At 39.9% G+C, this 72,089-nt stretch overlaps 1 pseudogene; it reads right to left on the bottom strand.

The window, feature by feature from the left end:
• Positions 1–23,149: 23,149 nt before the first annotated feature.
• LOC137939130 (FRIGIDA-like protein 3) lies at positions 23,150–26,314 on the bottom strand (annotated as a pseudogene).
• Between the last annotated feature and the right edge of the window lie 45,775 nt (positions 26,315–72,089).

The raw sequence follows: 72,089 nt of genomic DNA on the forward strand, positions 1-72,089 counted from the left end.
ATGTAAGCCTGCAATCGTTTCCCTTGATGTAATGCACCCAGATTGGGACAAGTAGTGAGGAAACCCAGTAACTTGGGCAAGAATGGATTGTATGTTCATCAATGATTAGTAGGCAGCAGTAAAAACGTCAAGATCAAACAACTCTGAATTTTGCAGGTGCTCATCAAACCCAGAAATTGCAGTACTACGGAAAACAGAAATAATTCTAGTACCCCAACCACTCTCTCTATGGCCTTTATCTGCTTATGAATAACTCAAAATAGGAACTTACTGGTACATGCACCAAGATCCACTATTCCATGGTTATTGAGGCCAATAAGTATCTCCTAACATGGAGGCAGTTGGCTCTACTGGCATTGTTCCAATAAACTCAAGTGCCTCATGTATCTGACCTGCTTGACTGAGAGCAATAACCATGCAGGCATAGTGCTTCAAATTAGGCTCAACCAAGGACACTCTCCTCATATCATGAAAATATGTTTGGCCCTCATCAACCAAACCTGCATGACTATAGGCAGACAACAAACAAACAAAAGTAACATGGTCTAGCTTAACTCCCTCCTCCTGCATTTCCCTAAACATGTCTAGCATTTACTCACCATTTCTATGAATTCCATTACAGGATATGATAGCACTCGAAGGAACAAGACTCCTTGGGACCTCACTAAATAACTGATTTGCCTCAGTTAATCTTCCACAATTTGCATGCATGTCGACTAGACATGTTCCAACAAAGACATCATATATCAAACCAATTCGTATCATTCTTCCATGAATTACCATTCCTTGTTCCAGGGCTCCTACATGGGAGAAAGCAGGTAGAAAGCTTACAATAGTACCCTAATCTACCACTATATCCTCACACTTAGCCATTAAATGGAAAAGATCAATTTCCGCATCAGCAAGCCCATTTTGTGCAGATCCACCATTGTGGACAACATACCGTTGCATCTTCCTCCCGTGTTCCCGAGCACTAAAACACTCACCATTGTCACATCATTTACTTTGGGACCATCAATTTTCATCCTTTCAATTATAGCCAGGGCTTCCCTGTAGTTACCATCCTTCACATAACCATCGATCAAAGCACTCCACGAGACAATATTTTATTCAAACATTAAGTCGAACAGCTCCCTTGTAGACACCAAATCACCACGCTTTGCATAACCATCCACTACCTCAACATCGAATACCTCCATCATTGTCTCTTCCAACACGACTGCTTTCACCAATGCTAGCAAATCAACCATTTCGCCTGTTCGTGGATCTTTCCCTGGTTTTTTCCCTAGTAAAACCTTCAGTAATAGTATCCCAAAAGCATAAACATCTATCATGGAATTTTATTTCTTCATCTTGTGCATCTCCGGCTCCTTGTATCCATCAATGTTTGTTGCTGCCACCATCTCGTCAGCCACAGCGGGGATCAATAGCTTGTTGAGACTGAATTCCGTTAGTCTAGCAACAAAAAATTCATTGACGAGGACGTTATTGGATCAAACATTTCCGTGCATGATTGGCATTTCGTGAATCGTGTGCAAATGGGCAAGGCCCCTTGCAATGCCCAAGGCAATTTTGTGTCGCCAAACTTAGTTCAGCATTGGCCTTCCTACCTGGGTTTCGTGGAGAAGATCATGAAGAGTTTTATTAAAGAGATAGTCATAAATGTGTAGTTTTTTGCCTCTCTGCCCCTGATAGAAAGCTCGAAGTGAAACGGGATTTTCATGGCAAACACGACCCACCTGCTTTATCACAGGCATACATAAAGCCTGTTTTTACCACTTCCTTCTCTCAATAGACTTAAAGCGATGGTTCCACCATCAATAATCTTTGCCCAGAAATTGATTTTGTTCCCATCAACAATAATAAAAATCATCCCCCATGGCCATTTCTCCCAAAAATTGTTTAATTTGGGTTCTGGCTTTTCCCAATGGCGAACAACAACAAGTATTGGCCTCGACCTTTTCTAACGGAGAACAACAGCAAGATGGAGCTGAAATTTTGAATAGGGTTGGCACTCGTCGACGGCATGTGAAACAGAATGGGGTTGTGCCGAGGAACCTTGAGGTTGGCTGAACTGCTTCACCGAGACAGAACCATATAGGAATTTTTTCATCTTCTGTTCTGGGAGACGTTCTGCTAGCAGTGAGGAGAGGTTTTTTTTAGGTCAAACCCAAATCAGCCATTACCGTCAAGTTTTTGGCAGAGTACCCATCTGATTTCAGATTTCTAGGGGCTTGGGACTTTTGCTCTAGATCTCCCTGCTCAGAATTTTGAGGCCGGTCGACGAACAACATCAATTGTTCATCTTCGGGAATGGCGACCCTCCTCTCTGATATTTTTGGACGACGCTTCTCGAATTCAAGCAATCTCTCTTCTATGTTAATGAAAGACTGATGTATCATTCATGAGAACTCTTCACGCAGTACTGTACATATTTCATCCACGATCCATGAATCACTCATTGTGTTTCTGCTCTGATACCACCTTGTTACGGTCCTGGATCTAACACGGTGATTTGTAAGGAAGTAGAAGAAAAGAAAAAAAATCAAGCTAAAGGGAAGCGTAAAAACCCTAGGTTCGTAAAGGAGAATGCACACCCTTGAGCTTGTTTAGGAGAACTGAAACCCTTGGTTTAACCTAAATTCAGATTTCCATTTCCCATCCCAATTCCCCTCTAAATAGGGTTCATGTCCACAATGTTCAAGAGAAAAATAACAGATTTGCCCCTCCATGGCATTTAACTTGAAAATTAAACTAAATGACTAAGTAATTGACTCAGCCATGGCGTCTCTGCCCGATTCGGCTTGTTATTGGGTTCATAACATGTTGATCCTTCTCCGCCAGTCATTGCTCTCAATCACGAACCAAAGCTCTGATACCACTTGTTAGAATTAGACGCCCTAATTCCAAACTAAATTAGAGCAATAATAATAATCATGGAAGAGAGGAAAAGCAAAAAAAATACAACAAGATTTATACATGTTCGCCTCAAGGTGCGACTACATCCTGATTTACGCCGTTATAGTAATCCACTATAAAGATGAAATAGTTGACAATAGAAATCGCACACTTACAAGTTTTTTTTTCTAACCTCTTGGGCTGCAACTCAAAATGCTCCTCGGACGATGATAAAACCCTAATAGCAACACCCTTAATGAAACAACAATTAATATATCGCCGACCAGGCGGGGGCTCCACTTTCCACCCCCCTTCCAACCCCCATGGTGATCTTACTACAAAGATCAATCCGCTTACCCACTAAAAATAGGATATTGATTAGGCTCCACAACTTAACAACCACAACCTTTTCAGTTGATTTGGATACCCAAGTTTGTTTGATGCCATTTTCATTCTTAACCTTGCATAGTATCTCAATTCATTTCAATAGTGGCATCTAATGTGAGGAATGGGAGATAACTTATTTTTCTTTGTTTTGTTCTTCCCAACTTTCATCTTAGGTGTGGATTTGAGAGATAAAAGTTTTGAATTGTTGTTCTCAATCCACTTTCTCTTGGGTCATTAGTTATGTTGATTTCATTTGCCTCCTTCAAGACAATTAGCTCTCCCTTGAGTTTTGCAATCTCGTGTAATTGAGCATTGTATTTTTCTTTATGCTTATTTAGACTATGAATGGATTTTTCCAAAACTAATTCCAGTTCATGCTCATAGTCGTAGACGCTTACCTCTTCAAAAGTTGTAGACTTGTTATCATGTTCTTAAAAAGCCATGAGTCCTACGTCACTTTCTTCTTCTTTCAAGTGGCTAGACTCTTCCTCCATTGCATTTCAAGCTGATATCAAAACCTTCTTCTTGTTCTATAGATCTTTGCTTGAAGATTGGGTTCTTTCTTCCAACTTAGGACATTTATTCCTACTATGTCCCGATTTACCTCACTCGAAACAAACATTAGTTTTCTTTTGAAATTTACCATTTTGAGTTCTAAATTACCTTTTTCTGAATTTTTTCCTCTTCCTATAGACTCTTTGAAGATGTCTAGTGATAAAACTTATTTCAACTAAGAACTCTTCACTAGAACTATTTTCAACACATGTTTTGGCCTTAAGAGCAATGTTCTTCTTCTTAGGTTGCTCTTCCTCGATATCTTTAGCTTCCATCTTATATGTGAGAAGAATTCCAAGTAATTCTTATGAGCTTATGGTTCTAAAGTTAGTATTCTCACAGATGGTTGTCTTCCTCATGTCCCATGACTTTGGAAATGCCTTGAGAAACTTGTCATTTTTTCTATACAAGGAAATTTCTTCTCCTAAGATATTCAACTCATTTATTATATGAGTGAACATTGAGTTCATCTTAACAATTGACTCACCCAGCTTCATTTTGAATTCATCATATTGGGCTATCAAAAGATTGATTCTAAGAATCTTTTAGTCTAGTGGTTCCTTCATGTGTGACCTCAAGTTTTCCCAAATTTCCTTAGTGGTCTTACATGCGGAAACACTATTGAACTTGTTTGGTCCTAAGGCACATAACAAGAGGTATATGGCCATGGAGTTTGTAAGACTGCCATATGGATAACAACATTAGCAGTATGCTTAATAAAACTCAAGTGATCCATTTCACATCTCTTTAAGCCAAAAACATATACCACCTAGAAAAATTTATCAACCATACTCGAGGAGATTGTTAAAGTTCATAGATTCTTTTTGAGTCTGTTGATTTTTAGAATTCCATAGATGATAATGTTATGGACTCCATAGCATCACAAGTTATCAACATGCATAGGAATTAAAGTATGTCAATTTCCTTTTAATGTAATTCCATTTGGTTTGGTTTGGTTTAGATGTAATATGGCATGAACCAAGTGACCCATGGGTCTAATTTGTATTTTCGTCCTCAACCCTATTTATGGGGACATCAAGGTGAAGGAAAATAAGTATTGAGAAAATTAAAATTAAACAGGTCAGATTCTCCCTTAGAGGTCTAGGTCAGATTCTCCCTTTGAGGTCCAGGTCGAGCTTCCTTCAAAGCTCAATCATTCCATTCCAAATTCCACCATTCCATGTTCCAGAAACAAGAATCATCTTCCATTTTCAAGATTCAATATGGAGGGAAGAGAGGAAAGAAGGGTGACTCGATCCATGGCTCGGGAAGAACCTAACATCTTGGTATTAGACAGGTCCACCCTTCGGGATTCCTCCTCCCCTGAGGATTTGCGGCAATTAGTAGAGGACAATCATCAGAGGACAGACGTTCAGGCTCAATCCCTGGAAGAAGTGCGTCAGACCACATCTGACCTACGTGAGGCAATCAAATCCATGGACGCAGCAATCCAAGCCATCCTCTGGCGACAAGACGACATTGGTCTTCGAGGGTCGCCGCCGGCAGCCTACTCTCCACCGGCCGACCAGCATCACTACCAGCCACCACCACCTCCTCCACCACCAATGCGCCATAACAATCCCCATTAGGGGCCTGCTATACAGGGACCAAATACGGTTCCTAGGTATTTCAAACTCGATTTTCCTACATATGATGGGTCTAAGGACCCCTTGATTTGGTTAACCAAGTGTGACCAATTCTTTTATCATCAAAAAACACCAACAGATGAAAAGGTTTATTTGGCCGCATACCACATGCTCGATGAAGCACTCCTATGGTACCACCAATTCCAAAATGACCAATTGGTTCAGGATTGGGCAACCTTTAGATAATCATGCATGATGAGGTTTGGTCCTCTAGCTAGTAGCAATCCATTGGGAGAATTAATCAATTATAAAAAGAATGGATCACCATAGGTGTACCAAAAGACCTTCTGGGAACGTTTGGCCCGCACTAGTGAAATTGTCAGTCACTCCCAATATGTTCACATCTTTACTGTTGGTTTGACAGAAGCTCTACGGTTGGAAGTTGAATTACATGGTCCTAAAGATTTGGACCACGCTATGAATTTAGCTAGGTCAATTGAGCATAAACAACAAGTTCTGAAGGATTCACTAGTCAGAAAATCAGTTTGGCCAAGAAAGCACACTGCCACTGCACCAGCACCATATTCTGGGCCTCCACTTTCTGGAGCTAGTGCAGCACCGCGACCAGAAACCTCTAACTCTATGCCAGCAACTCCTTACTTAAAAAAACTGAATAGACAGGAGATGGAACAGAGAAAGGCCAAGGGCCTTTGTTTTAACTGTGATGACCAATATGTCTAGGGTCACATCTGTAAAAGATTATTCAGTGTGTGTCTGTGGGAGGATTGTGATGACATACTACCAGAGGAAGAGATTGTGGAGTCCAGAGAAATCACTTCATGCCATGACTGGCCTACGCAGTTATAACACCATGCAAGTAAAAGCCCAGTTACATCATCTACAATTACTTGCTTTAGTTGACTCTGGCAGCACGCATAATTTCATCAGTCAGCCAGTGGCCGAACAACTTGGGTTAGCTGCTTCTGTCTCCGTAGCCAATGGGGCTAAAATTACCAGTGTGGGCACATCTCCATCCACCCATTTTGATATTAAGAGACATTCCTTTATTGCAGATTTCCTAGTGATTCCACTGCCAAGATTTGATTTGGTACTTGGAGTTAAATAGCTCCAACTGTTGGGGCCTATTTTATGGGATTTTCAGGCTATGACCATGACCTTCACAGAGGACCACCGTTAAATCACATTGCATGACACCCAGGCACCAGCGCCTTGCGCACTTTAGACTGTTCAGGTCCATAGCACCAACAACTGTAAGTTATCTCAATTACTTACAGACTTTGAGGATATATTTCATGAACCACTGCTCTTCCACCTATTCGGCACTGTGATCACCGCATCCGATTGAAAACGGGCACTGAACCTATAGTGGTGTGGCCTTATCATTACCCCCACTACAGAAGGATGAAATTAAAAGGCAGTGCCAAAATATGCTCGCCCAGGGAATTATTCAGCCAAGCAGGTCTCCTTTCTCCTCCCCAGTATTACTGGTCCGTAAGCATGATAAGTCGTGGAGGTTTTGTGTGGATTACAGGCAACTCAACTCTCACACCATTAATGACAAATTTCCCATCCCAGTGGTGGACGAGTTGTTAGATGAGTTACACAGTGCTACTATATTTACCAAGCTGGATTTGAAGTTTGGCTATCATCAAATTCGCAATCATCTATTAGATGTGGAGAAAACAGCGTTCTGCAAGCACCACTGTCATTTTGAGTTCCTCGTGATGCCATTTGGTCTCTCAAATGCGCCTTCCACATTCCAGGCCCTCATGAATGAGGTCTTTCCCTCTCTATTGAGGAAATATGTTTTGGTATTTTTTATGATATTTTGGTGTATAGCAACAATTGGGAAGACCATCTTCAGCACCTTCACCAGGTATTTACTCTTCTCCGCTCTCATCAAATGGTTTTAAATCAGTCCAAATGTTCTATGGGTACCTCAGAAGTGTCATACTTGGGCCACGTTATTTCAGTAGTAGAGGTGAAGGTTGACCAGAGTAAGATTCAGGTCGTAACAGATTCGCCTCCTCCCACCTCCATTACAGCGTTAAGGGGATTTTTGGGCCTTGTTGGGTGTTACAGGAAATCTATCCGCAGCTATGGCTAGATTGTAGCACCGCTCAACAACCTACTCAAGAAAAATGCCTTTACCTGGACCAAGAGAGCTGCTCATTCCTTTTAGCAGTTGAAAGAGGCATTATCATCCGCACCAGTTTTGCAGCTACCGGACTTTGATGAGTCCTTTGTGGTGGAATGTGATGCTTCAGAGAGTGGTATTGGTGCAGTGTTACACCAACAAGGACACCTGATTTCTAATTTAACCACCTGCTTGGCCAACACCCCCACAAGTTAGCATCTTATGAGAGGGAACTGATCGGTTCAGCTAAAGCAATACAGCATTGGCAGCCTTATCTCTGGGGGTGCCCATTTCTAATTCACACTGATTATTGCAGCCTTAAGTATCTTCTTGAACAACGCCTCACTACCTCATCTCAACAGCACTGGTTAAGTAAACTTATGGGGTTTGACTTTACCGTGGAGTATAAACCTGGGAGTTTGAATGTGGGGGCTGATGCTTTATCTCACCGGGACATTCCAGAGCCGCAATTACATGCCATCAGTTAGCCCAGAGCTCTCTTGTTGGATTCTATTTAGGAGGAAACACAACAGTATCCAGAAATTATTGCCTTATATCATGACATTCAGTAGGAGAGATCGGAGAAATATTGGACAGTTTAGGATCGTCTTGTCCTCTTCAAAAATAGGATTTTTCTACACCACACGTCACCATTTATTCACAACATTCTAGCCTCGTTCCATGACAGTACACATGAGGGCCGACTAAAAACATATTTCCAGATCAATCGGGATTTTTATTGGAGGGGTATGAAGCGCAGTATAGCTGATTATGTGGTGGCTTGTCAGATTTATCAAAGAAATAATGCTAAATCATTAAGTCTAGCCGGTTTGCTCCAACCACTTCAGCTGCCGTCACAAGTCTGGTAAGATATTTCCATGGACTTCATAGATGGCCTTCCCTTGTCGTTCGGCAAATCCGTTATATTTGTAGTGTTTGATTGTTTCTGAAAGTATGGTCATTTCCTCCCTTTGGCGCATCCTTACACTGCAACTCACGTAGCTCAACTCTTTATGAATAATATTATCCGGTTACATGGGATGTTGTTGTGGACTCAATAGAACACTGAGTCACACAACGAAGGAGGCAACAACAACTCACTCAATAGGATTTATTTCTTATATTATTTTGAGTAGGATTTATTTCTTATATTGTTTAAGTAGGAGTTATTTCTAATTACTTTATATGTAAGGGCATTATGGGGAATTATTGTAACCCTAACCCTAAAACTCCATGACGTGACCTATTTAGGGGAAATGAATGAATGAAATAGGTAAGCTTTAAGATTTTAGAATAACCTACTCTAAACAGGTTGAGATCACCTCTTGATCACGAGTTTAGGGTTTACTCCAAAAATCCAACCTATCCTTCACCCTCCATTACCATCCATCTTCACCCAAATTCATCCCTCATCATCCATACTAAGAAGAGGAGCTTCCTACCCCTTTTCCGAGCCCAAAAAGAGGGTCTTCCCTCATAATCAGCGTCAACAACAAGTAGGGTTCAATTCCCTCTTGACGAACAGCAAAACAGGAAGATTTCTGGTTCTTTCACGAGAAGGATTAGAACAACTCTTCTTGCTTGGAATTCATCACGGAAATAGAGCAAGGACAGCCACGTGAGCCAAGGCTGCCCCCCTAAGCTAGGCCTTCAAGTCCTAGAACGAGCTTCATCAAATCAGCGTTGAAACCCTAATTTATGTGAGGAAGAACAGGTATTCCTCCATTATCTCTCCACCTGAATTAATTCCATTCTAGCTATAACTTTAGCACAAGAATGAGTTCATAAAAAGGGAGACTGATCACTGGTGGAAGATTACCCAAAGAAGGGATCTTTAACCCTCCTTACCGAGTCTAGCAACTCAGTACCAGTGCTGGATTCAAAAATCCCATGCCGTGTTACTCGATCCATTACCCGGGACCGTAACAACTTGGTATCAGAGCAGGGTAACATGGGGGATAATATCAGCAATGAAGAAATCCAAATCAAGATACAAAAGATAGAAGATAGCCTTGAAACAGCACAACCAGTGTTGGGGAAGGTTTGTGGTTTGGAAGATGAGATGAGTCGAGTCATCAGCATGCTACAGGAGTTGAGGACAGATAGACATCAGAGTCCAAAGGTGAGAGAGGTTGCTCAACCATATCACAGAAGAGGGGAACAGTGGCCTGGGCACACTACTGTCCAAGGACCTCAGCATAGAGGCACAGTTCCAAGGTACACCAAGTTAGAGTTTCCATCTTTCAATGGTTTTGTTGATCCCTTAATTTGGTTGCATAGATGTAAAGAAAAATTTGAACCAAGTGACTACTGAATGGGATAAGGTGCAACTAGCATCTTTCCATATGACAGATGAAGCCATGTTATGGGTTACTCAAGTAGAGAAAGAGAGACCGGGAATGACTTGGAGAGAATTTAACAATCTATGCACAGTTAGATTTGGGCCTCCTGCCAACAACAACCCCCTGGGAAAGTTAGTCCTATTGAGACAAACTGGTTCGGTGGAACAATATCAAAAAATGTTCCAGAAAAAGTTGGCTCGTGCTGGTGAGAGGGTATTGGTTGACCAGCAGGTTTCCTTATTCACAGTAGGTCTCAATGAGTATTTACGGCTAGAGGTAGAACTCCTTATGCCCACGGATTTAGCTCATGCCATGAATATGGCCCGAGCAATGGAACAACGACAACAGTTGCAGCAATGTAAGCTTGGTTGGTCGGGTGAGAGGAACACTTCCTCCACCATCTCAGGCAGCATCTCTAGTAGCACCATCCAGACACACTCCGACTACGACTCGGGTAGCCAAACCCAGCGCTGGTAATTCTCTACTGAGCTTTTTAAAAAAATTGACGAGTGCAGAGATGGCAGAAAGGCAATTCAAAAATTTATGTTATAACTGCGATGAGCAATATCGGGTAGGACACCAATGTAAACGATTGTTTTGGCTCAAGGTGGAGGATCCAGAGGAGCCAGAGGATATTATCAAGGAGGAACCACCAGAGATATCCTTGCATGCTATTATTGGGCAGAAATCGCCTACTACAATGCAAGTCCGAGCTCATGTCATCCACCGAGAACTGGTGGGACTAGGTGACTCGGGGAGTACACACAATTTTCTGAGTTTGATAGTTGCACAGCATCTCCAGCTCTAGAGTAAGGCGAGAAGGTCAATGGCGAGAAGGTCCCTAGCTATGGGATTAGTAAGGCGATAACTTTTCCATCGGCTCTACTTCGTTTAATGCTGAATTTTTTGATATGGTATTAGGCATTAAATGGTTACAAACATTGGGGCCCATTCTGTGGGACTTTTTGGCTTTAACCATGAGCTTTGAGTTGGCCGGAAGTCGGGTGCTCTTACAGGGCTATCAGGTGGACAAGGCCCACCGCATGCACACTTTGCAGACACAAGATCAGCTTAATAGTACAAGTGATGGTCTGGTTGAGGAGTTCTCTAGCCTCTTCCAGGAGCCTTCGGGTTTGCCTCCCCTGAGGCACTATGACCACAGGATCTATCTGAAATAATGATCTGAGGTAGTGGTCGTGCGACCATACCGTTACCCACACCTTCAAAAGGACGAGATAGAGTGTCAGTGCCATGTTATGGTCCTGGGGTCAAGTACTTATGCCTTCCGCTCCTAACAGGCTGGTCTTTTGGGTAGTATTGGCTAGGTGATTAACATTTGGGTATCAAAGCGGGAACACATCAGAGCAGGGTTCCATGACGAAGACCAGCGAAAGTGACTTACAGACACTGGAGTTGCTGGAGTTGCTTTTGAGAGATCATGCGAGCTTCAATAGAAGGATGGACAGAATGATAACTTTTTTTACGACCGGGAGAAACACCATTCCAGAACAAAGAGGAGAGGAACTCGATGTTGCCGCAAAAACGAAGGGACTCTGACTTCAAATCTCTGATTACGGCATATGTGTAGAAGAGGCAATAGAAGCTGTCTCGGACGAGCAGAAAGGCCAAGAGCCAAGAACTCCAGCGGCGACGACATCAAAATTTGGGGATTCCAAAATTCCAAAAACTGCGGCACTGGAAATTTTGAATCCGACGGCACTTGAAATCTCCAAGCAAGCGCAAAACTCCCAAAATGCCTCCAAGGGCTATGATTCGCCTCCAAGGGCTGCGATTCGCCACCAAAGTAACAGGCGACTCAGTCGCGTCCCTCGGGTCCGTCGGCGAATTTTTTGAGAGCCCTCTGTCTTAGAAAAATTCCAAGCAGCGATGCCTCAGCGGACTTCTCTTCGTCACTGGAGAAGCAGAAGATCCCATTGGCACCGTAGGCGGAATTTCCGCAAGGGGTCTCTGTTCCGGGGGCCCAACGGGCTGCGATTCACCACCAGAGTAGTAGGAGACTCCGTCAGATAAATGGTTGCCCTGTCCGGGGCTGTGAGGATGGAAGACGACCGTTGCCCACCTTCATCAGTGTCATGAGGGACGGAGCAGCTGTCGACAAGGTTTCCGCACTTACCGACGGCCGCTATGTTCGGGATCGGCAAGAGGGTACGGCAAGTTTCCAATTTCAGCAGAAGACTCATCGGCGAAAATTTCGCCGAAGGAAGAAGATGGGTTTTGATTCAAATTTTCCTAAGTTAGGAAAATTTGATGAGCGCAAGAAACTGAGTCGCACACCGGACCGGGTTTCTTGAAATGAGTCAACCCAGGCCAACTCAGACCGGGCCACCAAAAAAAAAAAACTCCAATTTTTGGCATCCAGAGGGTGTTCATAGCTATCGCGGATGTTACTTTGGCACAGGTGGAGACGTCGGCATACAGACCCTACTTCCGAGCTTGCGGACAAGCTCGTCTTCCACGGGGGGTGTAATGTTATGCACGCAATAACATTATTATTTTAGTTGTTTTCTTTAATTTACTTACTTTATTTCAGTTTTAGGTCACAGGGGTATTTTAGGAATATTTTATTTAAAGGGGTATTTTTGTAATATTTTATTTATAGGGGTATTTTTAGAATATTTATTGTAAACCCTAACAGGATGAACCTTATTTAAGGGGTAAGAGTAATGAGAAACACAAGTATTGAAGTATTAAGAATTAGGTTAAATCTAATGTAGACAGGCTTAGAGTTCTCCATTTTTGTATTCGTTCTTCTTCCTCATTGTGTCAGATCTGTGACCATAATAACTGTGACCTAAAATATTTGTTATCAGAGCGAGTTCCCACGTCGCGAGTTCGAATCCCCTAGGGGAGTTCCTCGGCGCGGGTGTGGCGAGCCCCGAACGTGGTGGGCGTAAGGGATTATGGGATCTTGACCCATCCCCCGTCGTTGAGGGTTAAGCCGTTGTGGACGTCGGCTCGCGAAGGTGGGGTGTGATGTTATGGTCCTGGGGTTAAGTACTTGTGTCTTCCGCTCCTAACAGGCCGATATTTTGGGTAGTATTGGCTAGGTGCTTAACATGCCATGAGATGTTGAAACAGGGTCTTATTCATCCCAGCCGCTCCCCGTTCTCTTCATCTGTCTTACTTGTGAAGAAACATGATGGGACATGGAGGTTCTGCGTGGATTATTGGGAGTTGAATGTGCAGACAGTAAAAGACAAGTTTCTGATTCCGGTAGTGGATGAGCTCCTGGATGAGTTACATGGATCATGGTTATTCACTAAACTCGACCTCCGTTTGGGATACCATCAAGTCCAGATGCACCCCTCTGATATCGAGAAGACGGCATTCCGCACGCACCATGGCCACTTTGAGTTCGTCGTCATGTCGTTCAGATTATCTAATGCACCCTCCACTTTTCAAGCTTTGATGAACGAAGTATTTTGCCCCTATCTTCAAAAATTTGTTCTCGTATTTTTCGATGATATTTTGATATATAGCAAGTCGGTTGAGGAGCACTTGGCACACTTGAGGATTGTTTTCAACTTCTTATGAGCACATCAGCTCTATTTGAAACATTCTAAGTATTCTTTTGTGGCTTCACATGTGGGGTATCTAGGACACATTATCTCACATGAGGGGGTTACGGTGGATCCCGAGAAGATCCGAGCTATTCACGATGGCCGTAGCCACAGTCGTGTTCTGGATTACGGGGTTTTTTGGGTCTTGAGGGCTACTACCGCAAATTTATTCAGAACTATGGGCCAATGGCAGCACCATTGACTAGTCTACTCAAGAAAAATTCCTTTATTTGGAATGAGGAGGCCACCACGTCATTTGTGGCACTCAAAGCTGCCCTCGCATCTGTGCCAGTATTACAACTTCCCAACTTTGATGAATTGTTCATGGTAGAGTGAGACGTTTCGGACGTGGGCATTGGGGCCGTTTTACAGCAGCTGGGCCATCCTATTGCGTATTTTAGCAAATAGTTGGTAGTTCGTCATCACAAGTTAGCAGCCTATGATCACGAATTGATTGGGTTAGCCAAAGCGGTCCAACATTGGAGGCATTATCTATGGGGCCGGGCTTTTCTCATATGCACGGATCACTACAACCTTAAATTCCTACTAGAACAGCGTTTGACGACGTCCCCACAATAGCACTAGACCAGTAAGCTGCTGGGGTTTGACTTCTCGGTAGAGTATCGTGCGGGGAGATTAAATAAGGCGGTAGATGCCTTGTCACGGTGTTTTAAGGATCAGCAGTCGGTCTATTCGATCAGCCAGCCTAGATTTCTCATTTTGGACTTGGTGAGAGACGCACATGCCACTGACCTTGCACTGTAGGAACTACATCAGAAGATTTCGGAAGAGACAATGAATACGAAGTGGTCCATCCAGGATTCACTTATTATTACAAGCATCGGATTTTGAGTTGATTCCAGCTATTCTCTCTGCTTACCATGCCAGTACACACGAGGGGATACAGAAGACCTTGCATAGAATTCGAGCTAATTTTTACTAGCAAGCCATGAAACCCTCTATTGCGACTTATGTGGGCGACTATCAGGTATGCCAGCGCAACAAAGCCGAGCACTTGACTCCTGCCGGTCTTCTCCAACCTCTGGTACGCAGGTTTGGGCCGATATTTCGATGGATTTTGTGGAAGGCCTACCTCTGTCCTCCGACAAATTTGTACTTTCCATGGTGGCTGATAGATTCTCCAAGTACGGACATTTTATACCACTGGCTCATCTGTATACAGCAACATGGGTTGCTCAGACTTTCCTGGAGCAGATAGTCCGCTTACATGGCATTCCAGAATCCATTGTGAGTGATAGAGATGCAGTTTTCACGAGCACCTTTTGCGCGGGAACTATTTTTCTTGAGTGGGACGAAATTGAAGTTCTCCTCCACCTATCATCCACAAACAGACAGGCAGACTGAGGTGGTGAACCGCACCATCGACATGTATCTATGGTGCTTGGTGGGGGTTTGTCCGCGGCAATGGGCTCAATGTCTTCCGTGGGCCGAATACTGTTACAACACTTCGTTCCACTCTGCCTTGCAATCCACTCCTTTCTGGGTTATATATAGCCAGGATCCACCTCGCCTTCTCTCGTACAACCCAAGGTCCACCCGCATGGACGCGATTGATCAGGCACTCATAGACCAAGATCTACTGCTATAGAATATCATAGAACAGCTACGATGCGCCCAAGCTCGGTTGAAGGATGTCTACGACAAAGGCCACCGTGAGGTCTCTTTTGAGGTTGGGGAGTATGTGTGGCTATGGCTCCAGCCCTATCGTCAACAATCTCTTGCAGACCTCCACGTCATAAGCTCTCTCCCAGATTTTTTGGGCCTTTTCCCATTCTTCGACGCGTGGGACCAGTCGCCTATCAGCTCAAATTATCGGACATAGCCAAAATTCATGATGTGTTTCATGTCTCTCTCTTGAAGCCGCATTCCGGGGCATAGCCTACATCCACTCCATTCCTACCACCGGTTGATAATGGCAAGGTTATTCTTAACCCAACTACGGTGTTATGCACGCGGCTAACCAATGACCATTGGGAGATTTTCATTCAGTGGATGGACACTGACCCCAACGCTGCAACATGGGAACATGTGGACATCTTCAAACAAGTCTACCCATCTTTTGAGCTTGAGGACAAGCTCTTTCTCCATGGGGAGGCAGATGTTGTGGACTCAATAGCACACCGAGTCACACAACAATGGACGCAACAACAACTCACTCAATAGGAAGTATTATGGTCCCTTTTAGGTGATGGACCGCATTGGCATATTTGTCTACCGCTTGCAGCTTCCGCAAGAGGCAAGGATTCATAATGTGTTTCACGCCTTCCAACTGAAGGCCTTCCAGGGTGACTCTCCCTTGCTACACACACCTCTGCCCCCACTACATGAGGGACGTGTCCTTTCTACTCCAGCACAGGTGTTACAGGCTCGTCGCATTCAGGGTGATTGGGAGATACTAGTGCAATGGGCTGATGCTGACCCCAGTGACACTACATGGGAGCCCTTAGCAGCTTTCAGAGTCCTCTACCCCTATTTCAAGCTTGAGGACATGCTTTTTCTCCAGGAAGGGGTGATGTTATTGACTCCAGAGCATCACGAGTTATCAACAGGCATAAGAATTAAATTATGTCAATTTCCTTTTAATGTAATTCCATTTTGTTTTGGTTTGGTTTAGATGTAATATGGCATTAACCAAGTGACCCATGGGTCTAATTTGTATTTTCGTCCTCAACCCTATTTATGGGGATGTCAAGGTGAAGGAAAGTAAGTATTGAGAAAATTAGAATTAAATAGGTCAGATTCTCCCTCAGAGGTCTAGGTCGAGCTTCCTTCAAAACTCAATCATTCCATTCCAAATTCCACCATTCCACGTTCCAAATGCAAGAATCCTCTTCCAGCGTCAAGATTCAATGTGGATGGAAGAGAGGAAAGAAGGGTGACTCCATCCATGGCTCGGGAAGAACCTAACAGATAATTTTAGGAAAAAGAGAGAAGGAAGAAGGAAGAAGGAAGAAGAGAGAAGAGAAAGAAAGGATAGAAATATGGTACACGTCCAAAGAGAGGAAAGAAAATTAGGGTTTTGGACTTAGGCCAAACCCTCCCCCATAAGTCATATTTATAGGTATCAAAAGTATCAATATTACATGTATACCCTTCACTTTAATAAGAGTGAATAAGAGATAGAAAATGTAAACTAATTACATCAATGTCATCCTAATTACATCATATATTCCAGCACTCCCATTCAACCTTGGAGGTAATGGCAATGATCCCAGCTTGAGCCAAATAACATAGATGTAGTAATAAGCTCCTCTATCCCGGTGTCCCAAGGATAAGTACAACACCAAGTACAAAGTCTCAAAGGGTAGAAATGGGTGATAAAACATAGGTCGAAACCTACCTCTAAGGATTTCAAAAAAATATAGTAAAAATAATCACTAAAGTGGGTCATGTTTGTCATTCATAAGACAGCAATAAAAGACCCATGGGTACCAATAAAAAGTATCAATGGACTTAAAAACTCACATGAATAAAAGGGACCAACCACAGCAATGCTTTAAAAGGGTTGGCCAATAAGGGTAAGTGAGAGTAAAATAAAGGATGGTAAGAGAAAGATTGCCAAAGGGTAATGGGTAAAGAGGAAGATACATTGTTGAGGCCACCATGTGCTTTATTTTTCTAAGAAATTCAAATTCTGCATCAGACAAACCAATGCCGACAACAGTCAGCAAATAATGAACACAAGGCAAGCAACCGAGGAGTTCTTCTTCTTCAAAAAAATCTCAATCAAAGATAAACAATAGCAGCAGCGATTATGAGCCAATGCCCAAATAATACGCAAAAATAATAAAAATCCTTAATAATCTACATGAAATAATCTATAACGAGTCCATCCTTGAATAAGGAAGATGTTCACCAAATAATAAGTTGGCAATAATCCAAGATAATAACCCAGTTGAAGTGAAGAATGTAGCATATAGCAGTTTTTACACTCAATGACAGAGTCAAGTCGAGTCACCAAAATCGAGTCAAGTAGAGTAGAAGACTCAAACTGAGTCAAGCGACCGAGTTGATATGACTGAGTCCAAGTGGACCTGTCCCGAGTCACACCTCGCTAGTTCGAGTTAAATCAGCAACTTGGTAGATATAAACAACAACTTGGTGGTTATGATACCAATACTTTCTGAGTATAATCAACAACTCGGGATACCAATAGCATAATAGAATGAACTCGGCTGGATCAGATTAATCTCTCAGGATCACACAGAGATCACGTGATTCAAGGAATATGGAAAGATTATCTCCAGATAATAATTTCTGGTTTGTACCCTTTCCATATAAGAGATTTCAGTTTTTGCTGTTGCTGAATGCCAACCAAGAATTCTGCTTTTGTTGTTGCTCCCAATGCTGCGTGAACTGCTAAAAACTCCCTCTTCCTTTGAGGGATCGATACCAACATACATAGATAAGTGTCGTAGAGGTAAGCAAGATACAATCTACCATGGAGTCTGCCACATTGGCTAGAATATTAAGGAAGATACCATAGTTCAACTGCTCCAAATACTCTCAAAACAAAGAGGAGAGCAAGATACGGAACCGAGAGTCTTGTTTCTTATCTTAGCATCAAACTGCAACATCCACTATCTCAATTAACAAGAGTTTCCAGAATAATATCCAGAATAATAGCAGTGTTTTTTCTTGATTTACAGCAATGTGAAATAGTGCCAACTCTGCTTGATCTTGTGTGACTGAAACAAAAACTTTCCAAACAGAAACTAAAACTAATGTAGTCCTCTCAATTTTGATCCTATGCACTATAAAAACACTCTTTTAGGATACACTTTTTTCCACACTCTTGTGGGTTATCTATCATTTCTTCTTGTTGGAGAAAAAAAATCTCTCAAAAGGCTCTAAACACATAGACTTGAACTAAACTCTAGTTCGAAACATTTTTCAATTGTAACAAAGTAACCAATGTTCAAAATTATGAAAGTTTGAAATCCTATCAAGATTCAATTAGCTTCAACTGATTCAAATTATTTCCTACATTTGAGTGAAACTTTCAGCTCTCCAACACAGGGAATATTATTGCACAAAAAATCTAACTGAAATATATCATTTTGACTATTGATAAGTGGTCGTTTCTGATGTTTGAGATCTCGTTGGGCTTTTCTAACGATTGTTTTTCTTTTTTTCTGTCATTCACTAGCTTTATGTTAAGAGTTTGATGAGACTCAGGCAGTAATAAGCAACTTCCCTAGTATGGGATAGTGAAAATAATTAAAATATAATAATTGGCATGTGCAATGAGCCTGTGGCAATGCAATTATTGAGGATTATTGAGGTCTTTTTTTCTAGTACGAGGCATCGCAAACTTAAACGAAGCTTGAGTTTCATGTTGAGAATGGTACACGTCGTTCAATTGAAATAGGCTTCTCCAATCCATTTGACATGTAGGTTCAAGATTTAAGGGCTTTTCTCTCTCTCTCTCTCTCTCTCTCTCTCTCTCTCTCTTTTTTTTTTTTTTTTTTTTTGCAACTTTGGAGGCCTCTCTCTCTCTCTGGAATCAATTTGGCTGAAAAAATGTGCGAGTTTTTAGTCAAAATTGAGTTTTCTAAAAAGAATACTCATTCTCTTGAATTCTCACTTCCTCGGGAACCAAACAAGCATAAAAGAAATTGCATTCTGATTAGCTTCTAACTTAGACTCAGATTTTAGTTTCTCCATGATTTAAAGATAGCGAGCTCGAGATAGTCACACCTTCTTATTTAATTTAGTTTTTTACACATGCAATATAACCAGTTCCCATCTTTATACGTAAAGCATACCAAGACACTACTATCTAAAGAAGATCCTTCAACCCTCGTCAAACTGCTTAGTTGTGAATAGGCTTCCTTCTCCTGGGAGGAGTGTAATCCATGCTCACTAAGTCGTCTCTGCTGCTACACTCTTTTTTATTACCTTCTTCAAACTTCTCGACATGGTTGCCTCCCTTATTCAGCACGAAATGAACCACCCCAAATCCGCCACTCTTCCGCAGTCTTACACCTGCAACACGAAAGAGAGAAACAGTAGCTTCAGTGAAGATTCAAGCATGGTTTGAAGTTTGTAGCTGCATAAAGATTTATTGCCTTCTGCTGTGGTCACGAATACCACTAGAGTAAGAAGTAGAAGAGCGTGACGGCCTTGCATAACTAGCATAGCTTACGGACGAAGAAGAAAAACAGAAGAAGAATAAGAAGAAGAAGACGACGAAAGAGATGAGTCTGCTTCTGTGTGGTGAGAAGCAAGACTAGCACAGCCCTTATATAGGAAAGATATTTTCAAGCATGCAAATGATTCGTCTCTTTTTTTCTCTTGAGGAATAAGCTATTAAGTAATATAGGCATGTGGGTTGTCTGGTACGAAGTCTACTGAAAGTTGATTTGTGACAACATGTTGAGCGTTTAGACAGGGACAAAACAGCCAGTGACATGGTTAAGAGTTTGGAGTGACTTGAGAAGAAAAGGAGATAAGAGGCAGTGAACAGCAGCCCGATCATTTTCAGTATTTGCCACCATAGGCATACATGACTTGGATTAGCGTGTTCCCACGATGTCGGGAGGCCATGCCGGCTGTGTTCTCTTCACTTTCCGACTCTCCCTTACCACCTCCTACTGTGATTATTTGGTTCTTTCAATCAAGAAACCCTGGAAGACAATTAGAAAGTTGCCAATGTTATTTAGGTCACTTTAGATGTGTGCTAATAATTTTTCACAAGACTCGGAAACTTCAACCAATGGAGGGATCGGGCAAACCCTCCCCCCTCCTTTTCTTCGCAGAAGTTTTGTGAGGGTTTAGAGTTTTAGGGTTTAGGGTTTAGGGTTTAAGCTTGAACCAGTTGTGTGCTATACAAGAGTCGATTAAACCAGTCGGTAGTTGGAACACCCTACACCCAGCTAGTACGAGTGTTAAAAGGGCCCATATCATCAGGAGTAGACATTTCTTGTCTGGGAAGAATCAAAACTTCAATCAAGAAGAATTAGCTAGAACGGCTAATTGTAAAGGTCTTTTGTAAGGGTTTAGGGTTTAGGGTTTAAGTTTAAACCGGTTGTGCACTATATAAGAGTCGTTTAAACTAGTCAGTAGTCGAAACACCCTACACCAAGCTACTACGAGTGTCAGAAGGACCCATATCATCAGCAGCAGACATTTCTCGTTTGGGAAGAATCGAAACTTTAACGAGGAAGAGTTAGCTAGAACGACTAATTAATTGTGAAGATCTTCTTCTCAACTGAACCCAGACCCTCATCCAGGTGCAGGATGCACAAAAACTGAGATTGTGTCAAATCCAACAAACTAATCCAGCTTGATCGGCCAGCTTATGAATGGCGTTGGGGAACCAGGAAAGGGTGAAGGCTGATGTGCTTCCACGTCTTTGTTTCAGCGGCGAAAGGGTTGGAGACCTCACTTTCCTTGTCGTTGACTATGGGGCTTCTTCCCGTCGCCAACACCTGAATAATAGGAACAACGGTTGCCAACCTTAAATTGAAGGAGAAGAGTCACCTGATCGTGGTTTATTTCTTTTAATTTGTAGGTTATGTTATTATGATGTTTATGATGGGCAAACAATGATCAAACCTAATGGATTGGATTTAAGTAGAAGTCAATTTTAATGACATTGGACAGGCTAGATAGTCCTTTAAATTGTGGACTTATTTGTACGTTCTTTATATTGATCAAGTTACTTCAATTCAAACCTTTTGACTTCCTCATTACAATCTCATTGTAATTCAACAACTTTTATCGTATCTTTATCTCTAGAAACTATTTAAATTGATCTAGTATCAAACCAAGTACTTGTACTTGGGCCTCTACTTAAACGTTTCATGTGTAAGAGCCATAATTAGCTCCCACCGACGAGATGGAGCTTTAAAAGTAAAGAATTTGTGATTGTTACTAACGAAAGATGCACTAAAAAAATAATTTATGTTGGCTGAAAAAAGCCTAAAAATAACTGCTAAAGGTTTTTTGGTGGAAATTTATGCTTAAAAAGGCCATCCGATAGAGGTATTACAATATAAAATAGATTTTCTATCGATAATTTGACATCAAAATTTTGCGGAAATTTATGCCCAATTTTTTAATTTTTTTCATTTTTTTAACAAAATATTCCTCTAAATATGTTTTATTGTTTTAAATAAAATCTTTTTGAAAAAACTCCTACTAAAAATAAATTTTATTTATTTTATATATATTTAAGAGAATTTTCTACCAAAAATGCTTTCATTTTTTAAATTATGCCTTTATTGAATATTCTATCAAAAATATTTAAAATTCTTTTTAAAAATATTTCTTAGTGAAATTTTCACCAAAACTGAATTAATTTATTTAAATAAAAATATTTATTGGCACAAATCTGAACTAAAAACGTTTTAATATTCTTTTTTAGGTAAATCCTTGCCAACAACTTTTTTCTCTTTTTTTAAATTTTAACATTTTAATTTTATTCTTGTAAAAAATTTTAAAATATCCAAGAGTAATTTATATACATAAAAATGAGATTGAATGTACAATATCGTAAAAAAAGGTGTCTATAAAAAAAATATAGTCATAGAAAAGTGTTCTTTCCAAATCATAAAACATGAAAAATATATATGCGTGACTATGTGGGAGGACCATGTGAGGAGCAATTTGGGTATGACGAAAAACCAACATCGATTGTAAGAGGGAGTGTGTCACTAGAAACCATAAATTATCCCATCTAACTTACGTCAACCACTAGTTGTTGAATCGCTTGGTCTTGCGTTACCTTCATCATTACTAATCATTCATGTGTCCTCTCCTAGTTTGTTGCATTGAGCCCCTTGAATATCAACATGACTATTTCTTGTCATTTTCTAAGTTTTCACTTTGATATTCTCTTCATTTTGAAACAAAAGTAGTATGACATTCAAATAAAATTGTTATCGTTAAAATAAAAACTTCACTTGAAACTTCTCCCTTATGAAGTTCTTCTAATAGAAACCAAGGGGGAAGGGGGCATGAGAGCAAAAAGAAGAAATGCCTAACGGGCGTAGCGCTTGAGAGGCAAAAATGAAAAATATCTCCTATTCTTGATAGGATAAAATCCTACTAGATTAGATTTATCTTTAATTGATGTAATCTTTTAATTCCTAAAATCTCACCCTAGATTGATGTAACCCTTTCAATTTCCTAGAATTTGTCCTTAAGTTATGTAATCCTAGATGATTAAGGAGTTTATCAAATAATACTATAAATAGGGTTATTGGCTGAAGGAAGAATTCAGTCAAACATTTTTCTAAATATCTCTTTACCTCTCAATTTTGTGCCTAACACCTCTCCTCTCTTTTCTCCTCTCTTATTCTCTCTTTTCCTTCTAGACCTCTCCTTATCTTCCCCTCTTCCTTCCTTCTCTCTTATTCAAACCCTTTTAACGTCTCTGTTATGGTCCCAGATCAACACGAAGATTCACCAGGGAGGATGAGGGTGATAACGAAGAAGAAGGGAACGAAAGGGGAGAAAATCATAGAAACGAACGGAGAGGGACAACCCGGCTTTGAGGGAGTCTGTAACCTACGGCTCTAAGGGAGACCGCAACCTAGGGTTCCGAGGGAACGCCGACCCAAGCTCAAAGAGGAGACCTCAAATCTTGTTTTAGATTAACTTTTCACTCCCCCATTCATCCATACGATGCATACAAATAGTTCACGCCAACAAGAGTTTAGGCAAAAATTAAACCCAAATAGCATAAAATAGAGAATAAACTAAATAACTACTTAACTAACTCAACCATGGTGTCTTAGCTTGACTCGGCTCACTATTTAGTCCATAACATCTCACCCCTCCTGGAGAACGAGCTTGTCCTAGAGCTCGAAGGTAGAGTATGCCTGCAGAAACGGATCCTCCGTTGGTTCTCACAGTGAGTCGTAGGTTCCACCTGAAAAAATAAATAAATAAATAAATAAATTTTGTTGACCTTATAAGTACATGCAGATCACAGCACCGTCACCCAATTGGGAGGTTGGGTAGTTGAGTTGTCATTGCCCTGTAAAAGCTCTTGTCAGCGATGTTAGTAGAACGAGGACTGTAGTTAACACCATTGGCACGAGGCCTCTTTGGTTGAGGCTTGGCAACCTCTGCTGCTCTGTTCTTGTCAGCGATGTTAGTAGGATGAGGACTATAGTTAACACCATTGGCACAAGGCCTCTTTGGTTGAGGCTTGGCAGCCTCTGCTGCTCTGTTCTTGTCAGCTTTAGCCTTCTCTACCTGGAGAACCCATTTCGGCAAGGTATCCACAGGGTACTGCTCCTCAGCCTTATGCTCTTCAATGCATTTGATGACAGCTTTAAACGCAGCTAACTCTTGCTTGTTTGCTTCATTCTAGGCAGCAGATGGGGATGTGCTTCCAGCTTTGATTTGTGAATTTTTCCTTGCATCCTTCAAGTAAGTTTTGAGTAATGGCACAGGTGCAAATTGTTCTTTGAGCTCAAAAGCATATGTCATGTTAACTGCTTCAATTTGCCGTCCACTATTAACCAAAACATCAATCACGCCTGGCATTTTATCCTGTAGATCAAGTGTCCTACAAAGATCAGTTGTCTGCCGGCGACGAGCAACAGATGGGATGAGTATGCAAGTGTCATCCATATCAAATTCTGAGGCAATACCAAATGTCACTAAAAGGTGCAGAAACGCATGAACCTCTAAGGAGTTTCCTGTAGAGCCACCAATATCAAGTTCATCCAACTTTGGTTTCCTTGCCTCAGCAATCTCTGTTGATTTTTCTCTGATCTCTGAGGACACCACCAAGGAATCTGATTCAGCATGAGCTAATATAGGGCCCAGACACTCCAACATAATACAAGTTCTACGCAGACCCAAGAGGTTGGGGTCCCTCTTTCCATCAAGAGTAGGTGTTTCTGTGAAGGAGTCCTCTAGGGACTCCAAACCCAACCTTGCTGGATCTAAGGCACTCCTTAACACAAGTGGGGACCTCCTCTTATGGCAGCAAGATTTTTCCTATTACCTGATATGAATTTATGGAGCCCCTTTGCATCCATTTCTACACATAATTTTGTCAGTGGTGTCTGAGGCTTCTTTTCCATATTTTCATCTTCAAACTTGACTTCCAAGTTGGATTCTTTTGAAGCTTTAACTTCTGAATTCTCTTCTATGACAGCATCGGTCAGTCCATCCTTGAAGTTGAAACCCTTGGGTTTTCATTCTGCCAATGTTTCTGAAGCTTGCCACCAGAAGCAGAGCTGTAGGTTTCTTCATCAAACAGTTGAACATCCCAATTGATGAGCGTAGCTTGTAATACTTTGACCACGGCAATAGAGACATAGAGAGAGATTGGAATCAAGTAACCATAAAGCATAAGTGCCCTTCCATACCATTTCATGATCAAAATAATCAGACTCTTTGAATGGGATCTCTGTGTATACTGCAGCACGAAGACCAAGATAACCTTTGAGAATGCCAGCGACTGTGCCTCTGCTCAGAGGGAAGTTTCTCATATTTGTCACTAGTACGCCAGTCCCAAGCCATGCACTACGGTGAGTAGCAACAACCAAGGCCACCCATAACAGCCAGTAAGGCAAAGATTTAACATTCCGAACTGGGAGCCAGAGCACCCCGTACCCAAGAAAGCAAGAAAGAGTTCCGATCAAAAGCATAACCCATGAGGGGCAATTTATTGCATACAATCCCAGAAAGTAGGCCCACGTTCTCGCCTAGATCGTTAGCAATTCCTAGGATCGTTAACTTCTATTGGGAGTAACCCAAAACAGATTTTAGAGAATGCGAAAAGAGAGGAAAATTATAGGGGTTTACTGCAACAATTTGGACCCAAACTGCGGCTCCGAGGCCAACCCACGGAGGTCTAGTCCCCGCTTTCAGCACAGGCATTGCTACAAGCAGAAGCGGTCCCACAGCTCTTCCTGTCTGGTTTTCGTAGAGAAGAGCATCGGAAGGGAGTCCAGCAGTGGATGGAGCATCACCCCCACCCAGGATTCCAACTCCAAATTTCAATTTCTCAAGAATCTCATCTTCCTCCACCGCAACCCTTTCCAATTCGAAATTAAAATTTCGGGATTTCTTGGCTTTCCTGTTCTCAAATGGGTACTCTCCCCGTCGATTGAACGACGAGCTCTGCCCAACAGACCAACCAGCAGAATGGTTCCCACTGAAACCGCCAGAAAATTTTTTTTCCTATTCCAGAGGTTGATTTTCCCAATTCTTACACGCTGGACAGAGGAATTCGAAGACTTACCTGGCATTGATATCAATGAGTTGAGGTATGTCTCGGTTGAGGGAGAAGTGGAGGCGATGCTAACCTTCCACCCCTCACCGTTGTCACCGAAATTCCTGACCGAAGGAGGCGTTGTCCGTCGGCGAACAACAACCGTGCCGACCAGGGATGCCTCTGTCCGAACTCAAACAGGCAAACCCAGTTGGGCCCGTTCCGCAGCCCGAAGAGTTTCGCTTTCAGCCCGATGTATCTCCTCTGTTTTGGTGCGCCAGGCACGCAACTCATCCCGGATTGATGATTTTCACTCTGCGCCTAAGGCTTCCATGTGCGATATTAGTTTTGCGCCCACTGCGGCTACCTTTGCGGCTAGCTCATCTCGGAACGACGCTGCGGCTATTTCATCTGGGAATGAAGAGTAGCTCATCCAGGAATCGCCGCCGTCTGATTGCAGAAGGTCTGAGTCCGAAATCTGATTTGTGTCCTTCTCAGCGATTTCTATGGTTCCCGGTGTCGGATTTGAGGTCGCCCCCAAATCTTCCGTAGGTACTTCGGCCGGTAAACAGGACGACGTGTTTGATTTTTCCGGGCCGTGGTCTGTTTTCCGTCCGAGACCGCATCTCGAGCGAATTCCTCTCTATACTAATCGGTGTCTTGAATCCGATTATCCGACCCAATTCGAATATCCGGTTCGGATCCGCGTCGAGACCCGATTACGGGATTAAATCAGGAGCTCTCTAGATTTAAGGATCGGAGGTTGAGATGTCGAGAAAGGGGATTCTGTGTGCGAGAAAGAGGGTTTTCGGGAAGGAGGGCTTCATTGGGAGAAATCGGAGCTTGATTGTGTATCGGAGTTTGATTTGTATGCTTGAAGCCGCAAAGCTTTGTCTTTTCGCATTTAGTGGATTTTCGTCTCCTCCCGTAGATGTAGGTTGTCGCCGAACCACGTAAGATCACTGCCTCTTGTGTTTTGTTGTTGATTTACTGATTTTATGTCCATATTGTGTTTCCTATGCGGTTTTATATGCTTCGTAGTGGTATACCCTTGATTATTATGCTCGGATTTAACCCCTAGTTATAACAATTGATATCAGAGCGAAGTTTTCCGGCGACGGTGCCGGATTTTCGTTTTTTTCTTTCTGTTTCCGCTGATGGGAAGAGAGCTCTCTGTCTCAAGCTTCCATTTGGTAGTTTCTGGAAGTGCCGAAAGGAGAAGAGAAATTTTTTTTTGTGGCACTGGTTGGTGGTGTCTGACAATGCCGAGGAGGAAGATTTTTTTTTTTTTTTTTGGCACTGGTTGGTGGTGTCTGACAGTGCCAAGGGGAAGAAGAAGAATTTTTTATTTTTTTTGGCATTGTTCGGTGTTGGATTCTGGAAGCGACGAGAGAGAAGATTCAAGCATCTTAGCATTTTTTGTGACCGAGGGTATTTTGGTAATTATGACTACGAAGTATATATTAGAGAAATTTGATGGGCAGATGAGTTTCAGTTTGTGGCGCGTGAAGATGTGTGCCATGTTAATACAATAAGGGCTCCACAAAGCATTGAATGAAAAGGATAAGTTTCCAACTACGATGTCAAAAGAAGCCAAGGAGGATCTTGACATCAAATCTCTTAGTTCCATTCAGTTGTGATTGGCCGATGAGGTTTTGCGGGAAGTTGCAGATGAGATGATAGCAGCTAGTTTGTCGTTGAAGTTAAAGAGTATTTATATGACTAAATCTCTCACGAACAGGTTGTATTTGAAGCAACACCTGTATACTCTTCGAATGAAGGAAGGTACATCTCTCAAAGACCATCTTAATGAATTTAACAAGATTATTATGGATTTGAGAAATATAGATGTTATCGTGGAAGATAAGGATCAAGCACTGATTGTGCTATACTCTGTACCCCCATCCTATGAGCACTTCGTTACGACTATGCTCTATGGGCACGATACCATCTCTATGGAGGATGTTAAGACATTTTTATACTCTAACGAGTAGAGGAAGAAGGTGTCTACCAGTGGGAGCAAAGAGCAAGCAGATGGTCTGTTTGTTCGAGGACGAACGAAGGAGAAGGATTTTGGAGGCAGTGGCCGTTCTAGGCCGAAGTCAAAGGGGAAAGGGGGCAAGTGTTATTATTGTCATCAACCAGGTCATTTTGCAAGAGACTGTCCAAAATTGAAAGAGAAGGAGAAAAGAGAAGAAAAGGAAGAGGTTGCTGGGTTTGTTGAAGATCATTCTGATGGTTCAGAATATGTTCTCACAGTTGAGGGTTGCACACTCACAGGGTGAGTGGATACTTTATTCGAGCCGTTCCTACCACATGTGTCCTATCTAGGATTTTTCTACGACATATCAGTCGGTAGATTGTGGTACAGTTTTGATGGGGATTTTTGCTCTGTAAGACTATTGGGATTGGAACTGTTCAGATCAAGATGTATGACGGTATAGTGAGAATTTTGTAAGAAGTTCGGCATGTACCAGTTTTGTTTTGCTTTCTCTAGGTTCTCTTGATTACCTTGGCTATAGATACACAGCTGAAGGTGGAGTTTTTTGGAGGTCTGTATAGGGACACTGGTTGTGGTGAAAGGAAAAAAGGTTGGTAACCTTTTATGTGCTTCAGGGCAGTACAGTCATAGGTACTGTAGTAGGTACCTTATCTTCAGATTCAGTTTTTTGACACGACTCGTCTGTGGAATATTTGGTTAGGACATATCAGTGAGTAGGTGGAGTTTGAGGGTGATAAGTACAGCTACGCCGACATGGTCGCTTATGCATTACCTGTGGCAGAGACCGATCTATTGGGAACATCATGGAGACTCGCTGCTGCTAGAGGCTGGAGTCGTGGACTCGCCGTTGCTAGAGGCTGGAGTCGTGGAGACTCACCGTTGCCTAGAGGCTGGAGTCGTGGAGACTCGCAGTTGCCAGAGGCTAGAGTCGTGGAGACTCGTCGCTGCTAGAGGCCGGAGTCGTGGAGACTCGCCGCTGCTAGAGGCTGGAGTTGTGGAGACTCGCCGCTGCTAGAGCTGGAGTCGTGGAGACTCGCAGTTGCCAGAGGTTGGAGTCGTGGAGACTCTCCATTGCCTAGAGGTTGGAGTCGTGGAGACTCGCCGTTGCCAGTTGCCAGAGGCTAGAGTCGTGGAGACTCGTCGTTGCCAGAGGCTGGAGTCGTGGAGACTCGCCGTTGCTAGAGGACTGAGAGTCGTTGATTCCAGAGAGAGTCATTGCACCAGGGAAGTCTTCTAGTGGTTGCAGGCGGATGCAATATTGGCTGCAGGCAGAAGCAGAAGCAGAGGCAGAGGCAATAGTGGTTGCAGGCAGAGATTGCAGTGAGGTTTTCCACATGTTACTAGTAGAGGCAGTAGGGAGTCGTTGTTGTGAGAGACCGTTCAGTTTCCAGAGCCCTCTAACTACTGTGAAGTTGTCGCTGGTAGTGATGCTACTCAATTTAGATGCCCTAGGAGGCAAGGTGGAGAAGGCGATAGAGAAGTTCAGTCTTTCAGAGAGGAGTAATCGAATTCAAGCCAAGGTGGAGATTTGTTAATCGGGTGTCTTGAATTACCCGACCCAATCCGATTACCTGACCGGACCCGATTACCCGGTTCGGATCCGCGTCGAGACCCGATTACGGGATTAAATCGGGAGCTCTCTGGATTTAGGGATTGGAGGAGGTTGAGACGTCGAGAAAGGGGATTCCGTGTGCGAGAAAGAGGGTTTTCGGGAATGAGGGCTTCATTGGGAGAAATCGGAGCTTGATATGTATGCTTGAAGCCGCAAAGCTTCGCCCTTTTTGCATTTAGTGGATTTTCGTCTCCTCCCGTGGATGTAGGCTGTCGCTGAACCACGTAAGATCGTTGCCTCTTGTGTTTTGCTATTGATTTACTGATTTTATGTCCATATTGTGTTTCCTATGTGGTTTTATATGCTTCGTAGTGTATACCCTTGATTATTACGCTCGGTTTTTAGCCTCTGGTTATAACAACTCCGTTGATAGCCAATACTTCACCCAGGAGGCACACCATTTCTGTATCTCTTCCACTGCAATGCTTGCAGCCATTTCTTAGATTTGTCTGTGCATCGCCAACCATGGGTCTCCATAACACATCGTGTTCCCGCTCTGATACCAATGTATTATGGTCCTAGATCAATACGAAGATTCACCGAGGAGGACGAGGGTGATAACGAAGAAGAAGGGAACGAAAGAGGAGAAAATCATAGAGAAAAACGGAGAGGGATAACCCGGCGCTGAGGGAGTCCGTAACCTACGGTTCTGAGGGAGACAACATAGGGTTCTGAGGGAACGCCGACCTGAACTCAAAGAGGAGACCTCAAATCCTGTTTTAGTTTAACTTTTCACTCCCCCATTCATTACCCTACGATGCATACAAATAGTTCACACCAACAAGATTTTAGGAAAAAATTACAAAAATGCCCCTGAGGCATATTTAAACCCAAATAGCATAAAACAGAAAATAAACTAAATAACTACTTAACTGACTCAGCCATGGTGTCTCAGCCTGACTTGGTTCACTATTTGGTCCATAACCGTCTCTATTTAAACTTTCTTTCACTTTTAAAAAAGATTATGATCTCTCACAAGTCTATCAATTGGTATCAGATTAGTCCTTCTTAGTTCAACTAGATTACAAATACAATGTTTATGTAGATCATCGCCTTCACAAGAAGCATATTTTGTGTGACAATATTATAATTGAATGAAAGTTATTCAAGTCTAGTTTTAGAGAAAATAAATAACAAGTTTCAAGTCAATCATATCTCTGTATAAAGAGATATCTCTATAGGAGTTGCCAAGGGTCCTACTACTAAAGAAAACAATTAAAGCTCTTCGACTTTACTTTTTTGGAGTAAAATGAATTTTTATATTTTGGGCTATATTTGATGAGATATCACCATCAGAAGCTATAAAGATCAATGTTGCCAAAACTTTCTGTTGGGAGATGGGGCCAAGCCCATACGACCAAGGAAGACCCACACATCCTAGTGTGTGGAAGATGGACTCAAGCATACAAACCAAAGAGAAGGCCTACAAACACACATAATGGTGGCATGATGGTAAATAAAGAGTCATCTCATAAAGATGACACTGCTGTAATTAGTTTATGATTTATGACTCTTAAGGGTGAAGGGTATTCTTGTAATGTTAATACTTTGATATCTATAAATACAACTTAAGGGGGGAAGGTTTGGAGAAGTCCATAACCCTAATCTTTCTCCTCTTTTCTCCAAATTCACCACTCTTTCTTTTCTCCTCCTAAAACCTTCTCTCCACAACAAAGTTCTTCTTCTCTCCCTTTTAATCCTCTTATATTGTGATTATACATCATGGAATTCTAATTTTCAACATGGTACCAGAGTAGGGAAAGATCTGAGATGGAAAAGGAGAAGAAGATGGAGAAGAAGCAAAGGAAGAAGAAGAAAAAAAAAAAGGAAACCAGAGGAGTTTCTCCTATTTCTTTTAGTATTCTTTCCCATTTCATGTTTTTAATTATATTTTTAACTCTCTTATAGTATGTTTCGTAAAGAAAAATATATATCTTTGGAAATATATTTGATTTTGTTATAATGTGGGACCCATCATGGCCCCACAAGCTAGTGAGACCCACCATGAACTCGAGAGGTGTCAACAAGAGTCCTCATACAATGTGGCTCTAACTAAGAGATAAGGAACATGTGCTGGAATTAAATAGAAGATTTGAAGATCAAGTGGGATCCACAAAGATACCACGAAAAATATCATGTGGGACCCACAAGATAAGACCAAGTGCTAGCTCTCTAGCTTAATTCACGTCCTTAAAGAAAGTGTTTGTAGTTGAGTTAAATTAGTCTCATAAATAGATAATGTAATCTTATCATAATAGGCTTATCTTAGAGAGTTTTAGTTATAATGTAATTAGGAGTCCTTAGGTTAGTTGTACATGGACTCTATCACCTCCTCAACTGTAAATAGAGGTGATTGTAACTCGGAATTATTCAAGCAAGTTACTTTGTTTTTTCTCCTCTCTTATATGAAGTTCTCTCTCTCTAATCTCTCTTATTTTCCTCCTACTCTCTCTCTACCCGAGAGCTTTTCTCTTTTCTCTTTGTTCTTTCTCTCTCCCCTTGCTCGAGGAATTATTCATGGGGTCCTAAATTCAACATGGTATCAGAGCTACCAATTTAGGATCCCCATGATGCTCTATGAAGGCTCCTTATGAAGCAAGATTGAAGATCATGAGATAAATATTTATTTCTCATATTATTAAATTTATGCTACAGGTTTTTGGTATTAAGAGGTGGTTTATAGATGTCATTATGCATGTTTTTATTTTATGAAATTATGAGAATATATGCATCTTGGATTATCTTTGATTAGAAGAGATTATCAAGGCAGTTTTGTCAGTTTGCACAATACTGTGACCGAGACCAATGCATATTGGATTTTTTTTATAAATCTGTGGGAACAAGATTCTCCGATAAAGAAGGAAGATTATGAGCCTTTTATGAGTTGTTATCCATTAAAATTATTTACTTAGCTTTTATACTAAGCATCTCCATTAACCTAGTTGGTTATAGCCTTCCACTTGGTATTATTTTGATTACTTGATTGGAGAACTATTTTACTTGATTTTGCCTACTATGGCTGAAGATAATATGAGTCACAAGAGTGACATACTCAGAATCACCACTGTACCCTTACTCTGGTCCACATTGGTTCGTCGGTTTTTTATCACAAAGGACCCAGTTGGTCATCTCACCAATCGTGGACCACATATTGATGAAGATGATATATTCTATACCAAATGGTTAAAGAAGGATACATTGGTTATTAGTTGGCTTATCAACAGTATGAAAGAACATGTCTCCAATAATGTCATTCATCTAGAGACGGCTAAAAAAATCTGGGAGACATGCGCCAAGTTGTATTCAAGCTCCAACAACTTACAAAGGTCATATGATATTTTACAACGGATGCTTACCACCAAACAAGGAGACAATATACATGAATATTTGGCCCATTTTCGAGGTTTTCTTCAAGAATGGAAACTTTCCCAGCCAACCTCTATAGATATCTCTATCCAAGATAAATAGAAAGAGGCCTTGATAACTGCAATATGCCTTGCAAACATTAAACCGTATCTTGAAATTGCTAAGACTCACCTTCTTAGCTCTTCCACGGTTCCCACTTTTGATGATGTATGTGTTACACTTCTCCGTATTCCAGATGTTTCTCCCTCTACTACTGAAATACCATTCGCTATATACTTTGGACATAGGAGAATACCATCTGACCAAGGCCGAGGCAGATTTTATGGACGAGGAAGAGGAAGAGGTGGAAGGACTGGTTTTGATCAAACAGATGGGAAGGAATGCACCTATTGTAAGGTATTTGGCCACACTAGAGACACATGCTTTCACCTAAAAGAAAGCCCTATATGTGGTAGATTGGGCCACTCTCGCGAAAGATGTTATAAAGCTAGTGAGAATAAGGCTAACCAAGCCTTAGTGAGTGATACATAAGAAGAGCAGTCTACCACAACAACTGCAAAGCATACTTTTACTGATGAAGACTATGAACTATTCCAGAAAATGAAGACCATGATAGGGTCCTCCCCAAGTACTTCTTCACCAACCACTACCACCACCGCTTTAGGTATGCTTTTTGCGTCCTCTTCGTCCTGGATAATTGACTCAGGAACCTTCGAGCATCTTACAGGTAACAGACATCTACTATACTCAGTTTCTCCATGTCTTTCACATAAATTTGTTACCATTGTTGATGGATCACAAACTAAATTTCAAGGGAAATGATCCAATTCTGTTACACCATCACTTTGGCTTAGAGATATCCTTTTCGTTCCTACTTTCCCTTTGAATCTTTTATCGGTTAGTTGGCTCACCAAACATTTTAATTGCTCTATAACTTTATCACCGACTTCATGTGTGTTTCGGGATTTTACAATGAAGCGGGTGATTGGTGGAGGCGATGGTCAAGGGGGGTTCTACTACCTGGATGTGCCACAAATAAATACTGCATCCACCTACGACACTAAAACTGGTTATGGCACAACCGGTTGGGACATCCGTCCACCAAATCTCTTCATCAAATTTTTCCTAAAGCGCAGTCAGACCTTCATTGTGAAGCATGTCAAATAAGTAAACATAAGAGGTCTACATACTCACCTCGTCCAAAAATTAAAAGTGTCTCTCCTTTTTCGTTAATTCATACTGATGTTTGGGGACCCTTGAGTGTCTCCAACATTTCTCAAGTGAAATATTTTATTACATTCATTGAGGACTTCACTCGTACCACTTGGTAATTTTTGTTTAAAGAGCATTCTGAAATACCAATGATATTTAAATCTTTTCATGCAATGGTACTCACTTAGTTTGGGCAGAAAATTAAAGTCCTTTGATCCAATAATGCCAAAAAATACACATCCAAAGATCTTGACTCGTTTTGTCAAGAAAATGGCATTATTCATCAGACATCATGTGCCTACACCCCTCAACAAAATGGTGTAGCTGAACGAAAGAACAATCATATTCTTGAGGTAGCTTGTGGTTTACTATATGTCATGCAAGTTCCATACTTTTATTGGCCGCATGCAGTTCTTACCGCATGTTTTCTTATAAATTGGTTACCCTCTTCCGTTCTTCATAAAAAAATCTCCCTACTCTCTATTGTTACCTAATGATGATCCTTTTTCACTACCCTTGAGAGTCTTCGGCTATCATTTTTTTGTCCATAAACTTGATCCCAAATCTATGAAGTGTATCTTCTTAAGATACTCTCGCACACAAAATGGTTATGTTTGCTATAGTCCCTCTCTTCAGCGTTTACTTGTGTCTAGGGATGTCACATTTTTTGAAGATTCTCCATATTATTCTGATAATGCTCGTCTAGGTTTATCTTCAGTACTAGGTTCTCCTCGACCGGTTGTGCCCCATACTATAGAAACTACTCAACCCCTAAAAACACTGGCTGACACCACACCTACTGAGTTGTCGAATCCTACCAAGGTAAGTCCATCTTCTCCGATTATTTTTGGCCCAGAATATGATACTCGTCCTATTGCAGTTAGGAAAGAGCCCAAATCATGCACCATGCCTTCTACTTCTCATCCCATAACAAACTTTGTGTCTCATCATCGTCTATCCCCGTTTGTTGTCAATTTCTATCGGCTATTTCCTCCGTACCTATACCATAGTCCTATCAGGAGGCTCTCAAACATCCAAGGTAGAAGGCAGCTATGGATGAAGAAATGCATGCCCTTTATGAAAATCAGACATGGGCTATAGTCCCACTTCCTTCAGATAAGAAACCCATCGGTTGCAAATGGGTATTTACGGTGAAAAAAAATCTGGATGGGTTCTTGGCTCGGTTGAAAGCTCGCCTTGTTCCTAAAGGATATACACAATGTTATGGCATTGATTATGAAGAAACTTTCTCTCCAGTGGTTAAATTAAACTCGGTACATTTGTTATTATCTCTGGCAGCTAACTCTTCCTGGTAGGTCTATCAACTTGATATCAAAAATGCTTTTTTGAATGGAGATCTAAAGGAGGACATTTATATGCAACAACCACCTGAGTATGTGGTTGAGGGAGAGTTCGTATGTCGACTACAAAAATCTATTTATGGTCTCAAACAGTTGCCTCGTGCATGGTTTAAAAATTTTAGCCAAACACTCATATTGGTCGGATTTCATAGATGCTCTGGAGATCATTGTGTCTTAATTAAAGACACACCGAAAGGCAAGGTAATTCTAGTTGTATAAGTTGATGACATTATTATAATTGGCAGTGATCCCGAGGGCATCCAAAAGACAAAATAAATGATATGTATTGAATTCAAGAAAAATGATCTTGGACTGCTCAAATATTTTTTGGGTATTGAAGGTCTACAATCCATACATGGATTTATATTATCTCAAAGGAAGTATGTCCTTGACCTATTGGAGGAGACCGGAATGCAGGGATGTAGACCAGTAGAAACTCCTATGGACTCGAATACAAAATTATGTGTAGGTATTGGAGAAGAAGTAGATGTCGGAAAATATCAAAGATTGGCGGGAAGATTTATTTTTCTCCGCGTAATGAGGGCAGATATTTCATATAGCAGTCAGTATAGTAAGTCAATAAATGCACAAACCACAACTCAGTCATTGGCAAGCACTAGAATGGATATTATGATATCTAAAAGGAGCACCAGGAAGAGGGCTCCTCTATAAAAATCATGGATACTTAAACATCGAAGGATTCTCATATGCAGACTGGGCTAGATCCCCGGATGACAGAAAATCTACTTCAGGATATTGTACAATGTTGGAGGAAACTTGGTTACATGGAGGAGCAAGAAACAAAATGTAGTTGCAAGGTCTAGTGCAGAAGCAGAGTACAGAGCCATGGCACACACAGTCAGTAAACTCCTATGGATCAGATCTCTCCTAATTGAACTGGGTTTTTACAAAAAAGCTCCTATGAATCTATATTGGGATAATTAGGCTACAATTCACATCAAATCCAGTCTTCCATGAGAGAAAAAAGCATATAGAAATAGACCGCCACTTCATACGAGAAAAATTCATTGCCGGCATCTTATCTCTCCACCATGTATCTTCACAGAACTAGGTTGCAGACATTCTCACCAAACCAGTCACTCAAAAATTTTTGTCCAACATTTGCAGCAAGCTGGGCATCTACGATGTTTTCTCACCCCCAGCTTGAGGGGAAGTGTTACAATGTGGGACCCACCATGGCCCCACAAACTGGTAGGACTCACCATGAGCTCGAGAGGTGTCAACAAGAGTCCTCGTACAAAGTGGATCTAGCTAAGAGATAAGGAACATGTGCTGGAATTAAATAGAAGATTTGAAGATCAAGTGGGACCTAGAAAGATACCACGAGCTGGTATCTCTATCTACATGAGCTGAAAGATCATGTGGGACCCACAAGATAAGACCAAAAGCTAGCTCTCTAGTTTGATTCACTTCCTCAAAGAAGGTGTTTGTAGTTGAGTTAAATTAGTCTCTTAAATAGATAATGTAATCTTATCATAATGTGCTTATCTTAGAGAATTCTAGTTGGAATGTAATTAGGAGTCCTATGGTTAGTTGTACATGGACTCTATCACCTCCTAAACTATAAATAGAGGTGATTATAACTCGGAATTATTCAATCAAGTTACTTATCTTTTTCACCTCTCTTGTGTGAAATTCTCTCTCTCTAATCTCTCTTATTTTCCTTCTTGCCTCTCACTACCTGAGAGCTTTTCTCTTTTTCACTTTTTTCTTTCTTTCTCCCCTTGCTCGAGGTATTATTCATGGGGTCCTAAATTCAGTAGATTCTACTTTCCAACTCAAAATGAATCGATGAGATCAGATTTTTCCAGAAAGAGAAATCAACATCTGAAGCAGCAAAGGTAAAACAACAAAAAAGTTTCTTGCAGCAGCAGAAAGCTTCAACTTTCAAACCGTTTTATGCCATCAAGAACAAGACTTTATATGGAGAAATATATATATATATATATATATATATCTCTATAAGTCTATTTTCTTAAATATTAACCTAAATCTCATTATGAATTTATTATATGGAGATATCAATTTCGGAAGAGTCCATGGTCATGCTAGCCAAAGAAGAAAGAGTAATCAGTTCAACCAGATTACAAAGTCCAAAATCTATCAGATTAATTATCTCAAAAGATGTATATTTTTTTTAAAAGAAGTTATACTTGGTTGAAAGGTATTTAAGTCTTGTTTCATAATAAGAAAATTTATTGTCAATCTGATCTATATTTAAGGAGATATTCACATTGGAAGAATAAAAGGTCCTGTTTTATGGACTCGATAGCATAACGAGTACTCCAGAGGCGACGCGGATGAGTCGATGACTCATCGGAGAAGTGAAGTACATTAGGTAATATATGTTCTTTTAAATTATTAATGACAAGTAGGAAGCCAAGAGGGCAGTATTGTAATAATCAATAACTCTTTACCTCGAACCTTGGCTTTATTAGGCTATCGAGAGGGAATGAAAGACAAGCAGAAAATTACAAGGATTTGTGTTCTCCTTCAATGAACCAGGGTCGGCGTTCCCCTGGAACCCAAGGTGTAGGACTCCCTTTGACGAGCTTGATCCCTTCTTCTTCATCGATTTCCCCCTTTCCACCTTTACCTTATGTTATTCACCCTCATTCACCATCATAGGTCATTCAGGCAGAACAAGGAGGCCTGATTCGGATTCTAAAATACAGGAAACCCTCTCCCACCATAGAATTACTCAGTCCATGGTCAGAGACCATAACATCTTCGTATTAAAGTACGTCAGAATGGGAGAGTCATCCAACAATGCCGAAATGATAGCTACCCTCAAGGAAATGATTTAAGCAGATAGGGTAGTTGGGCAGGAAGAGATGGAAGGGCGTCTGGCTGAGTTGGTGGATAGCCTAATTTATCAAGCCTTTCATCAGGTAAATACGCAAGTTCAAAGTTTGTCTATTCGGTTGGATGAATGCATGAGGGTAAAAAACCCCACCCCTCGAGAAGGAGGGAGAAGCACTGCGACCACGCAGGGGGACCAATTTGTTGTGCGAACAGAGCACCCAGAAAGTGGTGTGAGTCCGCGTCCAGGTAGTGGGACCATTCCACGCTATACAAAATTGGACTTTCCAATTTTTAAGGGGTTCGAGGATCCTTTAATTTGGCACTATAGGTGTGAAAAAAAAATTCACATCAAAATACGATTGAAATAGACAAGGTGGGGTTGGTCGCCTTCCACATGCTCAATGAAACACAGCTTTGGGGCCACCAGTTAGAATTGGAGCATCCGAACCTAGACTAGGATGAGTTTAAAGAATTGTGTACAATTTGGTTTGGACCTCCAGCACAAATCAATCCATTGGGGGATCTAGTGTTGTTACACCAAACAGGTAGTGTGGAGACCTATCAAAAATTATTTCAAGAAAAATTGGCAAGAGCCATCAAATTGAGGGGGTTCATGCTGCTGAGTCTTCTCAATCTCAGGGGGCTGGTCATGATGTTATTGTTGCCATGTTGGAAAAGTGTGGGCAGTGCAACCTTGCCAATGGGGGGGGCTGTCGTGAGTGGTTGTTTCACACCAGTCCAGGACTGATGGAGGGGGAATGGAATGAAAAGAGGCAAGTCTGAATTTAGGTTAAAACAAAGGGTTTGAGTCTTCCTAAACGAGCTCGAGGGTTTTCAAGCTTCCCTTCGGCTTGATTTTCTATTTTCCTTTCTTCTTTAGTACGAATCGCTGTGTTAGATCCTGGGAACGTAACAGATTTAATAATATTAACTACGAAAAAATTATGATCCTCCTAGATAACTTTATCCTACTACCAAAAGTGGGAAAACCCTCCAATGGAAAAAAAAATTGTTTGCAAACATAGACAAAACTATCTTTTTAAAAAGAATAATAATAAAAAATATAAATATTTAATATTTTTAAATCTAAAAATGTACAATAAAAAAATTATGATTAAGTATTTCACAAGTTACAAGCATTATATAAGTTAAATATTAGATATAAATATACACAAATAAAAATTATATTTTTGTTTTAACTTCAATATATTTTTAAATGTTCTTGAGTTATTTTATTATAGATATTATTTTTATAAGAAAAAAATGTATACATTAGAAACTAATTCATACCAACAATTTTTTTCAAATTTTAATTAAACTAAATTATTTTTAATATAATTAAATAAAAAGTAGTTTTTTTTATAATTTTAACATGCTTGTAATTAAATAGTTATTTTCATATTTATTCACATCTCGTGTGCATAAACCTTTATGTCATTAAATCATTAATAACTAGTTCTTGAATTAATTATCCAACTTGAATGTAATTACTAATTTTTAATTGAATTATTACTAGTTAATTAATAAATAATTAATCAATGAACCTACTGAGTAACTACTAATTATGTGATTAAATAATTATTTAAAACTATTTGACCAATTAACCTATTTACTTTAATAACTAATTATTTAGTTGAATAATTAGTAATTAACTAACTAACTAATTGAAAAAATTTTAATTATATAATTAACTAATTGGATAAATAATTAATTTATCTAATTAATAAATTTAATTGGAGAATAGAGTAGGTGGGAACAACTAGAATAAAATTTTATTTTATCACGACTATGTTAGGTGCGTATATCAGAATCGAGATAGACCAATTACCAAATCCACCTATCATAGCTAGCAGAACCATGAAAATGATCATTAATTAATCTAAACATTAGTGTGACTAATTAAAATATTAAGTAGCTAATTAACATTTTGAAAAATAATTAATTAGGTACTAATTATATAATTAAGTAATTATGTACTCAATCATGTAAATAATTAAGGAAGTTTTTTAATTTGATATTTTTTAGTTAATGGGTTCAGGATTTTTACTTTAGAATCTTACTTTATCATTCTAATGTCCAAGGTCTTCAAAATGTCTAAGTTTTTTACTCCCAAATGTTAGTCTATGATTCACAAATATTAAATTAATTAAGATCACTATACCTTAGTCATTAAATTACTTAATTGACTTAATCACAATATCAATTAATCAATTACTTAACTCAATACATAAATAATTTAAATCAAATAAATTTTATTTATATGAAATTTAACTTGCATTTATTACTTGATATAAAATTAAATTTTTATTAGATGAAGCGATAAATTAATATTAAATATTTTGATAAATGTTTATTAGATTAACTAAGTAAGTAATAAATTAAGTGATTAATATTTTGATAATCAACTGATTGAGCAAATAATTAATCGGGTAATATTTAATAATTTTAGACTAACTGAGTATATAATTAGTACTTTAAATAACTTATAATTATTATTTTTATTTATCCCCTTTATGTTTTCACTTTATCTTATTTTCCTTTTTCCTTTTTTATTTTTCTAATTTTTATCTTTTATTTTATTATTTTTCCATTTCCCTTTTCCTTTTTCTTATTCTTTCTTTCTTTTATTGTTTTTTCTTCCCTTTTTTCTTACTTTATTTCTTATTTTATTTTATTTTTCATTTAAAAACTTTTCCTTTGTATCTTTCCTTTTTATTTTTCCTCTATTATTTTCTTATTTTTCATTTTTCTCTTCATTTCCCCTATTTTTTCCTCTTTCCTTTTTTTTTTTTTTTTTTATCTTCCTCTGTTCTGTTTTTATTCCTTCATTTTCCCTTTTTTTCCTTCCATTTTTAATTTTATTTTATTTTATCCTTTGTTTTTTCATTTTTAATCTTTTAATATTTTTTTCCTATCGATTTATTTTTATTTTTCTTATTTTCCCCATTTTTCTCTTTTCTCTTCGTCGTCCAATTGCTTTGCCGCTATTGGAGCTCACCGTTGCTGTAGGTCAGTTTTTTCCCCTAATTTGTGCCCAGGGGAGGAGAGGTGTGCACTATCCAGTTTGGCGGGAAGAGGGGGGAGTTTGACCAACTATAGATTCCACCTGAGCTAACTCTCAAGATTATTTATTGACTTGCTTTGACCAACTATTCAATTAATATCTTTGCCCTTAAGTGCGTCCTCATGCGAATTTGGCAAAATTTTCCTATATTCCCTAGTTGGTGCTTTTCTATGTTTCTAATTTGTGGTTTTCTTCTTTTTGATCCTTTTGGGAGATAATTAAGTATTCTATCACTCTTCAAGTTTACTTTCTGAAGCAACAAGTCTTTTGTATTCCGAATTATAGTCTATGAGATATCAGCATCAAAATCCATAAATGTCAGTTCTATCAAAACTTTCTTCTTTGACCTGGCCCTCCCTTTCCCTTCCCCGTTACCTAAAAAAATTGATTCACCATTCTCCACATTTTCACCTTATCCTAGCATCTCCTTACATCACAAGAGAAACTAACTCTACCCACTCTATTCCTCCCCCTTCTATCCCATGAGCTCTCTTCGTCTCCAAAATTTGCCCTCTTTAACTCTTCTAACCCTCTTCTTCTCCTTTGCTTGTACCTAGTAACTGTTAATAATTAGTCCAAAGTGTTGTGTGGGTGTTATACCTTGGACTATTTGAACTTTTTATTTTGTAAATTGAACTCAGAGGAGCAATATACCTTCAAAATGGATGCAACAATCCTCTAAGAGGGTTGTGAACCATTATAATAATATGTGTGTGTTTATGTATCATTGCTTTGATCGATATTTAAATGACTTGGATTTACCTTAGAAAATTCATAATTGCCATTGAAATTGATAAACTTATTCATCTACCTCTTCTCAAGGTTTATACTTGTAGGACTAACATTGGTATCATAAAAAAATAACTTTAAAAAGATAAGATGCAACTAGATCCTACTAAATTAATTGTTACTTTTCTCCATCATCTATCTCATTAACAATCATGATAGAGTCTCTTAGACCATCTTGATTTAAATAAATGGTCATATTTTGATGCTACTAGTCATGGAATTAAATTCAAGTATAATAAGAGAAATTTCAAGGCAATACTTTATGGACAAGTAGAAATTTAGAGGTGAAGGAACTATTTACTCATGTTCCAAAGCATTTAAAAAACATTTCAATTTGTTATATATAAATAATAATAATGATTATTAACATATTGGATCAGGTATCTGCAAATGGGATTGAGTATAAACATTTAAAATTGAGGATTGGATTGGTTTGAGTTGGGGTTTATTCATGATATATCTACATATTGATCCATGTTAAGTGCGAGTGGATATTTTTTACCCAAATACTAATCTGATCCATTTATTTGTATATTGGATTGGATTTTGTGGATTAGGGACGGTTTGAATTACGGATGAACCCAACCCATTTGCAACTGTAAGTAACCACCTTACCAACTGAATTTATAGTGACGAAGATGAGAAATGTTTGGTTGTTTCATTCTTTTTTCTTTAAGAGTCAATAGCATGTCTACACTTCAACCTCAACGTTAATGATTGAGCCACCTTAAAAGTAAAAATTAAATCAAAGTAAATAATAAAAATACACACCACAAAGGATATAATTTTTTTTTTGTTTTCCTTGCTCCCTAAGTGTAAAAAATATTTTTTTTTTTTGTTTTCAAAGCTCCCCTATGTGTAGTCACCTTCCAAGAACCCTTGGTTAGAAAATTTTCACTGATAAACTCTCTTTAACCCAAGTGTAGTGCCCATTTACACAACATAATCTCTCCCAAAGATTATAAAACTTATAGCTCTAGTAAAAATTTTTCTTCTAGATTCTAGGTTCTAGAACATCACTAAAATAATATTTAGAAATACACATACAAAAAAAAAAAAAACTTATGCCCTTTTTTATATGCAGAGAATCTTTTCCTAGAGATTTCTAAGCCTTCAATCCTTTCAGAACAAGAGATGATGTACAAGAGCTTGAATGTTAGGAATGTTTGGTTGGTTGAGAGAACGATGTGGTTTTTGCAAAGTAGACAACTTTGTTTCTGTCAAAATGGATTGATATAGATTTTCAAATGCTAGGAATGCTCACTTAATGCTCTTAAGAGAGTTTGGGGGCCTATTTACAACTTTCTCGGTCAAACTAATTATTTTTTGCCCATTTAATAAAAGTTGTATGTCTATCGAGCACTAGAAAGGCATGATCGATTAATTATGTCTAACAATTATATTTTTTAGGTTCTCCAAGCTTGTTGATTGATCATGACATCAATCAATGAGTTTTCAACCTTTTAGAAAACTCATTATTTGATCAACCAATTTGATTGATCGATCATGCTTGATAGACCTAGCATGATCGTGCAGTACTTGTATGATTGATGATACAATAGGGTTGACCAATCATGCCAGATCAGATGATCGATCATGCTTTATAAGTTGCCATATTGTATTGTGTATGATTAATCATGCCAAGTAGGGTGATTGATCATGCCTTTTGCCAGAGTGTAATTTTGAGTCTTATGCATGAAGAAAACAAGACTTAAAGGTTTAGCAAGTTTAAATTAATTATATGCATCATTTAAACATGATTTTGGAAAAACTTTATGCCCTAAACCTTCAATTCTCTAGTGTACCATACAATTGAAGTTCGGCGATTGTCCTCTTACATGGCTAGAGTTCTTGAGATAGTTTTAAATGACTTTGACTCTAGTCCTCAAATCTTCAAACTTCATCAGTAGGTGCTTCTTTAAGATGAATTGACACATCCTACAACTCTAGATCTTATATTAATTTGAAAATTCTTTCATATAGACTTTGATCTTATGTCTCTTGAAGGAAGTGTATCTAAAATTCTTGAATTGTAAATATAAATACAATTATAGTTAATCTTTTTATCTTAAAAATATGGATGAGGGTCAACCTAGGTCAATGATCTCCCCTTTTTAATAATGACAAAACTTAACTCATAGAATTAAAAAAAAACATGATCCTTTTGCATATTAAGTTCAAAAACTATGTAGTCCTAACTTTATGTAAATATTTTGAATTTGGATAATAAGTTTAATTTTCTCTCCCCCTTTTTGTAATATATCAAAAAGACTGCATAAAAGGAAGAAAAGTAGACTCACACAAAGATTTTGCTCAAAGGCCTTTCATTTTAGAGTTTTCAAAAAGTGGACAAACTGGAGTACATAATTGACCTAAGCTAGCATATACAAATTGAGTAAAAAATTAAGGTCAATCCTAGGTCAAAATAGATGGAAGCAAAGAAACTAGGCCGTCATTGGTTGATGTGATGATAGATAATCAATTATGGAGTGAAGGAGTCTTCTCATTTCCTTCATATCCTCCTTCATTTTAACTAATATCTCTTTTACGTTAATCATGTTGTCTTCAAGTTGGGTGAGGAAGTCGTAGCTAGAGAATGCATTGCTTCTGTTTCTCTTATAAAATTGGTATTTCTCCTCTTGATTCAAGGTAGGACTAGGTTCATCACCTGAGAAATCCTCTTCTTCGATATCCTTTCCCTTGGAAGGTTCAATATCCAATGGACTTTCACTTTCTCAAGCCCAAATTTTCTGACCTTCAGTTCACTAATGGACATCTTCTTGTTGAGGTCATAGACTTTTTGCTCAAAAGCAACATCCACCATGATTAGAGTGATTACATGTAAAAAGGGGAGGACATCTGCCCTAACATTGTTTTCTACGTCTACCATTTGTAGGAACATAAAATGAGTTCAGTTAATATTGAAGAGAAGAAATGGAAGAGTCTTACATGAGTCTCATGATAAAAAGTCTCACAGAGACAAAATTAATATGGTGGAGTCTTACAAGAGTCTCACTGGTGGAGGTCTCATAAAAGTGCCCCAATTAAAGGCCTTTTAGTTATGTTAGTCTTTTATTTATATTCAATTGTTCAATTGTTTTAGGACTTATTTTTAGTGTTTTAGTTTGGGTGTAACATGGATAAGCGCAGTTTAATTGTAATTAGATTCTACTTGTTTCCTCTATTATAAATAGATGTTCATTGTACTCAAATTACATCGAGTCAATGAAGTTTTTCTCTTTTCTTAAAATTCAATACGTAGTGGAGTGGGTTTTGTGAGTTGACTAGGTCAATCCATAGAGAAAACGTGATCCTTTTTTGATATATTATCTCTAGTAGTTTGTTGGAAGATTGTTATGAACTCAATAACGGGCCGAGTCACTTAGAGGCATCGTGGCTAAGTCACTGAGTATTAAGTTCTTTAGTTTTACATTACAGCATTTTATATCAGTTTAAGAGTAGATATGCCACAGGGGCATTATTGTAATTTTTAGCCTAAACTCTTGTTGGTGTCAAGCTTATGTAGGAGGGAAAGTGGAATATGAAAAGGCAAGTATCATTTTAGCCCAAAACAGGATCCCAAGTTCTCCTCGACGAGCTCAGGGTTTGGAGTTCCCCATTGACAAGCTCTAGGGTTGGAGTTCCCCTCATTGAGCTCTGGTTATCCCCATTTATCCCATCTTCTTCCCTCGTCTTTTTTGTTTTACTGAGTTCAAGACAAGAACAACAGTTCTGAAGTTGTACACTGGTTTCAGGTGTTGCTATTCAGTTTAGCCGAGCACATCAGTGTAAGAACTCACCCTCTCAGCTCTGGATTTACCCATCCCACGTCATGTTACACAATCTATGACAAGGGAACCTAACATCTTGGTATCAGAGCGGCCCCACGTTGTGAGTTCGAATGCCAATGCCGGCGATCGCGGCGACCATGTAACAATGGACCAACGTCGCTAGTGTTAAGCCGTTGTGGTTGTCGGTTTATAATGGTGGATGTATTGTTGTGGTCTTGGGTTAAGTACTTGGCTTTCCGCTACCAAAAAGATCGGTCTTTTGGTATGTATTGGTGAGGTGCATAACAATTGGTATCAGAGCAGGGAAACATGGGGGACCCGTCCAACAGTGAAGAGCTGAGAAACATTGCCAGAGAATTGAAGGCAGACAATGTAGCACGAATGGCAGAGATGATGGAACAAATCATGAACAAAGTCTCTGAGATTGTGGCTGGATTAAACCAACCCCCAGACATCACATGAAGGATGGAAGAGCACTCTTACAGTAGAGAAGGAGAACACATTTTGGGCGCACTGGTCTACCGGCCCAAGGTGGAGGGTCAGTACCCAGGTACCCCAAACTTGACTTTCCCACCTTTGCCGAGTCTATCGAATTCTTAATCTGGCTACACAGATGTGAAATGTTTTTCCCCACCAAAGCACATCTGAAATAGATAAAGTGAGCTTAGCTGCTTTCCACTTGTTGGATGAAGCACAACTCTGGTTTCATCAAGTGTAATTTGACCACCAGGTCGTAGATTGGGACAAATTTAAAGAAGTGTACACTATACGGTTTGGACTACCAACATACAACAACCCATTGGGAGACTTGGTCTAGTTAACACAGACCGGTTCGGTGGAAGCTCATCAAACTCAATTTCAAGAAAAGCTCGAGCAAGCCACCTAGTTCGAAGAGACCAGCATGTAAATCTATTTACATTAGATCTTAATGAATCGTTGAAGTTGGAGGTGGAGCTCCACGCGCCTACTGATTTGGGCCGAGCTATGAATTTGGGCCGAGCTATGAATTTGGCTCGAGCAATGGAAGCAAGACAAAACATTCAGAATAGGAGGAGTGGTTGGTAGGGGGGAGAACCAGTTCGCCAGGGCGGCACGGGGGAGGAGCTATTCTCCTCCGGTGACAGGTCCAATAGCGCCACCACCCAAAAATAATATTGTACATATTGTGGCAGCAACCACTAGAACCAGCAACTCACCACCCCATACATCAGAAAATTAATCGGGATGGAAATGGCTGTCCGAAGGGCGAAAAATCTCTGTTCTAATTGTGATGAACCTTACCGAGCCAGCCACCAATGTAAAAGATTATTTTGGTTGAAGTTGGATGCATTGGAAGAAAAAGAAGAACCAATTGAGGGTCCTCATGAGGAGGCTGAACTAGAAATTTCTTTAAATGCCATTACCAGATAGAAGTTGGCCAAAACCATGCAAGTGAGAGCAAAGGTTAATGACCAGGAACTTGTGGGGTTAGTAGACTCGTCAGCACCGACAATTTCCTAAGCGTTACAACGGCGAAACACCTCCATCTTGGGATCCAACCTCACCCAATTGCCACGGTTTCATTCGCTAATGGGAAGAAAGACCCTAGCTACGGGGTCAGCAAGGAGGTATAATTTTCCATCGTTAACACCCACTTTACCACAAAAGTTTTTGTCATTCCCTTAGCCGGATTTGATATGGTGCTCAGGGTTAAGTGGTTGCAAACATTTGGCCCCATTTTGTGGGATTTTTCGGCCTTAACAGTGAGCTTTGTGTCGGATGGTAGCCCAACGCTGCTAAGGGGCAGTCATGATGAAGCAGCTCCCCATGTCCACTTACTACACGAGTAGAAACCATCGGGTAGCAACATCGACAAGTTACTAGAGGAGTTCACCGACTTGTTTTGGGAGCCTTCTGGGTTGCCCCCATTGAGGCATTGTGACCACATAATTTGTTTAAAGGCCGGATCTGATGCAGTGGTTGTTAGACCATACCGGTACCCACACCTCCAGAAAGATGAAATTGAATGGCAATGCAAAGCTATGCTGGAACAGGGCCTTATCCACAACAATTGTTCCCATTTTTGTCGCTAGTCATACTAGTCAAGAAACATGATAGCACATGGCGGTACTGTGTGGACTACATGGAGCTCAATATAAAAACCATCAAAGACAAGTTTCCCATACCAGTGGTGGATGATCTATTGGATGAATTGCATGGGTCTCAAATTTTTACCAAGCTGGATTTAAGATTGGGTTATCACCAAATCAGAATGCATCAGCCCGATATCAAGAAAATAGCATTCCGTACTCACCATGGACATTTTGAATTTGTGGTGATGCCATTTGGGTCTTCTTTGATGATATTCTGATTTACAACACATCAAGAGCACAACATTTAGAAGACTTACGACTTGTTTTCCAACTCCTCCGAGCACATCATCTCTTCTTGAAACGCTCTAAATATTCAATTGGGAAGGCCCAGGTTGCATATCTTGGCCACATAATCTCAGTAGAGGGTGTCACAGTGGACCCAGAAAAAATTACAACTGTCACCAACTGGCCTCAACCATACAACATTTCAGCCTTAAGAGGATTTTTGGGGCTAAGGGGATATTATCGGAAATTCATACAAAATTAAGGACTGCTGGCTAGTCCATTAACCAGTCTTCTCTTCGATTGGGATGATGCAGCAACAACCTCTTTCAATACGCTCAAGCTGGCTTTAGCTTCAACTCCAGTCCTGCAATTGTCTAACTTTGAGGCCCTATTGTTGGTGGAGTGTGACGCTTCCGGGGGTGGTACTACAACAAGCACAACACCCCATTGCATATTTTACCCGGCAACTTGTAGCACATCACCAGAAATTACCCACTTATGAGCGCGAGCTGATTGGGTTGGCCAAGGCAGTTCAACATTAGCCGCCCTACTTGTGGGGACACACTTTCCTCATCCGCACTGACCATTACAACCTCAAATTTCTGCTAGCACAACGCATCTTGACGTCCCCACATCAAAATTGGATCAGAAAACTATTCGGGTTTGACTTCACAGTGGAACACAAGCCGGGAAAATTGAACAAGGTGGCTAATGCTTTATCCCGACCTGGAGGAACAACACCAAGTCTATGCGATTATCCAGCCAAAGTCTCTCTTGATCGATTCCATTATAGAGGACCAGTAGACTAGTAGACTAATCCAGCACACCGTGAGCTATCACAGAAGATCATAGTAGGAACAATGGACTTCAGGTGGGCTATCCGGGACAACACCATTATGTATGGCACCACATCTATTTACTACACTCCTCTCCCTTGGTTGCCATAATTTTATCCAGCTACCATGATAGCACTCATGAGGGCGTTCAAAAGACGTTGCATCGAATCAAGGCCAAATTTTACTAGCAAGGCATGAAGTCCGCAATTGGTGAGTATGTAGCCTCGCGTCATACCGGTCAATGCAACAAGGCTGAACATTTATCATCAGTGGGCATCCTTCCACCACTTGCCCTTACCACAAAGGTTTGGGCTGATCCTTTCATGGACTTAATTGATGGCCTTCCCCAAACTTCTGCCAAATCCGTCCTATTAGTGGTGGTTGGCAGATTTTCAAAGTATGCTCACTTTATCCCTTTGGCTCATCCATATACGGCTTCATGAGTAGCTCAAGTGTTTTTTGACAATATTGTTCATTTGCATGGCATTCAAGAGTCCATAGTGAGTGATCATGATGTTGTCTTTACCAGCCACTTTTGGAGAGAGCGCTTCCGATTATGCTGTACCAAGCTGAACTTTTCCTCTTCTTATCACCTGCAATCCGATGGGCAGACTGAGGTTGTTAACCGGATGGTAGAAAAGTACTTATGGCGCTTTGTTGGCGACCGCCCTCAACGGTGGCTTGAATGGCTTCCTTGGGCCGAATATTGTTACAATACATCTGTTGGAAGATGAGCTCTAGCCCACATGACCAAGGAAGACCCACATATCTAAGAGTATTATAAGATGGGCCACACGACCAAGGAAGACCCACAAGATGGGCCCAAACACATAAGAAGTAGGACCGACCGGGATTACCACGAGCTGGCATCCTTATCACATAAGTTGGAAGATCAAGAAGGACTCACAAATACATCTTTATCTTATGGTCACGTCCTAGAAGAATTCTAGTTTGAGTTATGTTTGTCTTTTATCTATATTGATTTATTTAATTATGCTAGGATTTATCTTTAAGTGTTAGAGTTTGGGTGTAGTTGGGACAAAGGTAGTTTTATTGTAATTGGACTCTACTACCTTCCTCTATTATAAATAGATGTTCATGTACTCTGATTATAATAAGTTAATGAAGTCAATGAAGTGTTTCTCTTTTCCATAAATTCAACATGGTATCAGACTAGGTTCTATGAGTTGACTTGGTCAACCCATAGAGATAATGGGATCCTTTTCTCTAAACCCTAAGTCTAGGTTCGTAGTTATTTTTTTTAGTCCCTACACTCGTAGTTTTCTTTACATTTTTCACCTCTATATTGAGATTTTCATATTGAAAATTATATATTTACGGAAATATTTTGAGTCTAATTTCCAAGGAAAAATTATTTTTTCCAATCGGAGTTATCTACAGAGAGATATTGATATTTGAATGAGCAAAGGTTAGATTGCAAAAGAGGTTCGCGCAACAGTAGAAAGCTTAAGCTTCCGAGGTGTTTTATGCTCTTAAGAACTAGACTTTATATGGAGAATATATATCAAAATAAATATCTATATGTCTATCCTTTTACTTATTCAACCAATTTTTTATCTGAGTTATCTATAAAGAGAAATTGATATTTGAAGCAGAAAAGGTCAGATTGCAAAAGAGGTTCGAGCAGCAGCAAAAAGCTTCAACTTCCGAGGTATTTTATGCTATCAATAAAGAGACTTTGTATGAATAATTATATATCAAAAGAAATATATGTATGTCTATTTTCTTACATATTCATCCAATTCTCGGTATAATTTTTTTATAAAGAGATATTAATCTTGGAAGAGTCAATGGTCATGTTGGAAAAAAAGGTGAAATAGTACTTAGTTCAGCCAGATGACAGAAACCAAAATCTATCAGATTATTTATCTTCTGATAATTATATTTTATGAAGAGAAGTTATACTTGGATGAAATTTATTTAAGTCTAGTTTCATCAGGAGAACATTTCATGTCAATCTACTCTATATTTAAAGATATATTAGCATTGGAAGAATCTAAGGTCATGCTGGTATTCTATTGTATTGAAAAATCTGAATTTAAGCCGATTATTTTGCATCACTGTTTGAGTTGCTATGTTATAAAAATATCTCACTTCTCCTTGGTTTAAGGGTTTATTACTACATCTCTATTTTTGGGCTTATTGCTACATTTATGATATTTGGTTCAAGCTGGGATCACTGCCATTACATCTTATCTTGAGGGGGAGAAGTAGAAGAAGTACAAGAAAGATATATTTTATTCCATATGTTGTGGATAGGGGTGGCTTTGAACTGATCCGGCTCACGAGCGGCTCGAGCTAGACTCGGTTTTGGCTCGGTTCGATTTGGTATACCTAGATCTCGTGCCGAGTTCGAGATCTGGGATCGACTCATTTAAATTAATGAGCCGAGCTCGACCGAATCAAGGTTCGACTCAAAGGCTTGTGAGTTGGCTCGTTAATTTAACGAGCGGCGCAGGATTCAAGCTCGAGAGTAGGGAACTTGGGAGCGGGAACAGGAGAGCGAGAGCGAATGGGGGGGGGGGGGCGGAATTCTTTCTCTCATCGTCATTTGCAAACCCCCTAACAAGCATTTCGTCATGCCCATCGCCGCTTTTGAGAAGATATGTTATGGACTCAATAAGACTGAGTCATCTACTTTACTTTTATTATTTATGTTGCTTTTAATTTCGAATTTTATTGATTTGTAATAAGACTTAAAGGTAGGGGTAGAATTGGGTTTTATAACCCTAACCTATGTTGATGTTAATCACCCTATTTAAGGGGTAAGGATTGAGAAATAAAGCAAGTTCGGAATTAGCATAAACTAGGGTAATTTAGGTTCCTTCTAGGCTCTCTATTCTAGGGTTCTTGGTGTGAACTCTCTTGGGGGTTTGCTACATCCATTGGGGAGTCTTTGAGGAGATCTTGGAAGGAAAAGGAGGAGGAATCAGCCTTCTCTTCCATGCTGCAATAGTCATCCATCTCTTCCACGAACCAGCAGTGAGGGAAGAAGGATTTGGTTGAGTCTTAGCATCAAGAAAGGGATTTTCGAGTTGCTGAATTGAAGGAGGTCTTCAAGAGGTATTTTTGTCTATCTTTTCCGAATTTAGAAGAGCTAGAGACTGCCCTCTTTACATTCAGCATTGGTAGTTGCATGAATTCAGAAACCCTACTCATTGACGTGAGGTATAAAGTGGGTTTTCATAATTGGATCCTTAAAACAGTCTCTTGCTGGAATTGGTGCATTCATAATTAAGAAAAGGAAACTCCTTTTCAAGGGGAATGAATTCAGTAAAGGGAAAGGGGTTGTTCTTGAGTAATTACAGCAAGTAAACCCTCTTCACATGAATCATAAAAGAGGGGTTTCATATCTGAGTGCTTAAACAGTCCTTTAACTTGCTGGTTGCATCTATAATTGAGAAAAGGAAACTCCTTTTCAATTATAACGTGTGAGGGAAGAAAAAGAGAGTTTCTTTTCACAAAAACGTGTTAAGAAACCCTCTAACAGTGCTGGATTCATATTCAACTCGCCGAGTTACTAGATCCATGGCTAGGGACCATAACAACAGACCCCCCCTTGGAGATCGAGCTTGACCTCAAGCTCGGAAGCTGGATAGACCTGGTGGAAGTTGTCGAGCCGCTCCCATTTTGCGTAATTGTGGCCGATTGCTGCCCAGTAATGGCATGCAGGGAGATGTCCGGTGGTTCTTCCTCAATCATATCCTCTGTCACCTCGATATCCTCGTCTTCAACCTTATCGATCAAAAACAATCTTTTGCACTCATGCCCAACCCGATATGGTTCATCACAGTTGTAACATAGATTCTTAGCCCGTCGTTCTGCCATCTCAGCACTTGTCAATTTTTTTATATAAGGAGTTGTAGGATGACTAGATCTCGGATCCCCTGTCAAAGTATTACCCGGGTTGTTTCTCGGAGGAATGCGCTCCCCTGACCCTGGAGGTCGTCTGTGTTGTGCCTGCTGTCGCAGTTCTAAAGCACGAGCTATATTCATAGCGCTGGATAAGTCAACAGGTGCATAGAGCTCCACCTCAAGCTTTAAGGCCTCCGTCAGTCCTGCTGTAAATAGCGCAACTTGCTGATCCACTTGTACCATATTGCTGGCTCGTGCTAATTTTTCCTGGAACAATTTTTGATATTGCTCCACGGCCCCAGTTTGGCGTAATAAAACCAAATCTCCCAAAGGGTTACTGTAAGCCGGAGGACCAAAACGGAGAGAGCACAGTCGCTTAAATTCATCCCAATCTACCACTTCACTATCAACCTCAACTAGCTGGTACCAAAGTTGTGCTTCCCCTAGTAAGTGGAAAACAGCTACGTTGACTCGGTCATAGGTTGGCACTCGCTGATGGCTAAAAAATTTTTCACATCGATACAACCATATCAAAGGGTCTTCTGACCCATTATAAGTAGGGAATTCCATTTTAGTATACCTCGGAACAGTGCCTCCCCCCTGGTAGAAGTGTCCCCTCGGAATGAAGGGTCCTTGCTGTCCCAAGAAACTCGTGCGTCTCGGAAATTCATCTCCCCCTCTGTTATACGAATGGTCCCCTCCTCTCTGATCTGGAATGAGAGGTACAGTGCCTCCCCCCTGGTTGAGGTGTCCCCCCGGAATGAAGGATCCTTGCTGACCCGAGAAACTCGTGTGTCTAGTAAACTCATCTCCCCCTCTGATCTGCGAATGGTCTCCCGGAATTGGGTTCTTGCCAGTGCTCAGACCAGTCTCCATGCTATCCATCCTTCCTTTCAAAGTTTCCACACTGAGAGTGAACTTCTCCTCCAATGCAGCAAATTTCTTGCCAGTAGTTAGACCATTCTCCATGCTATCCATCCTTCCCTTCAAGGTCTCCATATCGATATCAATTTTTGAGAACCTCTCTAGGACAATATCAAATTTTCTTTCAAGCAATTCAAAGTATTCATTGGTGCTTCTCTCTGCCGGGTTACCCTGCTCTGATACCAAGTTGTTAAGCACCTAGCCAATACTACCCAAAAGACCGGCCTGTTAGGAGCGGAAGACATAGGTACTTAACCCAGGACCATAACAAGATGGCCATCTGGAAGGCCGACAACATGCCAGTCCAGTATTGAAGGTGACTGCTTTTTGTCCATTATGCCAATATGCCGATCAAGTCAGATTTCTATTTCTGCTGGAATTGAAGTTGTAGATTGTTTAGAAACTTTTTGATTTAAGAAGAAGAAGAAAAGTTTCTGTAACTCCCACATAGAAAGAAAATCCCTCCTTGATGTGAACTTCAGTCTTCTGTTTCTGTATTTAGAAGTACCTATTGGCCGTCACCACCGAGCCCCTCCGTCTACTTTTGTCGCTATCGACAGCCGCCTTCGCCATTTGGTTCCATTTTCTTCCTTCGATTTCTTTCTTCCCTCGTCTGCCTTTACCGCCGCCTCTGTTTCCGTTGCAGTCATCATCCCTGACGACAGGTCCTACGCCGCAAGACCCCTTCCCTCGGTGTCGTCTCGGCGGATAAAACCATTAAAAGGGGAAAATAATTCTCTCTCTCCTCCCCCCCACCCCCCCTCCCTGTCCCTTTTCTTAGTAAGATTTTCCTGCCAAGATGGGCTAGAAAATCGTATACAAAATTTTTGAATAAGTATTCGACAGTTGATGTTGTAATACTTTTAGCATGAGGCAAATTTCATAGCAATTTTGTGTTTGACATTTTATTTGATTAAAAATTTATCAATAAGTATAATAATAAATTAAATTGATTATTAATTTTTTTTATTTTCCTAGAAGAGGCAATAAGAGGTCTATTTACTTTTCTAGGAAAATTTTAAAATATTTCTTGTAATTTTCTAGTAAGTCACTACTAGTAATAGAATTTTATTTAAAAGACTTTTTGAAAATATGTATCATAGGAAAAATATTTCTAGTTTTTTCTAGAATATAAATTTTCAACCAGGGGCACTAAGGAGGTCATAGTAAATCTATGGCCAGATTATAAAATTACAAAATAAGCTAGACAACATTTGGGGTAAAAAAGATTAATATTGGTGCGTTCTACTCCATTCTCAAGATTCAATCCTGAACCTCCCTATCATTCTTTTTTAAAAATGTATGCATAATTTTATATATAATTTATTTGACATATATTTTGTCTAGAGTATTAATGTAGGTTAAGCTCGAACTCGGCTAGAGCTCGAGCTCGAACTTGATTAACATTATTAGGCTTGGGCTCAATTACAATTTTAGGCTTGAGGTTAGGGTCGGCTCGAGCTCGAGTTTGAAATATTTAAATAAAGCTCGGCTCAAACAAATGAAGGTTTTGACTCGACTGGATTTGATGCCACCCTTATGCCCAATTTTAAGTAGAGTTCATACGCAATTTTATGTAGACGTCATGCCTAATTTTATGTAAAATGTATGCCCAATTTTATGTAAAATGTTTGTATGTTTTTATATTCAATTTATTTGACATGTATTTTTTTAAAAATTTTAAATGTATGTTGGAGATCGAACTCGAGACATATATTTTTTTGAAAAGTTTTAAATGAATGTTGAAGCTCGAACTTGGCTCGAACTCAATCAAAATTATTGGGTTCGAGCTCGATAAAAATTTTAGGCTCGAGCCTGGGCTCAGCTCGAACTTGAGTTCGAAATATTTAAATCAAACTCAGCTCGAACATAGGCAGGTTTGGGCTCGGCTCGGCTCGGCTCGATGCCACCCCTAGTTTGGAGTTCCCCATTGACGAGCTCTAGGGTTGGAGTTCCCCTCATTGAGCTCTAGTTATTCCCATTTATCCCATCTTCTACCCTCTTCTTTTCTGTTTTACTGAGTTCAAGAAAAGAATAGCAATCCTGAACTCGTACACTGGTTTCAGGTGTTGCTGTTCAGTTTAGCCGAGCATAGCAGTGTAAGAACTCACCCTCTTAGCTCTGGATTTGCCCATCCCATGCCATGTTACACGATCTATGACAATGGAATCTAATAAAGAGGCCCACATGACCAAGGAAGGCTCACACATTCAAGTGTGTTAGAAGATGGGCTCAAGCCCATAAGACTAAGTATGGCCCACACATCCAAGAGATGTGGAATATGGGCTCAAGGTCTACCTATCAATGAGAAGGTCCATAGGCCCACACAGTTATGGTAGGATAGTAAATAAAGAGTCATCTCATGGAGATGGTATTGTTGTAATTAGTTTAAGTTCTAAGAGTATTATTGTAATATTATATTTTTAACAATCTATAAATTGAGCTTCAAGGGGGAGGGCTAAGACACAAGTCCATAAATCCATCATGTTTTCTTCCAGTGAGTCTCTCTCTCTTTTTCTCCATATGAGCTAAATATTTTCAGGACTCACATGAATGGTTTTTAGGATTCCAGAAACCTTTTTGTTTTCTTTCTCATATTGATGGTTCTTTTTTCATAGTTTTTGGAACTTCATTTTTTATTACTACTCATTTTCTTCTGCTGCCTAGCGATGTGAGTCCAGTCTAACCTATCTTGTTGTTTATCGATGAGGAATAAAATAATGGCGTTTCCGAGTCTAAGGTGAGATCTGAAACCTTGAATGAAAATGCATGCAATGCCGAAGTTGAGGGGGCTGAGGTTGTTGGCAAGTTATTGGAGCAAGATAATCTTGATCTTGACTATGATGCTGCTAAAGGTGGATACGTTGACATGGTTAAGGCAGGAATCATTGACCCACTCAAAGTTATTAGAACTGCATTGATTGATGCTGCTAGTGTATCTTCTCTAATGACGACTATAGAAGTTGTGATCATTGAAATTCCCAAAGATGAGGCAGCACCAGCAATGGCTCCTGGCATGGGTGCTATGGATTACTGAATCAAAACATTCATGCAGCATCCTTTCATACTTAGAGCCGACAGGCATCTCGATGGCTACAGTTCTGGTTTTGACGTATGATTGAACATCGGACTGCTGAATTTCTCTGGGATCATATTTCTCAGCTGCTATTCTTCTGCTTCATCAGCACCTGTCGTCGGTGTTTCTCCAGGAGCATTCTCTGTTACTGCCTCTACGGGCTCCACGGAATCGGAACCAACCATTGATTGGAGATCAGAATGCCTCACTTCTTCATAAACAGAGCAGGTTTCATCTTTCGGAAGCGCCAGTGAGGAAGAAACTCTTGACTTCTGCCTCTGATCTTCTCGGAAATCTCCTACCGTGATTGCCCTCTGAGATTGCTCGTTGTTGCCTCTTCGAGAATATATTTTCTGTCTCATAATCTCTCCGCTTATTTTTGGAATGAAGCTATTGGATCATTAATGCTTTCCAGTTTTAGTTTCCTTCCAGCGAATCTAGAATCCAAAAAAATATTTCGAACCAGCACAACATTAATTTCTGCCAGTTTGTTGCTGGTGATTACACAAATTGCTGACTTGCCGATTTATTTCTGGAAACTTGATCTTGATCTTACTAATGATTTTACGGAAACTCCTCTCTTCACCAGCTATGTCATCTTTGGTTTTCCACTCGGTTTGGAAGCCAGTGCCCAAGACGACGACACTGTTGTTGAATATCAAGTTTCCTAAGTTGATTTAAGCGAACGCTGATTCAGAGCCTGCCAAGACTTGGACTGGACTCGCCCGAGTCAAGCCAACGAACCAACGACCCTAGGATCACTTACTAGTTCTGTTTCGATTGAGTCTACTCAGACCAACTCGGGTTCAGGTCAACCTGACTTGGCACACTTGCTCAGCATATTATTTGGTGCAAAGACTCACATCAGATTATCTTATGGGTAATTTTTTAAGGATTTTCATTATTTGGAGCATGTTAATGGGCCTAATCTATTTTAACTGTTGCTATTGTGTCTCTTTGGCTGAGACATTATTATTGGACTTCTCAATTGCTGATTGTTGTCAACATTGGTTATTCTGATGAAGAAAAAAATATATGGTGGCCCCAAAATATTATATTCTTGGTGATTACCTGTTACCCCCTTAATTGGTATTTATTACTCATACCATTTGAGAGTCGGCGTCCTGTAGAGGGACACAGTGATGGTGGATTTTTATTACACTTCTGAACAATGCCTATAGGCCCACTACTTACAAAAGATAGGAGTGTGCCCAACATTCAGCATGAGTTATTTGACTCAAGTATGAAGCGATGACTTACGACTAGGAGTGATTTTACTCTTACTTATGTTATACTAGTTGGGTCTCTTGGAAAAGACCACCAACTTGAGGGGGAGTGTTGGAAGATATGGTGGACTACCATTTTATATGGAAAAATGTTATACACCATTTGCAGCAAGTTGGGTTTTCATGATGTTCTCTCACCCCCAGCTTGTGGGGAGTGTTGGAAGATGGGCCCAAGTCCACACGACCAAGGAAGGCCCATACATCCAAGAGATGTTGAAGATGGGCTTAAGGCCTACATATCAAGGAGAAGGTCCATAGGCCCACACAATGATGGTAAGATGGTAAATAAAGTGTCATCTCATAGAGATGACAATGATGTAATTAATTTTAAGTTTTAGGGATATTATTGTAATATTATAGTTTTATGAATCTATAAATTGAGCTTTAGGGGGAGGGTTAAGACACAAGTCCATAACCCTTTTCTCCCTCTTGTTTTCTCCCAATGGGTCTATCTCTCTCCTTTTCTCCATGAGCTAAATCCATGGTGTCTTGAAAATCAACATAGTTTATGTTCGTCTTCTATCTTTTTCTTTTTTTCCTATCCTAGTACTCATTATTTTCTTGGCATTGACACCTCCATACTAAAATTTATATATTTTAAATTATATATTTATGGAAATAGTTTTGAGTCTACTTTCAAACACAAAAAATAATTTTGGTAATTAGATTTTTCTACGGAGAGAAATTGTTATTTGAAGTACCAAAGATCAGACAGCATGAGAGGTTTGAACCACAACCAAAAACTTCAACTTTCAAGGCATTTTATACCATCAAGAACAAGACTTTATATGGATAATTATATGTCAAAGGATAGATCTTCTCTATTTTTTACCTATTAAACCAATTCTCAATCCGTTTTTTCAAGAGGGAGATATATATATATTGGAAGGGCCAATGGTCATGCTGGCCAAAGAAGAAATAGTACTCAGTTCGGTCAGATTACAATGTCCAAAATATATCTTATTAATTATCTCAAAAGAAGTATATTTTATTAAATAATATTTTACTTTAATGAAAGGTATCGAAGTCTAGTTTTATAAGGAGAAAATTCCTTGTCAATTTGGTCTATATGTGAGGAGATATTTGCATTGGACCCAACAACCATCAACCTATAAAATGAAGAAAATAAAGAGGTCATAGCATATTCAAGAACTTAGCTTTTTATGCCAAATTAGGTATCGAATTAAAGCTCTTTGAGTCTAGTTTCTTAACCAACAAACAATTTATGAGTCTAATATATAGTGTTGGATATATTGATACCAGAAGTACTAAGGGTTTGTTCTGTTGAAAATCTCTCCTTTTTTCTTGCTTCTCTCCTATTATCTCTCCATGCGTTGGCATGAATTTTCCTTTTCTCCTAGAATCCTATTTTTTTAGCTAAATTAATCTTTCTAATAGTTTTTTTTGTCATAATTAATCACTCCATGACGTGCTCATTCAAGGTATGCAATAATACAGAAGAAGGAAAAAAAACAAGCACAAAAAAGACAAAGACAACAAGATTTATGCAGGTTCGCCTCAAGGTGAGACTACTTCCTGTCTTCCACCACTGCAGTAATCACCTATGATGATGAAATAGTTTACAAGAGAGATCGTACATACTTATAGGTGTTGTTTTTCTGTAACCTCTCTCGGCCACAACTAATGCTCCTCGGATGATAATAATTAAACCCTAATAGTGGCGCCCCAAATATAAAGAGAAAATTAGGGTAACCGTGATACAAGAGAGAGCGCTTACGATAATGCTCCTCATGATGTTGTCTTTACCAGCCACTTTTGGAGAGAGCGCTTCCGATTATGCGGTACCAAGCTGAACTTTTCCTCTTCTTATCACCTACAATCCGATGGGCAGACTGAGGTTGTTAACCGGATGGTAGAAAAGTACTTATGGCGCTTTGTTGGCGACCGCCCTCAACGGTGGCTTGAATGGCTTCCTTGGGCCGAATATTGTTACAATACATCTGTTGGAAGATGAGCTCTAGCCCACACGACCAAGGAAAACCCACATATCTAAAAGTATTATAATTTGGGCCACACGACCAAGGAAGGCCCAAGAGATGGGCCCAAACACATAAGAAGTAGGACCCACCATGATTACCACAAGTTGACATCCTTATCACATAAGTTGGAAGATCAAGAAGGACCCACAAAGATAACCACAAGCTGGTTGGAAGATCAAGCAGGGCTCACAAAGATAACCACGAGTTGGCATCTTTATCTTATGGTCACATCATAGAAAAGTTCTAGTTTGAGTTATGTTTGTCTTCTATTTATATTGAATTATTTAATTATGCTCTACTTCGATTATAATAAGTTAATGAAGTCAATGAAGAATTTCTATTTTCCATAAATTCAATATGGTATCAGATCAGGTTCTGTGAGTTGACTTGGTCAGCCCACAGAGATAATGAGATTTTTCTCTAAACTCTAAACCCTAAGTCTAGGTTCGTAGTTATTTTTTGTAGTCCCTACACTCATAGTTTGTTTTGAATTTTCACCTCTATAATGATATTTTCATATTGCAAATTATATATTTAAGAAAATATATTTGAGTCTAATTTCCAAGGAAAAATATTTTTTTTCCAATTGGAGTTATTTACAAAGAGAAATCAATATTTGAATGAGCGAAGGTCAGATTGCAAAAGAGGTTTGAACAACAACAAAAAGCTTAACTTCTGAGGTATTTTATTCTATTAAGAATGAGACTTTATATGGATATATATATCAAAAGACAAATCTATAAGTCTATTTTCTTACCTATTCAACGAATTCTCGATTTGAGTTTTTTACAAGAAAATATCGATCTTGGAAGAGTTAATGGTCATGCTAAAAAAAATGAGAAACAGTACTTAGTTCGGCCAGATGACAGAGACTGAAATCTATCAAATTATTTATCTGCTGATAATTATATTTAATGAAGAGAAGTTATACTTAGTTGAAAAGTATTTAAGTCTAGTTTTAGAAGGAGAAAATTTCATGTCAATCTAAGGATATATTTGCATTAGAAGAATCAAAGGTTATGCTAGTATTCTGTTGCATTAAAAAATCCAAATTTATGCCCATTGTTTTGTGTCACTTTTTGAATCGATGTATCAGGAAAATATGTTACTTTTCCCTGGTTTGAGGGCTCCTTTATACATCGCTGTTATTTGGGTTTATTACTATATCTATGATATTTGGTTAAAGCTGGGATCACTACCATTACATCCCAGCTTGAGGGGGAGAAGTAGAAGAACTACAAGAAAGAGGTATTTTATTCCATATATTGTGGATAATTTTATGTGACCAAAATATTCAAGAAAGGGGGAGCACAAAAAATGAAGCTTCTGCATCTAACAAAAAATATTTATATCGGATTATGATTATTTCATGGGTCCTTCTACAAGGTTTATTATTTTGGTTCGTGTTATGTTTTATGGAAGATGGTTGTGTTATATTCAACTGCATCTATTATGTCTCTTTGGGAACATTATTATTGAAGAAGAGGTGGTCTCGGTATCCTTTCTCATATCATCATTTATTTGACCTGTTGAGGACTTAATAGCTAACTGAATCATACAATGGAGGCGCACTGAGTTACAGAGTTAATAGCTTTCTATCCATATTGTTTTAAATTCATTTTTTATGCATTAACTAAGTTAAATTACCATAGGGGCAGAAATGTAATATTTAACCCTAAAACTAGGGTGGACGTCAAGCCTACTTAGAGGGCAAGGGAATGAGAAAAAAGGCAAGGCTTTAATTAGGTTAAAAAGGGTTTGGAGTTCTCCTTGGCGAGCTCTAGGGTTTGGAGGTCTACTTGATGAGCTCTAGGTCAAGGTTCCCTCTTGAATCTTAATGTCTTTTGCTCCTATTGTGCGTGGTGTTTTCCATTGATCCATACCGAAGAGGAGAGGGAAGTTTCTGCCCCTTTTCCGAGTTCAAATAGAGGCTTCAGCCTCCCCTCCATCACCAACAGCCATAGAGGGACTCATTCTCCTTTTCAAGCCAGGGTTGAGGTCTCTCAATCCCCTTATCACGAGCATAAATAGTAATAGTTTATCTCAGCCTCAAGGCCAGCAAGAAGAAGGTCAGGAACCCCTAATCCTTGATCCAAAGGCTATCCAAGTTAGAGGCTTTTCTGCCCCTAACATGAACAGTAGCCAAGAGGGTTCCAAACCCTCTTTCTGTGAACAAAAGGGGAGCCTTTTCTCTCCTGTCCGAGTAGCAGCAGTAAGGGCTCTCTGCCCTTACCCAAAAAAGCAGCATAGTCTCTCAATGGAGGCTGCTTTCCTCCTTTACGAGATCATGACAAAGAAATACTCTTTCTCCTTCCTTACCGAGAGCAGCTGCTCTCTTACTGTGCTGGATTCACAAATCCCTTGCCAAGTTACTTGGTCCATGACTAGGGACAATAACAACTTGGTATCAGAGCAGGGTAACATGGGGGATACAGCCATCAACGAAGAACCGAAAAACATGATCAAAGGGATGCAAGATGAACATGCTAAAGCATGAGAAAAGTGGGAAAAAAATCCTAGCATGAGCTTGCAACTCCAGCGATTCACTAGCATGATATCAAATCTCATGGCAGAGAGACACTCTATCCCAGACCGAAGGGGGGAGAATCATTTGCACAACCGAAGGGAGGAGCAATTTAATGGGCACACCGCTATCCAGGCACTGCAGAGTGCAGGTACAATACCCAAGTGCACAAAATTGGATTTTCCTATATTTACTAGGTTAGACGATCCCTTAATTTTGTTGCATATATGTGAGAATTATTTTTCAAATCAAGGGACTGCTGAGTTTGACAAGGTGGGACTTGCCGCCTTCCACATGTTAGATGAGGCACAAATTACCAGGTGGAACAAGAAAGATTAGTGCCTGATTGGGATAAATTTAAAGAGTTATGCACAATTTGATTTGGCCCTCCCACCCACAACAACTCGGGAGATTTGGTCCGGTTGAGACAAATCTTGTCTATTGAACTATATCAAAAATAGTTCCTAGAAAAATTGGCTTGCGCTGTCCGGTTGGTATGAGGCAACCAGCAGGTCAACTTATTTACAATAGGCCTCACTGAATTTCTGAGGTTAGAGGTGTAACTTCATTCACCTTCAGATTTGGCTCAGGAATGAATTTAGCTCCAGCAATGGAACAGCAGCAACGACTTCAGCATCGTAGGCTAGTTTGGCAAGGGGAATAGAGCACTTCCTCCAATTGGCAAGGGTGATGAAATACTTTTCCTCAAGTGCCACATTGTTATGCCCCCGATCTAAGACGCGATGAAGACGATGAATAGGGAGGATTGTTGTGATGTTTTGAGCCTTCGAAGGGAGCTCAACCCTGGATCTCAAAGGGAGAATCCGACCTAGACCTCAGAGGGGAGAATCTGACCTGATTAAAACTAATTAATTCAATGCTTGTATTTCTCATTACTCTTACCCCTTAAATAGGGTTGACCCGATTAGGGTTTACAATAAAATATTCTAAAAATACCCCTATAAATAAAATATTCCAAAAATACCCCTATAAATAAAATATTCCAACAATACCCCTATGGCCTAAAACTGAAATAAAATAAAGTAAACTAAAGAAAACACTAAAATAATAATGTTATTGCGTGCATAACATTACACCCCCCTTGGAAGACGAGCTTGTCCTCAAGCTTGGAAGTAGTGTCTGTATGCCAACGTCTCCGTCGGTGCCGTAGTAGCATCTGCGATAGCTATGACTCCCCCTCTGTTTGCCCATATATATATATATATATATATATTTTTTTTTTTTTTTGGGGCCGGTCCGAGTTAACCTGGGTTGACTCGGTTCAGGAACCTGGTCTGGCGTGCGACTCAGCGGACCGGGCCGATTAAATTTTCCTAAGTTAGGAAAATTTAATCGGGACTCATCTTCTTCCTTCAGCAGCTCCCGAACGCTGCGGCCGGAAAATTCTTTCCTCACGGCACCGACGAAGGCTGGCGATGGATGTCTCCTTCCTCGCTCCTGGCAGTGACGGAGTCGCCTAATTTTTCGGTGGCGAATCGCAGCCTGTCGAGGCTTTGCCGCCTGGATAGTTTTCGAGACAGAGGGCTCTCAGAAACTTGTGAATCGTCATTGTTCAGCCTCCCGGAACTGAGATCCCTTGAGGAAAAGTCGATTACGACACCGACGAACTATTTTGCTTCGCCGGTAGCGAAGAGAAGCCCGTTGGGGCTTCGCCGCTGGGAGCATTGCCGAGACAGCGAACCTCTGTTTGTCAGCCCCCCGGAACAGAGACCAGTGAAAATTCCGTCAGAAATTTCGCCTACGGCGCCGATGGAATTTCCTATTCCCCTCCGATTTTGGATTTTTGGTCACCCTCAAATCCTCCAATGTCGACGATTTCAGAATTTCCTCTGTTAGGAAATCACCTCCTCGCTGCAACTTCGGTTCGGAGATACGCACGACGTCCATTGGGAAAGGGTGAGCCTCTTCCATTTTTGAAATTCCGGTGTCTCCGCCGTCTGATGTCTCGGTCGAAATAGTCATTGAAAGATTTTTCTTTTGTAGATTTGGATGGGGTTCCATTCGCCGTCAGTCGTGTTGGTGTGCATCGGCTGGGAAACAGGACGCCGTGTTTGATTTTTCCTGGCCATGGTCTGTTTTCTTGTCCAAGACTTCTTCTCAAGAGAATGCCTCTCGATACTCCGTTGATAGCCAATACTTCACCCAAGAGGCACGCCATTTCTGTATCTCTTCGGCTGCAATGCCTGCTGCAGCCATTTCTCCAATTTGTCTGTTCATCGCCAACTATGGGTCTTCGTGGCCCATCGTGTTCCCGCTCTGATACCAAGATGTTATGCCCCAGATCTAACACGCGATGAAGACGATGAATAGATAGGATTGTTGTGATGTTTTGAGCATTCGAAGGGACCTCAACCCTGGACCTCAAAGGGAGAATCCGACTTAGACCTTAGAGGGGAGAATCTGATCTGATTACAACTAATTAATTCAATGCTTGTATTTCTCATTACTCTTACCTCTTAAATAGGGTTCACCCTGTTAGCGTTTACAATAAAATATTCTAAAAATACCCCTATAAATAAAATATTCCAAAAATACTCCTATGGACTAAAAATGAAATAAAATATAGTAAATTAAAGAAAACACTAAAATAATAATGTTATTGCGTGCATAACACACATCCTGCATTACCACCACTCATACATAATCCAATTCCTACTCTGGCAGCCGACACACGCTCTAGTAACCCCCCACCTTCGTATATCAAAAAAATTAACTAGTTTTGAGATGGCGGAATGGAGATCCAAGAATTTTTGCTACAACTGTGATGAACCATACAGGGCAAGCCACCAATGTAAAAGGTTGTTTTGACTTGAAGTGGATGAAATAGAGGATACAGAAAATAGTGATGATCTTATTGAGGAGGGAACCACATTCTGTCTCTCTGCATGCCATTATTGAGCAGAAATTTTCCAAAACTATGCAAGTCAAAGCTCTAGTCCTCGATCAGGAACTTGTGGTCTAGTGTGTTTGGGAAGTACACACAATTTTCTTAGCTTGATAGTGTTGAATTTATGGAAAAGAAAAATACTTCATTGACTTCATTAACTTCATTAACTTACTATAATCAGAGTACATGAACCTCTATTTATAATAGAGGAAGGTAGTAGAGTCCAATTACAATAAATCTACCTTTGTCCCAATTACACCCAAACTCTAACACTTAAAGATAAGTCCTAGCATAATTAAATGACTCAATATAGATAAAAGACAAACCTAACTCAAACTAGAACTTTTCTAGGACGTGACCATAAGATAAAGATGCCTTTGTGAGTCCTTCTTGATCTTCCAACTTATGTGATAAGGATGCCAACTTATGGTAATCATGGTGGGTCCTACTTCTTATGTGGTTGGGCTCATCTTGTGGGCCTTCCTTGGTCATGTGGGCTTGGGCATATCTTCCAACACTCCTCCTCAAGCTGGGGGTGAGAGAACAACATGAACTCCCAACTTGCAAAAAATAATGTATACATATTTTTTTTTTGTATAAAATGGTACATCTTCCAATATGCCTTCATCTTTCAACACTCCCCCTCATGCTGTTGCGCCCTTCCATGAGGCCCTGCTGGGATAATATTAGTGAGAGTAAAAATCACTCCTAATTGGTAAGACATTGTACCATACTCCAGTCCTATTGTTGGATGTAGGGTACACTCCGTCTTCTGTAGGTAGTGTGTCTATCGACATTACTCTGAAGTGTCCACCACCGTGTCCCTCTACAGGATAACGACTCTCTAGTGGTAGGAGTAATAAAAACCATTACAGGGGGTAGTTGTTTTATTTATGATGGTGTCCCAATCCGAACACCGACTCTCATGGTGTCCCAACCACGATTATTTTTGAGAGTCAAATAAATTATGGTATGAGAAAAGGTATTGAGGCCACCTCTTCTTCAATAATAATGTCTCATCCAAAGAGAAATAATACCAATAACTGTAATGTAACATGACCATCTTCCAACACATATAACACGAACCAAAATAATAAACCTTGTAGAAGGACCCATGAAATAGTCATAATCCGATAAATATTTTTTCTTAGATGCAGAAGCTTCATCTTTTGTGAAGCCCCTTTCTTGAATATTTTGGTAACATAAACTTATCCACAATATATGGAATAAAATACCTCTTTCTTGTACTTCTTGTACTTCTCCCCCTCAAGCTCGGAGGTAATGGTAGTGATCCCAGCTTGAACAAAATATCATAGATATAGCCATAAGCCCAAATAGCAGAGATGTATAGATAAGCCCTCAAACCAAGGAGAAGTGATATATTTTCTCTATATATCAACTCAAAAAGTGACGCTAAACAATGGGCATAAATTCGGATTTTTCAATGCAACAGAATACCAACATGACCTTTAATTCTTCCAATGAGAATATATCTTTAAATATAGATCAGATTGACATGAAATTTTCTTCGTCTGAAACTAGAATTAAATATATTTCATCCATGTATAAATTCTCTTAATAAAATATAATTTTCAAAAGATAAATAATATGATATATTTCAGTCTCTGTCATTTGGCAGAACTAAGTACTGTTTCTCCCTTTTTTTCCAGAATGACCATTGACTCTTCCAAGATCAATATCTCCTTATAAAAAAATCATACTGAGAATTGGTTGAATAGGTAATAAAATAGACTTACATATATTTCTTTTGATCTAGAATTATCCATATAAATTCTCTTTATTTATGGCATAAAATACCTTGGAATTTGAAGCTTTATGCTGTTGCTCAAACCTCTTTTGCAATTTGGCCTTTGCTGCTTCAAATATTGATTTCTCTTTGTAGATAACTCAGATAAAAAATTGGTTGAATAGGTAAAAGAATATAATTACATATATTTTTTTGGATATATATTTCTCCATATAAAGTCTAGTTCTTGATAACATAAAATACCTCGAAAGTGGAAGTTTGCTCGAACCTTTTCACAATCTGATCTTCGCTCATTCAAATATATATATATATATGTAGATAAATCTAATTAGAAAAAATAGTTTTTCTTTGGAAATTGGACTCAGATATATTTTTGTCAATATATAGTTTTAAATATTAAAAGTTCAGTATAGAGGTGAAAAAGTCAAAGCAAACTACACGTGTATGGATTAAAAGAAAATCACTACGAACCTAGACTTAGGGTTTTGGGTTTACAGAAAAGGATCTCATTATCTCTGTGGGTTGACCAAGTCAAGTCACAGAACCTGCTCTGATATCATGTTGAATTTATGGAAAACAAAAATACTTCATTGACTTCATTAACTTACTATAATCAAAGTACATGAACCTCTATTTATAATAGAGGAATGTAGTAGAGTCCAATTACAATAAATCTACCTTTGTCCCAATTACACCCAAACTCTAACACTTAAAGATATCATAGCATAATTAAATGACTCAATATAGATAAAAGACAAACCTAACTCAAACTAGAACTTTTCTAGGACATGACCATAAGATAAAGATTCCTTTGTGATTCCTTCTTGATCTTCCAACTTATGTGATAAGGATGCCAAGTTCTTATGTGCTTGGGGCCATCTTGTGGGCCTTCCTTGGTCATGTGGGCTTGGGCATATCTTCCAAAAGACAACAGCTCAGCATCTTCAGTTACAGATCCATCCACACCACCAACCATGGTTTCATTGGCTAATGGGGAGCAAGTCCCTAGCTTCTGGATCAGCAAAGCAGTAAAATTTTCAATTGGTACGACTTTATTTCATTCAGAATTTTTTGTCATACGTTTTGCAGGAGTTGATATGGTGTCAGGCATTAAATGGTTACAATCATTGGGACCCATACTGTGGGACTTCTCTGTTTTAACTATGAACTTTGTATTGATCAAATGCCAAGTGCTATTATAGGGCAGTCAGGTGGACAAACCCCACCACCTTCATACCATTCACACACAAGACCAACCGGACAGCACTATCAAAAAACTTCTCGACGAGTTCTCAGACCTCTTCCATGAGGCTTCAAAAGTGCCTCCCTTGAGACACAGTGACCATAGGATCTATTTAAAACCATGTTATGATGTGGTGGTAGTTCGGCCGTACCGGTATCCCCACCTACAGAAGGATGAAATCGAGCGACAGAGTTAGGTCATATTACAATAGGGCTTTATTAGCAGCAGTCACTCCCCTTTCTCTTCACCCATCTTGCTCGTGAAGAAACATAATGGCACATGGAGATTTTGTATCAATTATAGGGAGTTAAATGCTCAGACCGTGAGGGATAAGTTCCCTATTCTGGTAGTGGAGGATTTCCTGGATGAAATACATGGTTTGTGGGTCTTCACTAAACTAGATTTATGCTTTGGATATCATCATCTTCGTATGCACCCCTCCGACATTGAGAAGACGGCCTTTCGCACACATCACGACCATTTTGAGTTTGTGGTCATGCCGTTTGGGTTATCAAATGCACCATCCACTATTCAAGCACTAATGAATGAGGTATTTAGCAACTATCTTTGGAAATTTGTACTTGTTTCTTTGATGATATACTCATATACGACAAGTCTGAGGAAGAACACTAAGCGCATTTACGGATAGTTTTTGAATTGTTACGAGCCCATCACCTCTATTTGAAGAAATCCAAATGCTCTTTTGTGGAATCACATATCGCCTATCTCGGCCATATTATATCACATGTGGGGGTCACTGTTGATCCCGAGAAGATTCAGGTAATTCATGATTGGCCACAACCTCAGTCTTGCTCAGCTTTGAGAGGATTTTTGGGCCTAGCGGGATACTACCACAAATTTATTCAGAATTACTATCCCTTGGCAGCACCATTGACCAGTCTCTTCAAGAAGTATTCCTTTATTTGGAATGATGAGGCCACATAGTCCTTTGAGGCCCTCAAACTAGCTCTTGCCTCCACACCAGTCCAACAACTTCCCAATTTTGAGGACTTATTTATGATTGAGTGCGACGCGTCCGGTGGGGGGCATTGAAGTCGTCTTACAATAGTAGTCACACCCCATTGCATATTTCAACAGGCAGTTGGCAACACATCATCACAAATTGGCAGCGTTTGAAAGAGAATTAAGCAGGTTGGCTAAGGCGGTTCAACACTGGTGTCCTTACTTATGGGGCCATGTATTTCTCATCCGTACTAATCATTACAGCCTTAAATTCTTGATTGAACATCGCCTCACAACTTGGCCATAGCAGCACTGGATCAATAAGTTGATGGGATTTGATTTTTCAGTTGAGTACCATTTGGGAAGATTAAACAAGGCAACAAAGGCCTTGTCACGGCATTTTTAACACCAGCAGCTCATATATGCAATCAACCAGCCTCGTTTCCTCATCTTAGACTTGATGCGAGAGGCCCATGCCACTCTTCTTGTCCTACAAGAGATACACATAAAAGTTACAGAGGAGACAATGGATTCTAAGTGGTCTATCTAGGATTCCCATATTTGCTACAAACAACGGATTTATCTACCACACACTTTCGAGTTGATTTCAGCCATCCTGTCTGCCTACCTTGACAACACACATGAAGTCATCCAAAAAACTTTGTAGCGTGTTTGAGCAGATTTTTATTGGCAAGCCATGAAGACCACCAAAGGCACATATGTCTCCGCATGTCATATATGTCAACGCAACAAAGCCAACCACTTAAGTCCAGCAGGTCTTCTACAACCTCTTGTACTCCCTACTGTTATGGTCCCTAGCCATGGATCTAGTTACTGGGCGAGGTATAGATGAATACAGCACATTAAGAGGGTTTGACTGACTGTAATGATCCAAGAACAACCTATTCTCTTTGCTGAATTCATTTCCCTTGAAAATGAGTTTCCTTTTCTTAATTATGGATGAAACCAGAGAATCAATGGAGCTCCTTGATGCCCCAATGTGGAACCCCCTTTCTTATGACTCACAAAGGTAGGGTTTCCTCTACCATGCAATACCGGTACCTTACATCAAAAGAAACAGAATTCTAATCTTCAATACTTGGAACAAGATTAAGAATTACCTCTTGAAGTCAACACCAATCCAGCAACCAGAATTCGTCCTCCTTCCTGGTTAGCTCACGCCAACCCTTCTCCCTTTCTGGAATTTTTGCGAAAGAGATGATCTTCTCTTGCAGCTCAGAAGAGAAAGGTGATTCCTCTTCCTTTTCCTTCCAAGATCTCCTCAAAGACTCCCCAATGGATGCAGCAAACCCCCAAGAGAGTTCATGCCAAGAACCCTAGAATAGGGAGCCTAGAAGGAACCTAAATTACCCTATTTTATGCTAATTCCGAACTTGCTTTATTTCTCCATCCTTACCCTTTAAATAGGGTAATTAACATCAACATAGGTTAGGTTTATAAAACCCAATTCTACTCCTACCTTTAAGTCTTATTACAAATCAATAAAATTCAAAATTAAAAGCAACATAAATAATAAAAGTAAAGTAGATGACTCAGTGTTATTGAGTCCATAACACCTACACAAGTCTGGGCTAATATTTTGATGGACTTTGTCAAGGGTCTTCCATAGTCAGCTGGAAAATCAGTATTATTTGTGGTGGTTTATCAGTTCTCCAAGTATGCACATTTTATTCATATGGCTCATCCATATGCAACATTACGAGTGGCACAGACCTTCCTGGAGCATATTGTCCGCTTACATGGCATTCCAAAATCTATTGTCAGTGATCCGGATGCGGTATTTACCAGCACTTTCTGACAGGAACATTTTCGTCTGAGAGACACAAAGTTGAAATTTTCGTCCTCGTATCATCCCTAGACAGATGGCCAAACTGAGGTGGTTAACTGCACTGTCGAAATGTATCTAAGGTGCCTTGTGGGCAATCGTCCGAAACACTGGGTTCAATGGCGACCGTGGGCTGAATATTGTTACAACACTTCATTCCACTCTGCCTTGCAATCCACTCCTTTCAATGTCCTCTATGGTAGGGATCCCCCTCGGCTACTCTCTTATACTCCAGGGTCCATCCGCGTGGACGCTATTGATCAAATACTCATGGATCGCGATCAGGTATTACAAAATATTACAGAATGCCTATGGTGAGCTCAGGTTCGCATGAAAGATTTCTACGACAAGGGAGACCGAGACATCTTGTACGAGGTAGGGGACTACGTCTGGTTACATTTCCAATCGTACTGACAGCAGTCCATTGCAGGACCACCATGCCATAAGCTATCACCCAAGTACTTTGGGCCTTTCTCCATAATTCGACACGTGGGACCAGTGGCCTATCAACTACAACTTCTAGCCATAGCCAAGTTGCATAATATGTTTCATGTATCCCTTCTGAAACCATATACGGGATCATCACCCACATCCACTCCGTTCCTTCCACCAGTGGACAACGGACAATTCATTCTTACACTAGCCGCGGTGTTATGCGCCTGTTTGGTCCATGACCAATGGGAGATTCTAGTCCAGTGGACAGCTACAGAACTAGATGCACCAACATGGGAATAGTTGGACACCATC

This window comes from Aristolochia californica, unplaced genomic scaffold (assembly GCF_029961685.1).
Source record: "Aristolochia californica isolate CCGP_79_NKW_82.1479 unplaced genomic scaffold, dmAriCali1.0.hap1 SCAF_8, whole genome shotgun sequence".
NCBI lineage: Eukaryota > Viridiplantae > Streptophyta > Magnoliopsida > Piperales > Aristolochiaceae > Aristolochia > Aristolochia californica.